The 60,948-nt window shown below is 42.4% G+C and overlaps 2 protein-coding genes across 2 annotated transcripts; one reads left to right on the forward strand and one right to left on the reverse strand.

The window, feature by feature from the left end:
- Positions 1–35,915: 35,915 nt before the first annotated feature.
- On the reverse strand, positions 35,916–39,086 carry LOC118227518. The gene is made up of 7 exons (XM_035418057.1): positions 38,923–39,086; positions 38,413–38,475; positions 38,246–38,320; positions 37,225–37,812; positions 36,745–36,882; positions 36,301–36,449; positions 35,916–36,143 (listed from the first exon to the last, which is right to left on the reverse strand). Exons 1-7 carry the CDS (start codon positions 38,977–38,979, stop codon positions 36,089–36,091), a joined length of 1,125 nt encoding a protein of 374 aa, XP_035273948.1. The 5' UTR covers positions 38,980–39,086; the 3' UTR covers positions 35,916–36,088.
- Positions 39,087–42,990: 3,904 nt separating this feature from the next.
- Positions 42,991–60,722, forward strand: fam193a (family with sequence similarity 193 member A). The gene is made up of 24 exons (XM_035418058.1): positions 42,991–43,398; positions 44,906–45,025; positions 46,099–46,164; positions 47,261–47,506; positions 48,012–48,142; positions 48,436–48,603; positions 48,908–49,136; positions 49,535–49,659; positions 50,020–50,167; positions 50,318–50,392; positions 50,872–50,949; positions 51,185–51,300; positions 51,536–51,772; positions 52,237–52,387; positions 52,809–52,991; positions 53,374–53,610; positions 54,189–54,414; positions 54,911–55,123; positions 55,521–55,806; positions 56,682–56,868; positions 57,384–57,614; positions 58,123–58,987; positions 59,276–59,357; positions 59,652–60,722. The coding sequence occupies exons 1-24, from the start codon at positions 43,174–43,176 to the stop codon at positions 59,743–59,745; spliced, it is 4,719 nt and encodes a 1,572-aa protein (XP_035273949.1). The 5' UTR covers positions 42,991–43,173; the 3' UTR covers positions 59,746–60,722.
- The last annotated feature ends 226 nt before the right edge of the window (positions 60,723–60,948 follow it).

A 60,948-nucleotide genomic window follows, 5' to 3' on the forward strand; every position in this document is an offset into this window, starting at 1 on the left:
TTTTCAAGGTTGAATTGTCTTCAGGCCCACCGGGGACATAACACATTATCATGCAGTTTTTTTAGATTATTGTATTTTGTATGAAAGCAGAGTGAGTGAATTCAATGGATTTGCCTTCTAGTTTGAGAAACCTTTGTTTTTTTTCTCCTTTGTAATTGAAATGTAAATATAATGTAAAATTAAATGCAATGCAACGTGCAGAAGTCTTAAATAGCATTATGTATATTTGAAATATATTTAAGGTGTTTTAAATGGAAGATTGATATCTATGTTTTGGAGTGACCATAGGATCCCCCTTGAGGCCAGATGACTGTATTGCACCTTGCTGGTTAACAACGTACAGTGTGGAGAAGGAGCTGAGTGAGCATCATACTGTACTTTAGGCTTTTAGAACCAGGATGGATGATTGTGTAAAAAGGAGAGTAGCAAAGACAGACGACGTGACACGCATGCTGACACAGGAAAATTTTAATTTGAGTCATATGAGAGACAGCAGTGTCAAATCAGTTATCTACTTGTTAGAATGGAGCTAATTTCATCTACTTCCCCTGTAAAAAAGCTGACATATATCAGTATATGGTGCCATTTGGCTCATTTCTTGCAATATGTCAATGTAAGCTGCTGCAGTTCATGCTCGCTGCATCACTGTTGAATAATATTTCAATATTTTCAGTGCCTACTCCTTCATTACTCTACCACATTCTCTGGCATCAGGATAATGAGGCTTTATTGCCAAGCTACATTAAATTAAATTTATTTATTTATTTTCATTCCAGGTCATGTAAATCTAAGCTTTGGATGGTAATTTTGTTCTCTCTTGTCTCATGTGAGCTGCAAACCTCCAGGAAAACTGAGATAATTACCTTCAGAGATTCAATATGTTGAATCATATGAAAATAGCAGAATGAAGAAATAAATGATGACAATAGAAAATGACTCAGTTGAGACATTCTTAGATACCAAGTCATCCTTGATTCTCTTGGTACTGGGGAAGCAACATTAAGTTATTTGGGAAAATGTAATTTCATTGAATGTTCACTTACAAAAATTAACCATTTCCGAGAAAAAAAAAAAAAAAAGTAAAATAGACCCCTTGGGAAATTGTTTAATTGGCTTTAAGCAAGAACACAAAAATCACACTTGGGTGTAGCAAGTCAATGAGCCATACCAAAGCAGATTATTACTTTGGAAATCCAATCTAAGCCTTTCCCTTAGTTTTATTTTTCACACTGAATGATGTTTGGACCTTCGGCAAGTGTCATGCTGTTTTTAGTCTTACATTTAAATTGTTCCTAACATTAGAGTAGCTCCACCGTTAACCTTGGCCATCTTGAAGATGAGCATGAGGATCGTTTTGTACTTCTCACAATGTACTACAATTGGCTGTGTTTGTGAGAAGCTTAATTTATCAGAGGTAGAGACATACTCATTCCCCCACAAAATGTCCATCACATAAAAGGGCTATCGTCTCAATGGCGTACCTGAAAAATAATGCTGGTTAAATATAGACAGCCCGTCTTGTTTAATAATGCTTTCAACTCATCCTTCTGTTTCTGTTGCCTAGCTTCTCAAATGAAAATGGTTCATATGAAATGAGAGGGTGCTCAAAAATGTACTTTCACAGTAAAACATAATGAATGCCTTTTCTTACAATTAGATTGACATCAGCTTAAAGGCATGAAGGAGAAGCAAACACATTGCAGCTCTGCCCCTGCAATAATCTACTAATCCATTTGTATTTCCCAGAGTTCATTTGAATCAAATTATATCTCAAAAGCTGCGCATTGCCCTCAAATTTGCGGTGTGGTCGCAAATTTAAGATGGCCTGTTCGTTTGAGTGGCTGCAACATGTTCTCTCCATCTAAAGCTACAGGCCAGATGCTACACCGTGACACCAGTCCCGGCATGGGCTCATCAGGCTGGCTGTAGCTGATTGATTACAGTTGTAGTCCAAGGTGCCCTACTGAAGGACCCACATGGCATCACCAAACTAATCGAGTTATGCTTAACAATTACATGTCTTCATTTTCCAATATCCATATTTTTACATGTGCATTTAATAAATATTCAATCTACTTATGATTCTGCTGCAAAATATTCACTGTGTGCCACGGCAACGGCTCGTGCATATTACGTTTAATGAAATATCGCCCCCACCGGTTGGCCAGACGTGTGAGTACCCCAACATTCAGAGGTGTATTTCAGTTATAAAATTCACACATCACCAGGGACAGATAGACCCGGTAGATCACTGATAGATTATTCACCCGACAGTGCTTTTGTTTTTTTCCTTCGATGTCACGGTGCCTTTTTTTAATGCACAAAGTGAAATATGCCCCCTCGTGTGGTTTAATTTGTTTAATGAAGTCTGTTGCCTCCGTGCCCTCACCCTGTGCGTGTTTTGCTCCAAGTAATTTTAACGCGCATGATAATATGCGCAATAGGGGGGGGGGGGGAAGAGAATAAAGACGTGTGGTGTCTGCTCTGCCTAGTTTGGATTTCAGAGCCTGGCTCGGGGGATTAGATGTATAACAAGTTGATTTTTCCCATACCCAGAGAGCTGTACCCATGTTGCTGCAGATATGAGCTGCAGTAATTAAATAGTGTCAGGACACAAAGAGAATAGACTGACTCAGACACTATTGCTTTTGTCCTCAAGAACAAAAATAAATATGGAGTTATCCAAGCTTCACTCATCATTGTTAAAATGATGAACTATGCATATCACTAGAAGAGAAATTGTTTTTTTTTTTTTTTTTGTTTTTTTTTCTAAATTCAGTTTCCACGAAAGGCTATCGCTGAGAACATCGGTCCTATTTCTCATTTTTTAATGATTTTTTTTCTGAAAATAAAAGAAAGCTGACTATTCCGATGTCTTGTGTTGACAGGGAAAAAATGTTTGATTCAGAACTTATTCTCAGGCAGACATAATACCATTGTGAAAATATCAGTGCTTGAATTGCATTATTACAATGAACATAGAAACATCTTGTTTTTTTTTTCGTTTTAGTATTTCCAATACTTCATATTGACTGCGGGTCTAAAATGACCCACATGGCCAAATGAATTATCTAATTTCATTGTAGTAAACCATGCTACATTGATTTCTATTAATACATCATGATGTGGTGCGGCTCAAATTGACTTTGTCACAGGTCATTTTCGAGGGATAAAAAAACCAGACAATCAATACCATGTATTCCATTACATGGCTCAGAATCACATAAGTTATCATTTACTCGAACTGAATGTATATAACCATTAACCCAGATAAACTGTGGTGTAACGAACAATGCGTTTGGGGCTATTTTAATTGAGATAACAAGGATGCATAGAGCAAGGGGAATGATTTATCTTTCACAGCATGGATCGATCAAAGATGTCTCCCATCTTCAAGCTGTGCCAGACTTTCTGGAGAAGGACACATCAAGAAAAACATTTCTTAAGCAGAGCACAGAACAACTTTATGAAAGGTTCTGTAAACAGAGGTATTTACTCTTGCCCTTTCCATGTTAAACAGAGCCAGGTTTTATTTCTTGCTATGTTTTTGTTTTTACTTTCAAATGTGGGATAAAGGAACAAACAACACAATTTTAAGGCATACAATAAAGGATTTTCATCTTGAAGACAACCATGCCTAGTCATTACTATGATGCACAGGCAATCTGAGTCTGTGCGCACATCCACTCAGTCTTTGCTTTTCTGCCTGTGTATGTTATTCTAAAACGTGTCTGGGATGTTCCAGGGCTTTTTCCTTTTCTTTGTGGGCTGTATCTGAAATGAATCTAAAGCTAGCTACCCTGTAACTTTTCTGCAAATGACAGCAAAGCAGGTGTTTTTGGAATAGAGATGTCAGTCTCACCATTTTGGCATACTTGTGACTGCCTAACTGGTATGGATACAGCTACCTGACTGGTATGATTCCAGCAGTCTGCAACATGATGTAACAGAACTTCCAACATAGCTAACTAGAACAAAATATCTAGTTGTTTTGTTGGTGCATGAGCTTTGTCATCTTGGGGATGTGGGTGGGGTGGAGAAACGGAGGAGGTAACATTTTTGATTGTAAACACAGGAGCAAAGCGAGCAAAGAAATCCTGCATACAATGCATTTAAGCAAGATATTTTAAAATACATTTTGTCTTAACGCTACTTGTTTCATAGGAAACTTAAACTTGAAAACCCCCATGCCACTCAAAATAGTAATAACTGCAATAGCAATGGACAAGTAAATGTAGTTTAAATAAAAGGTTTTGCTCTGTGGGACTCATACCGTATTCATTACGGGAGTGAATATTTTTTCTGCCGTTCCTGAACTCAGACAGGCTTGCTGGCAGGGTGCTTTGCAACATAAAGAGTGCCAAACAGCAAGACTCTGAATCCTTGATCCTGGAATCATAAGACACATTTTCTTTTTTTGCTCGGAATAATGTGTTATTTTTGTTTAAAAAAGGTAAGATCACAGACACATTCAAAGAGACATTGGGGTCGCAGTTATGAAGCATTACATCAATGCCTTTTGCATCTTTGCGGGAAATGATACAAAAAGTTTTTAAAAAAACCAAATGAAAAAATCAATTCCTTCAAGTGATGGGCTGTATAGACTACCAAAACAGCTTTTTTTTTTTGTGAGAACTTTGGGAAGTTATAATGTTAATGAGAAGTGATATTGCTTCAAATTAGTGCAAATAATGTTCTTGACAAACATTATAGTGAAATTGATTTGATTGATACTGAGTAATATTTAAGAAATAATGCCACACGTTGTATGGATTTACAGTAAATTTCATAGAAACCATGGCACTATAACAACTGTTTTTTTTGCACGACATTGCTGCAGTCGTTGGCATGCCGTTTCATTTTCGTCTGTAAAACACCTTTTGGCTGATGAATATTAATGCTGCAGCAAACACTGAGAAAGCAGAGCCCTTATATTCAGGATTGCATGGAGACAGAACAGACAGAACATTTCACTGGTACAAGCAACAGAGAGGCTTTCCAAAAACCCTGAGCCTTTTTCCTCGCCAAGTGCACCTGGGCAGTACCATAGTCTGTTTTCATCATAAGATAAATAATTTAATAGCTTTTTCCATTTAAATAATCCCAGGGAAAGTTCAACCAGGGGTCACGTCTCTCAGTAATTACTGCAAGTAAAAACATTTTACAAATGGCTCATCTACCCAAAGAAAATTACACTGAATATTCATTCAAGCATTCATACCTCATCAAAACAAAAATTACCGAAAAGTATGATTGCCACAAATTTTCGCTGTTCTCAGATTGTACACCTACATTTGCAAAAAGCGTTTCACGTTTCTGTTGCGCCTGTGCTGGCTGGGAGAAGCTCGTAGCGTAGGCTTATCTGCTTGCCTAGTTTTGCACACGTGAAGGCAAATGAAGGCAGTTGTAGCCTGATGTATTTTGATGTTAAAATGTGTTTAATGGATGAACGGAAAACGCTTTGCAACTACAAAATGCATGTGCAGGGAGTTTGGTTTAGATAAAATGAAGGAATTGATACCACGCATAATGTGTCTCCATGAACATAACCCTTTCCCCATTAAGTATCTGAAAGTGTAGATAAGGAACAATCGCCAAAAAAAGAGCAAATGTAAATTAGCTGGAATGGATCCAGAGGTTTTCAAGTAGAAATGCCAACACGTCCTTGCATCTGTCCATCATAGCCGTTACATATTCAGTGTGTATGTTACGGAGTATGGGGCTACATCTGAGCCAAAATGGTATAATTACCCTGGAATCATATGAAAACTATTTAAATGCCACCAACGGTGTAAAGATTATTGAGTTGGGTTTGCACACTCAGGCGCTTACAATCTAAAATAACATTAAGAAGTGTTTATCAGGAGACGGCAAACAGTAAAGTTCAGACAAAGTTAAAATAGTCATACTGTGTGGACAACAATCGTGGTATTAAAGGTGCTTAAACTGCCTGCACACTGGTGATTACTGTGATTTGTTTGGCATGGTGCATGAACAGTTTGGGTGTTTATTTGCCCAAATTATTGTTTCTGCAAAAAAGGAAAGCACAATACTCCAAAATAAGAGCAAATAGAGACTAGTAAAACATAAACATGCCATAAAACATAAATTTTAAAAAGCAACATTTATACCATTCTCGCTATTCTTATTCCACAGAAAGTTTTGGATGCACCTGAGGGAGGAAATGAACTTGGTTTTTGTCGTGACTTGATTACAATAAAACATGCCAAACCATAGCCTCTCTTGTGGGTCATATTACCTGGGTGGCTTTACATTTTCCATTGTTATGACAAATTAATACAACACGTAGCCATATGTTTTTATGCTCAAGATACTTTTCAGTGAGCATTATGCAATTTAGGGGGTAAAAATATTGTCCCTGCAGATCTCCACCTGAAAAATACAACTGCATCACAGAATCCTCTTTAGTAACTTTTGTGCAGTTCAGGAGACCCACCCGTAGTGCATTGCTATCGGTGTCATCATACCTTAACTTCTGAATGAGTGAACTTACAGTATACAGCCTTCCCATGGAAATGCTTTCCCCACATCTGCAGTGCAATCTTTCTCCCTGCTGTTAGAGCTAACTGCTATCTCTTCTTTGCACCTGGAATATTAGTCGGAATAATTCATGTCGATAAGTTTATGATCCTGCCCTCAACTTAGCATCTGAGAAACCACTTTCCTTTTTTTTTTTCGTTAAAGTTGCCAAAAAATGCTCTATCACATTAGGTTCTACCTTTCTGTTTGTGCCAATAGTAAGAGGCAGAGATTCAGTGTGTAAAGCATTATAAACTCAATGTTTATTTTAATATTGTTTTTGTTTACATTAAATTGGTCATGTCTTTGTTCATTCAATTATGATTGCAACAACCATGCACCAACATTAAAATTAACTGACATTCAAACCATGAGTTTAGTAGAATAATGGATTATCATGATTTTCAGACAGCTTGTGAATCTCTAAAATAAGTACTGAAATTCTCTGATTCTAGCAGCTGCAATACCTGTAATTCAGATCTATACAAACTCTATCTCTGAAGGAAAGTAAAGCTATGTCACCAGATAACAAAGAATGCCACTTGTGAAGTGTTGCTGGCAGATTTGAAGAAATGCAAACATAAATGTCTTACATTACATTAAATCCTGGTACAGATGGAAATGTGATAGAACCCCTCAGGCTGCTCTGTGAATGCAACAAATGTATTTCTCTAATAAGAATGAATCACATCTGTAAATTGGGCTTACAGCTTGTGGAGAGTGTGTTTTCTTATCTCTAGAAAATAGGACAAATAATTGTGCCGGCTTGAGTACGGAGATCAGTTTCAGCGATAAATAAATAATAATGTCAGAAGTCGTTTGTCGAATAGCAGTAAATTATCTCATGAGGACACGATGTCATTACATCATACTGTGCATAGATACAATTAGTCCCTCAGCGCCATAACATTGTTTGATGGATAGTGCAACTTTTCTTGTGTTGTGCATGCTATTGTGAAAAATATGTTCCTGGGCTACAGAGTTTGTTTAATATCAGAAGAAAAATGAGCAAGTCTTGTTAAACAGAATGTATTGGGGAAAACCATCGAACTTACAAAGAAATGTGTAAAACTTACTTGAAGAAATACAAAATAATTTACCATATTTTTTGAAAATGCAGATACTCACACAAACTGATACACATACTCAACAAACTCTGCATGCACACAGAAATATTGACTCACAGAACACACAGTTGAAGGTGTCTGTGTGCCGCTGCAATACCAGCAATGTATATGCAATGTTAACAATCTGATGGCTTTTGTTACTGGAATGCAATTGAAGTCCATTAGGATTGCAGTGCAACTTCCAGAGATGTAGAGCTTGCTCTGTAACGGAAGGGAGAGGGGCATAATCCACAATGCACGTGTACACACACACACGCGCACGCACACACACACACACACACACACACACAAACATGCACAGAGACCCATGCGTGCACACACACTCACACATGGGTTTACACAGATATTGATGGTTTTACCGAGCTGTCTTTAATGTCACAGGGGTTTACCGCCTGACAGCATGTTTAATTGTAGCAGGGAACACTCCCAAAGTCACTTATGACTTGAGTGGCTTTTTCAGTGGAGCATTTTCTGCTGTTCTCTGTCATGCAGCCATGCAAACCAAATGCCACTCTGCAGTACCAGTAAAACCTTCATATGACAAACTGGAACAGCACTGCAGTCTTTTGGAAATTCTTTTTATTTATCTTTTCTTTTTCCCTTTTTAAAGAATTCCAAGTTCATGAGCAAGTGCAGTCGACCTTCACAAAGTTGGAAAATTTCTGGCTGGGGGAATGGTTTAATGGTTGCTGTCATGGGAATTGTTACAAAGATAGTTCAGCTCCATGTGCCATAGGCAGGTTACTCGGCAAATAGCTTGAGCAGGAAATATGACAGAGACTTTGTTCTGCTGGGCAAGGTCATCGTCTTGCTCTTCTTGCTTCACACTGCAACAGTAAGACTAGCACCAATCAGAAAGAGCCGGTGGAGAACTAGACGGCTCAGACAAACTCTATAATGCTGCATCAGGGGACTGGGTGGCATCTCAGTGTCGTTAGTGTGGAGAACATGATTACCTACCTCTCTTTTTTCCTCAGCACTTAAGTGATGCATTTCTTTGGTCTGAATTGGTTGCAGATAAAGCCTGTGACTCACCAGGACCACGGTTGATGACAACTGACCCAGAGTAACTGAAACAACTTGCTCTTAGTACTTCTGGGATTCAAATCCTTGAGTAGTTCCCACACTTTCCATATACACTGAAAAAGTAGTGACAGTTCAACTTTGTTTTTTTTGTGCAGCAGTCCTTGCAACTATGGTGGATGTAGTGTAATAAGAGTCAAATGCAATTAATTTGCTGGTGCTAGTTTGCTCTTTCATTTATTTTGAACAAGTGTGAAAGTCATAGTGTTGAAATGAGATCACAATATGCCTTGGTTTTTCTGGCAAATAAAAAAATGATTTTCCTTAGCTCCAACCTGCAACCGGTTCTAATTTAAAGCATTAATCAACTAATTAGCTATTCCACGAAACAGTCAGCAGCACAGCATGGTGAAGCATCTTAGATTCATGGTGAATACCTTGCCTCGTATCTGGTTGGTGATTTGGCGGATAACTGCAAAAGCAACAAAAGAAAGGCAGAAGAAAAAAAAAAACTTTCTCCCAGTGTTTGTTTCCCTGATACCGCCGTCTGTGACAGAACGAGAGAGCCTCAGGTTTACAGGATTCCTCTCAGCTGCCTCTCCCTTTCAGCCCCGGGAGCCTCCCATGGCGCGGAGCGGTAGTGGAACATTCTAGAATGATTTTAGCAGGAGCTGTCCGACATCTGACCTAGCTGCCCACCCCACCACAGCAGGGAGAACACAAGGGGAAAAACAACGAGCACACCTCCACTGAATCTCATTGCATGGGACCAGAAGAGAGCAATAAGCCTAATGTGTTTTTTTTCCCTCTGCAGTCTGATAATATCTATATCAATTAAGCTCACTGTTATCATTGGACTTATATATGTCTGAATGAACAAGTCAGGCTCAATCTAGCTGACAAATTGGGTTGATTAAATTCATTGACTTTTTTTTAAAACCAACACTTCAGAAGGGTTGAAAGTGAAATACCTGATATGTTGTACCTATGATCCTGTTTTCTGGCTGGACAGAATTCTACTCAAGTTTATGCTTGGATATGTAGCCAACACTAATGGTCTATAATTTCCATGACACTCCCTCATGTATCTATACCTTATGGGTCACCTTCAGGCAAAAATCAGTAATGACCTTTATTTGTGTGTCTTGGTTTGAATGTAAACACTTGGCTGAGATTGCATCCCCTAAGCTTAATGGAGCGGAGAAATTCAGAAAAATAAATAATGCAGTTTGTACTGAGAGCCTGACCTTAAAGGTAGCATCTGAGCTTTTAGAAAAATGTTTTTGGTTGTGCATAAAAACCCTGGCAGAGATTTAAGCCTTTGAACAGTAGGTTTGTTGGAATGTTTGTCTAAATTCTAAGCCAGTTTTCTAGAACTGCATTGCTTTCAATTATCAGAAATGATGCATCAACATTATAATGTTCAGTTACTGTAAGAACATTCTAATGACATTTGTGATCTTAAACCTTAAGCTAATCTTTTACCCTCACACTACATCCTCTCACCTGCGATTGTGTCAGTTAATTCACCACACTTACAGAAAATCTGTGAATTACTTTCCAATTGGGTTTTATATTCATTCAATTAATTTGTACAGATAGATTAATTAATTACGGCATTCCTCTTAATGCACAGATTACTATACATCTCATTCAGACAAGATTTTTACCTCTTAATTGTTTGATTATAGATAAAAAAACTAAACACATGGGTAATTGATAAATCAAAATGACCGTGTTGCCCTCTACATATATGCTGCAGAAAATTTCAGTATTGTATGAGTCAATATATTATCATACACTGGCACCTTTGAATTTATTCTTGGTCAGAACATGTCAGTAGCATTGAAAAGGGGAAGCTGTGAGTTTGCATTTAGCAGAGAGATTCAGTATTTTGTCATTGGTCTAAAAGAGCCAAATCTAATGGTCTTCAGGTTTAATCATCCAACTCAGGTATCACCGCCTCCAGATTTAATGGGATGTCATGGAGTCAAAACCCAGCTGCATAAGAGGAACAGAGCAGCTTGTAATCAAATCCACAAATATGCTTATCATCTGCCAGTCAAACCAGATTATCTGAACCAGCAGCTCCTCCATGAACCATCTGTTGAATTTGATTAACGTCATTCTGCTGATTTTTAAACACAAATCACTGGAATTATATAAACTATGCAAATGAAGGCCATTGTAAATTAGAGATTTATTGTGTAGCTCTCCCAGTATGTGTATTTTGAAATAAGCACCATTCATTAGTAATGGATAGATTATGAAAAGCTAAACAGCATGAGTTCATGCATCTTTGTCAGAGTGCTAACAATTGTAAGGATGTGATTATTCCACTGACTGAAAGGCCAGCTTGTATTTCCCTCTGTATACTCTTACTTAACTAATCATGTAAATGTCTATCAACCATGTAAAGATGTTCTTGTGTGATGTGTGTTTGCATGTATGGTACATATTAACGCTTCATAATAGCTCACATGAAGATATCGTATGCTTGAACGGTTTATGGTCCTGCTGATGTCTAGCTCCTTACTTCAGTGCTTGGCAGCTGGGGTCCTAGACCTCGTCTGACAACCTGCTGAAAACACCGTCACACGCTGATGTGACACCCCTGGGAGGGAGATGCGGCAGTTCCACATGTGTGCCGTTCCACACGGTTGCCATATGGAGAGTGGGAGAGAGCATACCCACGCCAACACAAAATCAAGTAAACAAACATTCTCACCCTTCCCCCTCACAGGTTCCAGGCGAAAATAGCAAACTAAAACAAACTAAAATGACAAAGACAAAAGAAAGTAAAACAGAAGGATACCTTTTCAGTACGCTGCTCGTACCTTACAAACTTTTCAGTTGCCAGCTACAGTATGTAGAGCATTTTACTCTACTTATTGGATTATGTTTTGCAGTTCTATGCCTATGCTTGCTCCTCTCTCTTCACCCTTTCTCATTGCCCTTTGAAGGGCCTTGTGTGGTTCCTTACCCCCATAGACCCAGCTCAGGAAGAAAAGGATACATTACATAATGGCTGCAGCTGGCCTGTGCATATGAGGATTGATCTTTCTACTTGATTAGATAAAATCTAAAATGCCAGCAATGGAATATGTATAATTGCATTGCAACCTGACATGTAACCACTTGTTACAATATTGACAGATCTCATCCTGACCAACTAGAGTAATATAATTTAGATATTATATTTCCAATAAAAGTTCCCAGTTACATATGCTGCCTGAGATGATTAGCATCCTAAGCAGAACTCTCTGTAGTTGCTGTCTTCTTCCAAGCTTGCATTATTGGTGATTTATCTGACCTTTGCTTTAGCTGTATCTACCTAACTGTTTTTCCTCAACAAAACTTTTTTCTAAACAATATGATCTTTGATTTTAATTAATTTCTCCTCATTTAGAAGTGTGATAGTACCCATGGACCTGTCTTGTCACATCCTCAGATCCACTTTCTCAAAAACAGCACAGTCATTGTGTGAGAGTAATAAACTTGTTTGCTGTTGATGGAGGCAGTCTACTGGCGTTTGCTAACCAGACTTTTTTTTTTTTTTCTGGCACAAACATTCCCACTGACTGAAACCCTTCCTGCTTGGGTGGTACTACAAGCAGCTATGCTCCATATTTCTACATTTCCAAACACTTTATTTTAGCATTAATACAACATTAAGTCAATATTTGACACTAGACAGTGGGATACATCATGTTGACTACAGTATAGTATGAAACAGGGATCACACTAGCTAGCTGTGCAAAAGTTTGCTCTTTTATAGTATACTTTAAAATGTGGCACCAACTGAAGTCAAAATAATATTTCCCCCTAAAAATGTAAATTTGTCTCAGATAAATAGGTTGTATGCTATGACAGTTTAATTTGCCTGCCTCCTTAATCTTTCAGTCACTAAGAAAAATGATTTGCCACTGTGGGGGCGTAAATGGTTGGGATACCACGTCCATTGTCAACTCACTCCCTTCTTAGGTTCCATTGTTCCAACGTCATCAGTTTTCATTCCATAGCAAACATTCCATCATTACAAATGACTAGAGCCACTGCAGATATGCATGTGCCCGTAACGAATGCCCGTGTTAGCTTTATTCATGGGTTAATGAGCATCATTACACACAGAGCTGTCAAATGCACTGGAAATAAGATTGCAGTGGAAACATGTTTGGATCTGAATTATAATTTCACAATAAATCAAAGATATTGGGCTAGATTTAGTCAGTCAAACAGTTATGCTGCTTAAAGCTCCCACCTCCAGCCCAGGTAACAATGTTCAGGCCTCATCTTATCCTGTTTCTTCATTGTTTCAGTATTGACAAGTTTTAAGGCTCTTCTGATTGAATACAAAACCACTGAAGTCTGGCTTGACTGAATTGCATGTGTCCTTCAACGAAGGGCATATAAAAGCTGTTTAAATGTGATAAATGTGAATTTAGGAGATTTAATTTATTGCAACAATCTGATGTGTTCTTTATTATTTCCCGATTAATCTAATCTAATGAAGTCAGCGCTCTATTTATGAATATTCATTATCAGGCCTGGAACATATTTCAAAGAATTTATTATATTCATACCCACATGCACGCACACACACACACACACACACACACCCATATGTCCCATTCCTCAAACAAATAAACGGCCACCTCCCTGCTCATGAATATCCATAAGAATCTTCCTCCTCTGTAAAATTCACCAGTGAAGGGACAGAACATGTAAATCAGAAATCAGAGAACGCTACAGTCTCCGTAATGATAGTTCTGGTTGACTCTCACGTTCTTCACTCCCAGACTCACAGACTGTGGTTAGTTTGCATTCTCTCAGGCCAATTATACATCCTCTCCCCACTATATGCATTGGATATACTCTCCATTTCAAGACTGTCACAGCATGACTGTTATAAGGTGTTGTTCTGGAACAACGGTGATGACCATACACTTCGCTGGTTTAGAAAGCCCATGCAGTCTCCTTCATCCTTTGCAATTACCAGATCACCCTGCTGCAAAGATCCACAGGTGGTTCTGATCTTGAGTTTTGCTTATTCTGCCCACTGCCTTGTAGTGTTTTTGTAACCAGGATAGCTCTGTTGGGTCTCCTTTGATTTTTTACCGTCATTTTATTTTTAGTGCCATTTCCTGGGACACTCAAACCCCTTAAAGGGCAAATGCATTTGTAAGGCCCTTTCCATACCTAATGGCTCTGGAGTCAAGGAGGAGAATGGAGTTCACGCCGCTGTTGCATCACAAGAATTTATATTTCCTTGATTATCTGCACTTTCCTCTTATTGACATATATAAATGCTTTCTCTACAGTTGCACAAGTCGTGCGTCGCCTCTACCTTGACGTGTATGTAAGCCTGAGAATGAAAAAGAAGAAACAAAACTTTTAACCATGCTACTGTTTTTATGTGAAGTAGCAATACAAGATTTGATAGTTGGTTTTATAGCATGGCCAATCCATTTATACAGCTGCATATTTTTGCTGAAGCAATTCAAGTGAAGGACCTTGCTCAATGGTACCGTGGAAAGACCTTGGCTAGGGATTGAACCTACACAGTTTGAGTTGCCAGCCCAGTTCCTAGACTGCAGTAATACACTGCTTCCCTTTGAGCACATTACTTTAAGGCAGAGGTGTAAAAGAGCCAGAATGGGAGACACATGGTTAGGTGTGTAGGACAGCAGAGTCAGGTCTCGTCCGTGTCAGTTTCTGCTTTCTCAGCTGGACAGTGAGCGCCCCCTACATGCTTTACTCTGCACTGCAGACATGAGCAAGGTCCCAATATCTGTCTATTTTGTCTAATTGCTAACCTGAATAATACACACCATATGGAGGAAATCTGTACATCTTCACCTTATATAACATGCATGGATAGACTTCATTTTCTGAGTCACTTGGGAAACAGGAGCATGCTTAATCTGATGAGGCTTTGTGATTAATAATTGATTTGTTGAATTGATTCATTGCTTGCTTTAATTAAATGGCAGTCATTAAATGCATTATAAAATAATGAAAACATTAATTTTCAATCTTTTTGAAAATTAAATAGCAGCACTGAATGACAACAAGAGAGAGAAGTTCCCCAGTTTATGGAGGTATGAAGATTAATTCTTGGTGAAATTTGATATGAGCAGTAAAGCAGACAAGAGGAGACTTTCACTCTAGAGCGGTCTCCTCTCTTCCAATTATGCAGGACTTAACCTGACTAATTAACTGTCCACTGTTTTTAATTAGAGTTTTGTAATTAAGGCTCCTTCAGCCTCGGAGGCAGCTATCTGACACCCAGCGCATTAAGTAGAGGAGATGCATACCGTGACCAGTCTGGAGGAGAGGGATTGATAAGGAGAAATATCTGCTATGCGGCACTGGACTTTTTGTGATATTGATCAAGTGGTTCTGGCTTTAGTACAGCAACATACACATACCAGAACAACACTTCCACACCATGCAGCTCAGGAGGTGGACCACAAATAACCCAGACATGGCAGAATGATTATTTTGGAGAAGAATGCTTGCTTGTCTCTACAGATTGATGTGGTACTTCACAACAGTGTTAGTGGCTTAATAATATGATTGTATATTCCGCTTAGAGAGAGAACAGAAAATTGGGGAAGCTGGGCAAAACAAGCTGTATTTTGTAAGGGTAATGAGCTGCACTTTAAAACATGTATATTTTTAAACTATACACAGTTTAAACTATCCAGTATATGGAATGATTCTCCATAAGTGTCATTTAAACTTAGTCAGATCTTTTGGTTTGCTTGTGGATTGCCTCATTAGAAATCATTTTTGATCAGGTTCAACTCTGGAGACTGAGACAGCCATTTGTAGTCAGTTAACAATTTTGCAGTTGATTTAGAGATGCTTGGGTTGCATCATGAATAAACCTAAAATCAGTTTTTGGAGAGCTGTGGATGGAATTCTGAAAATTTGTTTAGTCTTGGATCCTTTACACCCTTAAAATTTTGGAATATAGTCTACGGTTCCTTTTTGTTTGCCTGGCAACCAGAACCTTTAGCATGCTGCTGGAGGTCTTTTTCTTCATACAAGAATGCATCACTACATGGAGAGGAGGGGAGAGGGAAAAAAAAAAAACAAAAAAAAAAAAAAACCACCATGCTCACATCCTTGATCCCATTCTTTCATTATTTAGCTTTGGTCATGGTCACATTATCATTATGCACCGTCTGCTTAAATTCAGCCTGAACAGGATCATTCAGAAATATGGAGGCTCCTTATTTAAGACGATACCAGCTGTACCATGTAAATCTCTTATGTGAGGGAGTGGGGGTTTTGGGAGACCAACCGCGACTTAACAGGGGTTCTTTAAGCAATTCACCAGAGGTAGAATAACCACGAAGTCTCAAAACAGACAAGGACAGGGGGAAAATAATGAAAAGAAAAATACTCCTAAGGAAGAGTATCCCAAAGAAAAGCTCTAAACAACCCGCGTACTGGGTAACAAACAAAAGCCTAAGGAGTATGAACCTTCTGAAAATAAAACCAAACTGCCTGTGCAGAAAACGGGGTAACTCAAAGAAAACAGACCTCGAACCGAGGCTGAAAAGTAACGCCAAAGAAGAATTCTGAGTTTAGGTTGTGGCACTAACTTGTTGCCAACAACCCATAAAGCTAAAGATTGTTGTGCTAACTTTGTAGCCACAACAATCCACTACCGCAAACTCTCAATCCGTTTACCGTTTACCGTTTACCGTTTACCGTTTACCGTTTACCGTTTACCGTTTACCGTTTACCGTTTACCGTTTACCGTTTACCGTTTACCGTTTACCGTTTACCGTTTACCGTTTACCTCACTTGACAGAATACCAGCTCTAGTGAAACATAAATGACACTAAAGCAAAGCTCATCGGCTTGCTAAGGGTTTAAATAGAGCGCCAACAGGTGCACATAGTTAAAGGGGATTTGCACGCATATAATCCAATCAAGGAAAAGAAGAAAACTAAATGGCCGTAATAACTGAATAAAAGGTGCAGAAAAAAATCAATGGCCGTAATAACTGAAGAAAAGGCGCAGGAAGGAAAAGAAATGGTGGTAACACCCAAAACCACTTTACACTCACCCCATTGCTTTGTCTCTGTGAGGGTGAAACAATCTCCTGCCCATGTAATCAAGTGTCAGGATAAATCGAGCATGATAACCCAATAAAGTGTGATGAGTGCCCAATGGTTAGTTCTATAATGGCTTTGCAGAGTCAATAATTCATGTTTGAGTGCATCGTACCTCGTTCAAGATCATAAGAAACTGCAGCTGATTCAATTTTGATTGCCAAGACTGAACTCTGCATGCCACAGCTCTGTGCAATGTAAGGATTGAAAATTCACAATGCATGTGCTCATGGAAGATATTGAGCGATAACACGAGGGAAAAAAATCAGTTGATGCGTCAGACATGGTTAAGCCACACAGATAAGCCCGCATAGAACTTTATAAAAAGGTCCCATGCAAGATGTTTCAAAAGGATGCATAGCACCAGTCTGTGGTCATGCAGGTCCAAAAGACTGTACTGTAAACTGAGGGAAATTAACAGCTAATTTTTCTTCTTGTAATGCTATTAATATGTACTGGGCAGACAATTTTAAAGATCCACGTGAACTTATAAGTTGCTTTTTAAATGGTGTGTGTGCCCTGGATACCTGGCCAGGGTGTATTCTTGCCGCTTGCCCTATGCATGCTGGGATAGCCCCCCCCCCCCCCAACCACCAAACCCCTGCACCCCTGACTAGGAATAATTGGGTTAGATAACAAATAGATGTATGGACGGAAGTTGATTCCTTGTAACAGGCAAATACTATTTGAAATGCATTGTTTTTACTTTGAGGATCAAGTCCACCAGCGCATTACAACAGAAAACGTACAAAATCCTGTTCAGCTGCATGTTTGCTCTTCAGCATTACTCATTATCTATCCGTTAATTATCCATTTAACGGTGTGTTCTTATTTCTTATTAATTTGAAATGTTTAAATTTCAGATGTGACAGCTGTTAAAAAGCCACACTACTGTTAACGTCCAAACCTTGAATTATTTCTGCTTATACAAACTTTACGACTTTATCAAATTGTCTGTAAACAGCAGGCACATCCTGTGTGTATGTGTGTCTAATGGGTTTTTGTAATGATTGTCGCATAAAAAGGCGAAATACTTATGATTTATCATTACATTTCCCCACTCTGATGGTCAGCCTGATGCTCAGAATGAATATTTAAATGCACAGTAATTTTGCTAAAATTACCCACAAAGCACTTATATCTTTAGGCCTGTTTGTCATAAGCAATCTTCCCATCTGTCACGTTCTACGTGTGATTAGTCTTGGCTGTGAGCTATAATCTTGCTGGAGAGGGGCTGCTGGGAAAACGGCCACTGAATGAAGATTCCAAATGAGTTTGGCGCTTAAGCCAGTGAGGAGAGCATTGTCAAAACACTCAAAAAATATAGCTAAAAGACCCCGTCCATTCGTTGATTATTGTTCATTAAAATTTGATATCAGAGTTGAGTGCACTTTTAGCTGACAAGATAATGTTTACATCTTTACCCGTCAGCTTCTTTGTAGCTTTTGGAACTTTTTCAGACACCTAATTAAAAGCAAATATCTCATTAAACAGGACTAATGACTTATTCGCTGAGTTCATTAAGTGGACACAGTGCCATTACGCATTATTCATTTGTTTATTTATTTATCTTGCACAATATGCAAATGTTTTCATAAATAGAGTTCCAATTTATGGAGTCTTCTTGGTGCTTGCCCTCAAGGTAAGATAGGTTAAATGCAGTCCCAAACTACACTGAGAGATAGATATCTAAAACAAGAACAGTATGCCCACATAGTGCATTTAACATCTACCTGTCAGGCCCTGATACTGGTTACTTTCCAGCAAAGTCGTGTTTGTCACTGTGCTCGCATGGTGCTCTTATGAAACTGGGTTGAGCAGAACTTTTATTTCTGTATTATCAATACACCCTGACCTCTTTAGAGGAACAGCTGCTTCTTCACATTCGAACCAAACATTTCAATGATATTACATTTACAGTAGATGGGATTCATTTCCTGCTACAGGACTGGAGTGAGTAACATGCCCTAACAGCCCTTGATTACAAAAAGGTACATTGCATCTGAGCTGCTGCTAAAATGGACTTGCCCCAGCTTTAGAAGGGCCACGCTCATAGGCGAGTCCCCCACCGCCTCCACAATTCGATTCTGTTTAACTTGTACCCTCCTCCGTAAACACGCTCACATCCAGAGACTAAACACAGGAAATAGGATCTGATCAAACCTCTCCGCTCCAGCTCCTGTCCAACATCACAATCACCAGCATCACAATTACCCATGATCCCACAATCAGCCTGTGTATACAAGCACACAGAGGCTTTAGTATTTTCACATCCTTCTCATTAAGCGTGAAGCCAGCAGGCTGAAAAAAAATGAATACTGCCAGACCTGGTTCTGCCCTGAATGATTGGATATACAATATAATCATCTTTCATGGAGCATTGCCCCATAACCTTTACATTGGTATCTCACAATACAGCAGTCTTCAGTATATATACACAAGACTTATCAAAGCCACTTATTCAATTCCTCTAGAACTGCTATTCTGACTCAGAAATACACAGTTTACCAAAAGTGTGTCAGTCCATCCAACACAGACCACTAGCAATTGCAAATAGGATTTCTTGTTGTCTCTGTAATGACAAATGATTTCTGCACACTGCTTGGCTGGGTACACTAGCTGCTTTTGATTGCTCTGCCTTGGAGTATGGCTGCCAGGTCTGGTGCCCAGGTAAGAAAGTCTACTGGAATTTCTTTCTTATAGGGATAAGAAATGGACCCAATCAGGGAGCCACTGCCACTTAAATTAATTCACATAACTGCCTGTACCAGTGAGCCTTTTGATGTCTCTAGCACCAAAGCTGAAAACCAGGACAATTGAAGGCTTGCATCTTTGAAGCCCGCTGAATATTAATTTCTTACTGCAGTGTAACTCTTAACTAAACTTCAGGATTTTGAAACAGGTGAGGATCCATCATGCAGTGTTCCGGAAATTCCATGGGTGGAAGATTAGAGTTAATTTAGAGTGAGAATTAAAAAACCGAGTAACAATTAAAGTGAGATATCTTAGCCTATTTTTCCACTACATTAAAATAAAAATCTATCAGCCATTCATTTTTTTCCAGAGAACTTTAATTAAGAATTAATGTATTTTACAGAGCAGAAATCAATGATAGGCATACAGACATCTTTGATCTAATAATGCATATTAAGGATAAAATGCTGATATCTGTATTCCCAGTGAAACTAATCAGTCAGAGGAAGTTCAGAGTCTTTATATGGGTAAAAGGCACTTACTCAGTGACCATACTTCAGCCTTTATAATCAGGTGGGAATCATCTGCCGACTTAGAGAAAAAATGGCTCAGAGACTTTTTTCTCAGGGGACATCAAAGTTGGGAACAAGGCATACTTTATCACAGGCTGTCATTGCAGTCAGAGGAATATAAAACCTGGCTTCTCCATAACTGTTTATTTGTCACTTCTCGCCCACCTCTGCAGCGCCTGCCACATGGTTGGCATGCTTCATACGTGTGATTTATAGCCTCATTTAATCAAGCGTGTGCAGGGCGCTGCGATATAGATCTCTCTCCATCTGAAATTCCACATGGGCCATTTCTGGTTTCCAGTGTGGCACTGAACGCTTTTGCTAATGGCTACAGTCGACATTCTACTTTTCCTCTGACGCACAGCACTTACACTATTGGCTCCAGCGGGCCCATATCCTCTTCCTGTGTGCAGTCTCTGTGCTGTCACTCTCGCACATTTCTGAGACCCGTTTGTCTGAAAACAGGGTGGGGCCAGGCTTGGTAGCGAATGCACCCTGGTGTGTGGTCTTAAGAATGAAAAGGGAATTCACCAGGGTAATGCAAGCCATGGTATGTGATTGATAATTGTGGTCCCTGGGCTCATTCAAAGTAGTTTTGTATCATCTCATGAACAAGGTGAGGTGGTCCCTGTCACAAGCTGAAACTTAGGACATGCTTTTGTTGCCAGTAGATAAGTACAACATCCGGAGAATCCGCCCCTTCCTCACCACCTACGCAACCCAACTCCTGGTTCAAGCGATGGTCCTGTCCCGCTTGGACTACTGCAACTCGCTACTGGCTGGTCTGCCAGCATCCGCCATCAGACCCCTGCAGCTCATCCAGAATGCTGCAGCGCGTCTGGTCTACAACCTCCCCAGACATTCCCATGTCACCCCCCTGCTCACTGACCTCCACTGGCTGCCTGTTATGGCTCGCATCAAATTTAAGTCCTTGGTGCTTGCATACCAGGCAGCTAAGGGGTCAGCACCAGGGTACAGAGGATCATCAGACCCTACACACCAGCCAGACCTCTCCATTCGGCCACCTCTGGACGCTTGGCACCTCCCCCTCTTCGCGTCTGCACTTCCCGCTCCCGTCTGCTGTCTGTCCTGGCCCCTCGCTGGTGGAATGACCTCCCCGTGACGGTCAGAACAGCAGAGAATCTCACCACTTTCAAACGCAGACTGAAGACTCATCTCTTCAGGCTGCACCTCTCCCCACCCCTCTCTAGCCTATAGTTCAGCTCACTGTATCTAGCTAGGATAATTTGATTATGTTAGTGTATCTGGCAGGATTGTTTTTGTATGATTAGGTGTGATTCCAGTGCTAGTTTGTACTTGGTAGGATTCTTGCTTGCTGAACAAGCTTACTCTACAGGGTTGGAGTCCTGATCGATGTGGTCACTTCTGGCACTACGATCCTTACTTCACTCTAGTGTTTCTTTTGCGCCTCTACATTATGAAACCTATGCACTTGTTGTACGTCGCTCTGGATAAGAGCGTCTGCTAAATGCCTATAATGTAATGTAATGTAATGTAATAAGACTACTGTACTTCTAACTTCACTGGTCTTCCTGAATTTTTATTTTTATTTTTAAATACACTGACCAGCTGTAAATAGTGGCAAATTCAGTAACACATATTCTGGCATGAGCCAGAAAGAGAACACATATTACACATGTTTTGCATTGGCTACCTGTTCATTTTTAAGCTTATTTTAAAATGGCCTAGAATCCAAATTTCTTATTAAATTACTTATTAAATTACTTGCCCCAGTGCGATCTCAAATCTGCTGTAGCTGACCTAAGTTTCAAAGGTAAATCACAAAACAATTTGCCTTTCTCTTTTTTTCCTATTCATCAATGGAACTCCCTCCCTCAGAGACAGGCGAAATCTATTTAGCATTTTAAGATGCAGCTTGTGACTATCTCCCATCTCATTTAATCATTGTATTTTTACGTGTTCTTACAAAATAATCTTGATGACATGACTTGAGCCTCTGCTCCACTGTGACGTAAGATTACCATCGCAAAGGCGCAGCAACCGTGCCCCACCAGGAATCTGAAGCTTGTTACACGCCTGGTAATCACTGTACCACACTGACACTTGATCCACACAAATAAAAGCCTAATCTCTTTGGATCTTAGTGAGTGATGAAAGGCTTGTCCAGTGACTAGATGCCATCAATGCGGAATCCTAACATAGGGGAACACATGCTCGTTGGGAGAATATCAGTTGTGGTCCCACATATACAATGTGGCAAATTTTTAGTACTGGTGTGGATTTTAACTGCATCACAGCAGTGTCACGGAGAAGCAGTTAGTTTTAAAGTCTTGTATTAATTACAGTATTGTGTATTAGCACACACCACAATCATATGGTATAAAGATATGCACTGAAACATGTTGGGGAAAAATAAATTATCCCCCTTTTGTTATGTTCGTTGACAACAAATCGTTGTATTTACCCTCCTTTGGTTGCCCATGTTATGTTTATTTTATACATTTTGTTTTTAATCAATACAAGTTTGTTCACAAGAGAATGACAAATGTTGAATGTTCATTGTTAGTATGCTTTATACATTGTGTGCTCTCTCAAAACATGAGTCATAATCTGGGGCCAGAGGTGGGAAGTCCAGGGGTCAGAAAGTAAAGGTCCTGCCATGTTTTTCTTCCACCCATGAACTCAGCCAGCTGATTTCACTAATTAATTATACCTCCTGGCTGAATATTTCTGTTAACAGCATAGCCAGGTGATTGGAACAAAATACTGGGGAGGACTTTTATTTTCTGAACCTGGAATTGTCCACCTCTGCCATGACCACACAATTATAATTTCTATTTACATACTCTCAGCCTGCTCAATCAGAAAAGATGAGATGGCCTCCGATTTGGAGGGTATTCTGTTGTTTCTTGCTCTTCCTCCACCCCCATCCTTTCGCCTGTCTGCATTACCATTCTTGTGAATCATTGTTTGTTTGCACTTCACAAATTAATCTTCAAGGGATTAGACTGCTTAGTCCTTTTATGTGCTTGTGGTCCGTCATCCTCTCTCCTCTGCTTATGAGAGGACTCTCCAAAGAGAACTTTATCTGTCAATAAAGGCATCTGGAGAGGGATTTCACAAGCTCAAAAGCATACAACACCATTCTCCATGTTTTCTTGCCAGCATTGTGAAATTACTATACCCCTCCTAATCAACCATTGCGAGAAACTAAAAATGTTAGCATTGAACAGGACACTTCCATATGCACAATAGGCAGTGAACAGCTGCTTTATCAAGTCTTGATTTTAATGGCTTGATACACAGGGTGATAAATATAAATGATCATGATTACTGAAGTACCTAGCATCCATTTTAGGACTTCCTCCAGCACCAGAATAAGCCCCGAAACCTCAGACAAGGAGACATATGGTACGGAACAACTAGTTTGCTAGTTGTCTCATGCGCTATTACACAATCCGGTTTCACTCCTTGTTTCAAGAACTGCAGCTGTAACTATTTCATAAAACATATTGTACAAGGACGTTTAAATATGCACCCTGAAGGAGTTCAAATTCATTTGAGTCACTGTTGTGAAGCCATTCCTCACAAATTAAGTTCTCTTCAATTTCCGATCAGACAAACCCCAGAATAAAAAAGAAAGAGTCAAAATCCCAAGGGAGATCAGGTTCCACATCTATAATTGGGATCTTCTGCGACCTCTTGTTTGTCACTTCCATTCAACACAGGAGGATGGAGCTTCCGGATCAGGCCAGTGTAAGATAAGCCGAAACTGCTGGCGGAGATAACTCAATTATTCTTACACAATTATCTCATTATTATAATCCCATATTTGCCATTTATTTTATGATAACCTTGATGGCATTTTAATTATGAAACCATGCCTGTATCTATAGTAGGACTGCAGCCATGATAAAGACAATGCTTAGGTAGAAAGGGCAGAGAGATTAGAGCAAACATCTCCCTGGCTTTAATTAATTATACTGAACAAACCGTGAAAAGGCACTTCATTTCAGACAGGGATTAATGGTGCTTCTTCACTTTCTGGGATCTGCCTCCATACCCTACACAGACACACGCAGTCACGCACATAAAATTATTTAAAATGTGTGTTGGACGTGTCCAATTAACAATAAGTTCTGATGACATGGAGGATCCATTTTCCAGGTGAAGACCCTTGATGGGTAGATCCAGTTGCCTATAAGAAGGAGAATTTGACACTGACATTATTTCTGGCTAACCTGGTCATTATTCTAAATGTTTCTCTTCAGCATAGTAACCACAACATTGTGAGTTTGAATGGTTTCCTGCCCTGCTTCACATGTACTCTCAACCACATCTGTCAGAATTCTAAGATTAATTAATATTCAAGTACAGCTCTGGGAATTCACACCACAAGTCAATGTAACCTTTTCGGTTATGAATAAAAAAGTAGAGAGAAAGCCACAGCAAGGCCATGGGGATCAGCACTAAGTGATTAATGCTGGGAGGAACAGAAGCCTTGAGACACGTCCGGTCAGCATCAGCAGCTAACCTTTGACACCTCAAGTTTCAATCATTTCATTCTTCTCTTACTTGTGTTTCCTTGCTACTGCTGTACCGGAGACCCATTCAGCTGCAAGGCAACACTGGCTCAATCCAAACAATAAGTTACATCACTGCAATAGCAAACTAGTGCTCCAGTTGGATGTTCCACCAAGGAATTCAGAGAAAGGACATATTGTATATGATCTCAGTAAACAGTACATGTCTTATGCAAGTCGATGCAAAGGGTATTGTTCTTCAAGTGCGACTGATTCTTCTTCTTCTTATGAATGATACCAATAACAGCAATAATAATAGTAATACTAATGCTAATACAGACATACACATCATCAAAAGCTTTTCTAAAGCAGAATTTCCTGGGCTTACCCTTGAATTGTGTCGTATATATATGTGCATACGTACACACACTCTACATACGTACATATATCTGAATACTGCAAAATTGTCTCTAAATGTACTTTACTGGAATGCTATTGAGTGACATCATTTATTTATCATTTCATGTTGTAAATTAATCAAGTAAAATGCCAGTGGAGCCACAGGGCGCTGTATCATTTCAGAGCTGCCTTCCTCTTCTCATACTGGCTAAAGGCTTATTCCCGCTTTAAACCTGGGAGAACTCAAACCAATCCAGCCTGTTACAAATGGTGCTGACAGCGAACGCTTAAACACTGTCACTTTTGGGGATGACGATAAGGCGTTCACCCGATTCCTTGCATTGCCAGCCTTCCTGGAGCCACTTAATGTTTAAAACCTTCAAACTTACAGAAGAGGAGCTTACAGAAGCATACTTTAAACACTGACTCAATCCTCTCCAAGGTCTAAAACTTGTGTCAGATCAGCTGAACAGCAGTGTCACAGTTTAAACAAGTTTGTGATCAAAGTCTTTGAATCAGATAAAGGGCTGACAGTGAGAGATTATATCTTTAGCATTAACTGTAACGTCTTATTATTCTTTACCCTAGGGGGAGGGGGTAAGATAAGGGATCTCAAAAGAGGCTGAAACAACCGTTTAGTAATAAAAACTTTCAGATATTGTGTCAGTTTAAGTAAGTATACTGTAGAAAACTGCTAAGCCCCATTACAGAAAGGCAGTGAGACAAAATAATGCTTTCAGTACTATTCACCATATTCAAACACATTCCAAATCCCAATATGTAATACTACTACTAATAATAATAATAATTATTATTATTATTATTATTAGAATTGCTTCTTTATTGAACAGAGCAAGTCATGGCTGTTAAGTCTCTCTTCCAGAGCACAGTGTCTCATCATTACAGATAGGTGATGATTTTCTTCCTATCCAGAGAAACACCACAACGAGGGGCAAACTGCTTCTCTCTCACCGGAGATCTCACACTGAATTGCAAACAAAGCTTGGCCCGGTTAGCGACTTTGCCAAAGATAGCCACAGGGCTGTATGAATAAACACACCATCCTGCAAACATATGGGTGAACACATTACTGCCTTTTAATCTAAATGGCATCTTTGAATGGTACTTTATCCTTCACTCTGAAGAACTATGTACTCTTTCATTAGTACTACGTAGCATTTATAGTAATCACTACATAGACATTTATAAGTATCTCCAAATAGGTACATGGCATGTGTCACTTGGTATTGTCATGGTAATGTAACTTGCTGCATTAGTGGTGACATAATGCTCCATTTGCCCTGTACTTCATGAGGTGCTGTGTACCGCTTATGATATAACTCTTATGAAGAGCCAGCCATAGAAAGTGTTACCAAACAAACATACATACATTACCATCATTGCCCTAGACGATTAACACATGATTAATATCGTTAACACATGTTGACTCACCCAGTGCAGCCCGTACTGTAATGATGTTCTGTTTCTGCCGTTGTCCCTCTCTGATATAACTCTTGAGTGTCACGGGTGTTTGGATATTCTCATTGCCGCTAATTGCGTGACAGCAAAAACGCTGTGTGAATTTATAGCTGTTGATTCAGTCTGCTGAGCAGATTGTTAATTGAATGCCGTATAACATGGTATAATTAGGACAGTGTTGACATTAGGAACTGAGACACTCTGTGTGTCGAATATCAGGCTGTTACCACTCCCATGTAACTGAGGCTGCTCATGCTTTTTTCTTTTTTTTTGCGAGGACATTAAGCAGATTCCACAATGAATAAAATAGCTTAGAACTGACAAACTCAATTGCATTCCTGATATTGTCCATTCATGTATACGTGGTATTCATATTGTTTTATTTTGAATAATCACCAGCCTTGCACCACTCTGAGATGTAATTATGTTCTTAAGATTGTACCAGGTTAAACAAAAACAAATTATTTTATTATTATTAATAATAAATTATTACTATTATCATTATGATTATTCTTCTTATTATTATTATTATTAATAAGAAGAAGAAGAAAGAAAATGTTTTAATGTACCATAAAATATCACATAGCTAAAGAAGCAGGGAAGTTGATGGTACTTCAATCGATCTATGTCACTAAAGTGCTTTCCTTCCAAGACCGGTATTTAACTGCATTTGAATAAAAATAAATTAATTAAAAATAAATTAAACACACACAAACATACACACACACACACATACACACACACGACTGATATATTGTCATTCTGAGTTGTGCTATTTTTACATATCCACAAAATATGCTTACTTTGTGGCTGTTTATGTGAAAGACACGAATAGAGGCAAGAATACTACAGTTTCTCCAAGGAGGGCAACATGGAAACCCATAGTCCTATGCCTATAATTCACACTACAATGAAGGTCCATATAGGAGGTTACTTCTGCAAGGGGAGTAATTGCTTTGTGTCGGAGCTGGAATCGATGTTAAATTCATGAACACGACTGTACACATGACTTCTTGTTTAAATTGAGAGCGTTGGTGGGCGACTTGCTTCCTAAATCAGTTCAGGGGATACTTGACTGAATTGTATTGAATGCTCGATTGGAAATTCTGTACTGCAGTCAGCTTGTTAGGGGAAAACCCGCCACCTTGCCATTACTGTAGGAATGCGATGAGACTGTAATGAGATTTTCAGGAGGTCCTGAGCGAGCAACCTGGTCTCATGCCTTTGCATATTTTAGAAACATTCTGTCACCTACAAGAGCTTATAATGTCAGTCATCGGTTGTGTGTGTGTGTGTGTGTGTGTGTGTAATGAAGGCACTTATCTAGAACAGTATGTTCATATCGGGCCTACAGCTGATATGGTTTTGGGGGGAAATTTTTCGTCATTGCTTTCTCCCTTTTGAGATGACCGATTGTATTTATCAGTGCCTGTTGCAGCCTCCACTACGGATTCAAGAGAGCGCAAACAAGCATGCGCTGTCCTCCCAAGTATGTGATGTCAGCCACTGCAGTTCTTCACACTGCAGTTTACTAGTCATGCTCACACAGACCTGAGCAAGAGGAAGCCACTTCACATGCAACATGGCGGCTACATCCTGGCTGATTGAAACCCTCCCATCCACGGGTGACACTAGAAACACTCTGAGTCACCCTGTGGGGCTGCAGACTCTTACTCGGAGTGATTTATGCAGTGGACTGTTCTCCATTGTGTTCTCCTTATATAATCCATTTACACAGCTGGACATTTACTGAAGCAATTCAGGATAAGTACCTTGCTCAAGGGTACAAGAGCAGTGCTCCGACTGGGGTAGTGAACTTACAACCTTGGATTTGCAAGCCTGCTTCCTGAGCCATTATACTACCCTGCTGCCCATTATTATCCCCCAACTGCTGCTGCAATGTGCATTGTTTGGCTGACCAAGCAGTCCATAATGCTGATGGCTGTATACCTGGGACTCTATTGTTGTTGTACAGATACTAGGGGGAAGCATACATAACAATAATAAAATATGGTATTATTTGAGAAGAATGACAGATGTTTGAAAAGAATCAATGGTGTGTTGAGGGTGGGGTGGGGGTGGGGGGGCGGGGAGAGATACAGTGCAATCTGTAAGCATTTGGTCAGTGACACAATTTTTGTTGCTTTGTCTCTGCACTCCAGCACATTGGATTTGAACTCTAACAATGAATAAGAGTTTAAAAGTACAGACTGTCAGCTTTAATTTAAGGGTATTCACATCTATATTGGGTTAACCTTGTAGGAATTACAGCAATTCTTTTTTATAAATGGTTCCCCATTCAGGTGGAATTTTGTTTCCTTCTGTATGTACAGAAGCTTCTGTACACACCGCAATCATTCCTCAGAGGCTTCTCCTTAATGTCCTCTAGGCTACAGTGTGCTTTACGAATACAGACCTCATTGTTGTTCTTCACATTTCAACCCACTGCTGGATTATACTTACGGAAATTTCGACATTCATTTGTTAACCTCGCCAAAAATACTTGCGGCTCAGATGTAATTAAATTTGAAGTCAAACACCAAGCAGTAATGTCTGCTCATTAAATTTGTTTACAATATTCATGAGCTTCTCTGCTTCAGTTGGCATAGTTTATCCTCTAAATACCATTGAATAAGCCGTTTTTATTATTTCTCATTTAATTTTTTGACACGCTTCCACTCATTGCCTACCTCAGGCACAAAGACATAATGAAAGAAAAAAAAAAACACACTGCATTTCACAAAATTAAATCTATAATATTAGATTGTAAATTGTGGATACCAGTAAAAGAGCCAGGTATACCTATTAATCGATACTTCTTAGACTGAACATTAGATGTTACTGAGTTTTCTTATGTGTTCATTTTCTTCAGTTTTCTGCATTCTACACGTCTCTCTGTCTGCAGCCTGTTGAGTGCCTGAGGAGAGTGGATAACCTATTCCAACTGAATTAAGGCAGTTTCTTCTCCATAAAAGCACTGAGGATATGGCTCCCTGATCAATATCTCATTCAGGGCTCAAGAGCAAATCCTGTTTCTCAGAAAAAAGGGCCAACACAGAAATTTGGCTCCTTCTCTAGGCATTTAGCTGCTCTGATATTATTATACATTTTTGCACTAAAGCAAACAGCCACAGTTAACTGACCTGGATACAACAGAGCCAAGAGCAAACAGTCTGACGTGGAATCTAATTGAGTCCCCCAGGAATTCAGTTCTCCAGTAGTGTTTGACAATGTAAACAACATAAACACATTCTTTCAGCAAAACTTGGTATCTTACACCATTCTTACTTTCTGTACAATAGGAAAGGAAAAAGTGGTGCCATGATAATATGAATTCTCATGCTTTCATGTGTTCTTACTCAGTATTCGGTTAGTAAATTGGCTTCATTTCTTCATTTAAGAATACAAACAAATGCACATTTCATTGTTTCACTCTAAAGAATAACCTTCATCAGTATATCAAGTTCATACTAAAGAGGTTGTTTACTTTTTATTTTGGCACTCTTGGGTTCAGGTCTTCATTAATCAACCCAAAAAACTAAAAATATGTTTCATATACTTCTGCGAGCACTACCTTTCAATGTATGAAACATCACCCCTTTAAAATATGAGTCAATCTAATGTGGGCTTGGATGTTTTATATCTGGCTGTTTAAATCATATTTTTACACTGAATTTTACATTTTAGGCATTTAGCTGATACTCCAGCGTCTTACTTATCCAGAGTGACTTACCATTAGTGCACAAGGAAATGGCCTAGATTCACAAATCACCACCATTCCAAGTAGCAATCAATGTAGTGACCAGGCCATAACACACCAAAGCAATACTTTGTCATTAGAATTAACATGTGGAAGGGAAAGTAGAGAGATTTTTCTTTCTTTTTTTTCAGGGAAATATAGGATGGATGGGAGAACATGTTGTTATTTTTACTTTGAATGAAAACTAAAGCCGGATGATACCTGTACACTTAGCCAATCATGTACAACAGACTACACAGCCTTGAGTCTTTCAATGAAAAGTATTCACATATTGCGCTATTGGATCATTTACTTCAAAATGCAACCTTATCAATGTTCTCACCTCTGAAAATAAATATTTGAGCAATGCATTGCTGTTTTTTTAGTGTGCTTTTCTGGTTGTGTGTGCATTACATTGGCAAAAGTTTTGTGTTGTTGTTGTGTTCTGTGGAAGTAAGCTATTTTCTGCCAGTTATTCTCAGCATTGCCAACGTCTCATCCACCCAACAATAAACTCGAGAAAAGACTGCATCTCAAGGGCATGCAGGTTATCCCTCAAAATGAAAAAGATCTAAGTCTGCAAACAGCAATATCTTTGAGCCTCAGGGACTTGTATAAATTACTTTGTGGTATTAATACAAAGGGAAGCAATACACCACTCGAGATATCCTCCATTTATGACCATACTGTATATGAAATGGACATAAATTGACATTGTATTTATTGTTCAGCGAAAGGGCACAGGTGAGGCTTCACTTGGTACATATTGTGTGGCATATTGATTGCCGCGACTTTGATTACAGGGCATCTCTACAAAACACAAATTTTAAAGGGAACATGAACACAAACATGAATTTAAAAGCACACAGCGATATTATTTACATTCAATGCCAGTGTTTCGTGAAATGTGGGACTAAATATAAAGTTTCTTTAGAATATCTTGCTTAATGGAAGTATGAATTTACATTCTGGGCAGGTATCATACACATGCGTATAAATTGCAGTGGCAGCCAGCCCCGATTGATAACATCCATTCTGGTTTTGTGTGTTCATTTATTTTGTAACATTCCATGATCTCATGTCATGACTGAAGTATAATTTTCTTTAAATATTTCATTCATCTTTCACAAATGAAATGAAACGGAGACCATTGTAGACCCCAAATATGGCTTAAGGGAACATTGTTCTTCTGTTTCTTATACTGTAGGCTATATTTAGGTCATGCAGCAGGGTGCATGCAATGCAATCTAAGAATTTCTGAGCTAGTTACATTTGCTCTTACATTATGCATGAGGTAGACATGTGGGCAACGTGGATGTAATGCTGATATTACCGTGCAAAACTGATTGCGTATAGAAAGGTTGAATAAAATAGTCTAGAAAGATAATTGGGATATTAAAACCAATGATATTCCCTTCAGGTTCTTTTTTTATTTCAAGGCTTCAGCATGAAACTGTTTGAAATGTCTTTTTGAAGGAAACTTGCTAATTTATTATTCTCTGAAGAGTAAAATGAGGTGATTTTCATCAGTACATCATGAGTACAAACACTGGTTTCTAAAGTCATACACTTCTTGGGTTCGAAGAGCAATACATATCAACACAAAGGACAAGCAAAACATCTAAAACTGTGATCAGACGACCTGTTGCTTGACTTTTAAAAAAAACAAACAAAAACAAACAAAAAAAAAACTGAATATGTCCAAATAAGTTAACTCTTGATGGTGGCTTCAAGTGCTTGCAGAATTAAAATGCAAGTGTGGCATTAGTTGAAATATAACAAGTCAGAGTTGGTTTACCATAAGGAGCCCCATTTTTAATATAGTACAGCATCTCCTTTCAATCTGACAAAATAATCTTTCACAGAACCACCAGTTACAGATGCAGACCAAGCAAATAATGTGATTCAGTAATATCTTTTTTCATTGGAGCAACAGACAATTAGCAGTTGTTAAAATCTGCCTCTTGACAAGTATTTGAACCAGTCTAATTGGCAGTTATACCCATTACATACTAAAATACTGTCTTGCTTATGTGATACCGTTTAATTGGACAGCACATGCCTCATGATAACAGTGTCCCTTCTCCCATCTGAAGCCAGATGGAAGATCAGTCACATTGGTTTCTTAACACTGTCCCCAGTGTGCTATCAAGAACAAGGTTACATTCTTTCCAGATGTGAAATTATAAATAAAGAATATGATATATTTGCATAAATCAAATTCTGGGCTGAAATGTGCCCTTATTTGTGATAAAGCCTAGGGTGCTTCACTAAAACTACCTCCCAGCCACTGGTCTTTCCATACTGTGGCATTTACATGTAAATAATGTAGCTGACAGCAATTGGGATAATAATCGCACTTGTGCTACCGAATTCAATGTAAATTCAAGTGTATGTCCAGGCTGTATTATCACATAATAAAGAACTGGTGTGTAATTGTTTCTGACTCCCTCAATTTGTCCAGATGCATAATTATTTCTAGTCTGTTGAACTTCAACACTTAGATGCCTTTAGGCATCTGCTGGGAATTGTCTGTTGCAACTCCATAAGCCACTGCCATCTGTGGTGAATAATACTGGCCAAGGTATACAATTTAGAGAACAAAGTAAACACATCTGAAATTGTAAAACGGGTGGACTGCTTTTGCTGTTTTTTTGTTTTTTTACAGCCCAACCACATATGAATAGATATACAGAGCATGAATTGTTTATTGTGTTCAACTGACAAATGGCCATAGCTACAATGGCGCCTCTGACATATGAATCTGTGTAATAAAGTGTGAACTTTGTTTGTCTCAGGTCATTTGACATTCTTATTGACATGTGGTTCACACACGTATACATGTATTCACTCACACACACACACACACCCACTCACGTACACCCACACACACACACACACACACACACACACAGTTGAGTGACAGCATAGGAAAGGAACCTGAAGATTGGGGTCTGGAGCATTCCCTGGGTAAAGGCATGGGAGAGGATGAAAAATGATCTGTCACACAGTTATGACCTGGAAAACAAGCGTTTCTGTTGCAGGGAGGCTATTGCAGCTGACTAATAGACATACTTATTCGCAGGGCATTCATCACCCCAGTCATCTTGCATTACAAGGGGCAGACAGGCACGCAAAGAGGTGCATGTTTCAGCAATAACGTCAAAGTTGTCTGGGCTGTGTGAGACTCTGTGAACAGTTCAAGTGGTCTTAGCTAGAGTTCAGGGGCTGCCAAAGGGTCTCATTTGAAAAAATAAACAGCGGTTCATCTAACAACATTTCTATATTGTTCACACCTATAATTCATAGATATTGAAACTTGATGTTGCGCTCTGCAATAGATTGGCGGCGTGTTCAGGGCGTATTCCAGCCTCTAGCCCAATGCACGCTGGGATAAGCTCCAGCACCCCCCTGCATCCCTGCCTAGGATAAGCGGGTATAGATAATGTATGGATGGATGGATGGATGGATGAAACTTGATGTTTTTCACATATAAACATAACTCCACAACACAGACATGAGCAGTGACATATTTTCAAGACATATATATGTGCCGGACCTAAATATATGCCTGTGAAATGTTAATGATTTACTTGCCAACAGAGTAACAACCATTGGTCAATGGGAACACCCAATCTCCTCATCCCGTGTACCAAAAAACTACCTCACTGTATCTATGACCATTGGGTGTCATAAGATTGCTAAGAAACAGCAAAAAGAGCAAACGGAGCAAACACAATGTCTGAACCCCCAAAAAATGAGGTAAAAAAACTCCTAGTAGGGAGAAAATCATGAAACGATAGAAATAAAAAAACTCCCCAATATTATAGTGATTGCTTTGTAATCTTTTACATTAGTGTTAATAAGTTTTACTATCAGTAAAGTCAAGGAATTTCTGCTAAAGAGGCATTGCACAGTAAGTGCTCAAGTCAGTAGTGTCTCATATGGAATTTAAATGCTAGTTTTGTGGTCACAAGTCCAGTCCCGTACAACAATAACCATTGAAAAATTTATTTGCAGCTGGATTAGAGATTATAGATTCATAGAAGTGGTTATCAGTAGGCATTGGGAAATACAAACAAAAATACTAGCTGTTCCTCCTACTCCAAGTCAAACAAAAAATAACCTATTTTTGTATGGACCCTAACAACATACCATGCATATTATAAAGTACACGACTTTGCTGGGAAGTTTCTACTGAATGACAACATTATACAAGTACAAGCAAGTATTACACTCATAAATTCACTTTTTATGTGAATTATTCATTTTATTGCTGTCAAAAAGTTATTTCTGCAAAAAAATGAAAGAATGGAAAATAAATTAGAACTTCAATTTGTCATCAAGAGAAACCACCAGTACTACTTTTTCTGTGAGCTTAAAAAAAATGTGGCTTTGTTTGAAATGCAAAGAAAACTATTTCTTTAATTTCTTCTGACACATCCAGTGATTTATTTTTAAATGGAACAAACCCCTTGTAAACCCCTTTTTGCGCTTGTAACTTTCACAGAAGCTTACACAAACATTTGACATGCTGTAACGAGCTGCTCTCATAAATGGTGCGAACACTGAAGAAGCTTTGGTCTGCTGGCATCGCAAGCATCTCTGTGGAACAACCGCAATCCGTCTACACTGGAGAGAGGCTAGAGATACATCAGAGCGACTAAGGTTCCAGAGAAAATATTAAACAGACACCGGCACTTATGGACAAAATCCAATTTCACAGCTGTGCGCCCCAGCTCTCCCACCAGCCCCTGTGTCTGTTTCCTTTTGTCTCTCCCTCAGCAAACCTGAGCAGCAAATGAGCCAATATCTCAACACCCCCCTCGACTCCAGCCTCACCCGGAGCTCCAGGCCCCAAAAGCAGGCTAGACTTATCACAATGTCGGCCTGTGTTTGCTTCCCAGTCTCATGCAGGGGAAATAAGATTGTTATATATATATATATTGTAATATACTATCGTTCTATTGTCTGTAACCTTTTCTTGCTGTAGTATTATTTACATTATATACACAGAGCGAACAACAACGGACATGAATATGTTTTATTAGGCACATTTTGCCATTTTTACACTCTAGTTTACACTTTGTTACAATTTTCTGTCATGAGTATTGTTACTCTATATTTTTTATTTGCTTGTCAGCAGCCCATAACCAGAGTGACTTGCTTCAGCATGCATTTGATTTTTAACAGTAACAGTAAAAATAGCATTTTAAAAAACAGATGTAAAAGGTTCACCATTAAATGTTTTTGCAAAATGCTACTCATAATTAGGTGAATGAGTGACAAAGGGTGTTCTGAAATGCTAGTTAAGTAAATTTTCAATTCCATAAACTATATCTCCATAAACAGAGAAACACCTCATATACACACAGCAAGTGAAGCTATGGTATAGCCAGCAGTCTTTTGTTTCCAATGAGAGGCCAGAAAGAAACATTGTTTCTGCAGAATATGCAGCAGTGGCAGATACTCATAGGCAACAGAAATGTATTTTTATATTTATTTATTTATTTACCTTCTATTTTACATCACCCTGGTCTTTATAGAAAATAAAGGTTTAACTGGCTGCTACCATTGAAGTTTCAGTTTGTTTCTCTCTCTCTGTCTCTCTCTCTCTCTCTCTCTCTCTCTCTCTGTCTCCCGTTCTCTCCCTCCCTCTCTCTCTCTCTCTCTCTCTCTCTCTCTCTCTCTCTCTCTCTCTCTCTCTCTCTCTCTCTCTCTCTCTCTCTCTCTCTCTGTGCATGTGTGTGTGTGTGTGTGTGTGTATGTTAGTAAGTGAGCCAGGTGACATCTGATTGTCTGAGGGTCTGGGAACAGGTCAGTGTGTGCTAGGTTGCGTCAGAGGGTCAGTAGAGGCACTTGAATGGGGACCTTCCAGTCAGTAGCATCTAACTGCACATCCACACAGTGGTGCATGAAGCCATTCAGTCAGCCTGGGGGAAAAAAGAAACAGCTCAGCAACAAATGCAATTACAGCAATGAACCTTCTGTTTACATGTTTACCATTAACCCTCACTTCTCTTTTAACCCTCCCTTCTGCAGTCCCCCCTGCTTTTCACCACTATCCCTCCATCCCTTCCATCTGTTTACCTCTGCTTCCAGCTCTTCCTGATGTTCTGGCACTCTTCATTCTTCTCCGGCACTTCTTCCTCCTCCCCTCCCGTCATCTCTACCTTCTTTTTCCTTTTCTTTTTATTCCTGCGGTTCTCTGCCAGTGGCTCCATGTGCCACATAACGCCCTGAGAGAGAGAGAGACAGAGAGAGAGAGAGAGAGAGAGAGAGAGATAGTTAAGAAAAAGGATGCAAGAATGGTAACCTCTGAAAGAGGTGATGTATATAATCAATGGGAAATTGCATTCACTTCGAGAGAGAGCGAGAGAGAGCGAAAGAGTTAAAAAAGGATGTAAGATGTAAGAATGGTACTCTCTGAAAGGTGATGTATATAATCAATATGAAATTGCATTCACTTCGAGAGAGAGAGAGAGAGACATGGTAATAAAAAGGGATGCTAGTCTCAAAGGAAGAGAAACTCACCTGTGTGGGAGCCCCTGTCCTAATATGAATAGCACTGCGCTCGCCCCCCTCCTCATTCAGGGATGCGATAGGTGGCAGCAGGGGCCTTCTCCCACGCACCAGGCAGGGCTTGAGGATAGCTAGAGGAGTCACTGAACTCTGGAGGTCAGAAGTGTGTAGGGGAGAGGTGAGTGTCGCCATGGTTACAAGGTCAGGCAGACAATATATTCATCAGGAGTCATTGAAAACAAAATGGAATCTTATAATAATACAATGAATGACAATGCATTTGTTTGCCTATACAATGCAGCATGACTTTCACAATCTTTAAAACCTGAACAAAAGCACTATTTTTTTTTACATCAGGAAGCCAAGTATTAGTTGATCAAGCTGTAATTTGTTTCATTCTAATTTGCCTCTAACTGCAGACATTCAGTTACATAACTTCGTTAAAAGTGTTCATCTTCCCATCTGGAAATGAGGTGTGAATGAGTGACTTACAGGGAACTGTTCACTGATCCCACTGTTCTCAGTCCGCACTGATCTGTTCTTCTCTATCTTCTCCCACAGATGCGTCATTCTGTCCTGAATAATTTTACAGTGCCCCCTGCAGGTCTCCTCTACTGCCCCCAGCTGGTCCATGAGCACCTCCATGATGGCCAGCTCCTGCTTGGCTACCATGCTGTCGCTCTCTGTGACCTCCTCCTCCCGCTCAGACTCGGCCTTCTCCATCGACATCTGCACCTGCCTCCTCACCTCCAGGCACATCCCGGTGATGGCCTCTTCCTCCTCATCCTCCTCCTCCTTCTCGCAGCTCCAACCCTCAGTCCTCCTCCCCCCCTCCCACTTCTCCGCCCACCGTTTCATCAGCTTCTCCGTCTCCGCGCGACTCTTCCTCCACCGCTCCTTCTCGCTCCTCCTCTCGGCGTCCCTCGCCCTCCTCCGCAGGCGCTGGCCCCGGTCCAGGCTGTCCAGTACGGTGACCAGGCTCTTGGCCACGTCACGCTGGAGGGTGGCCAGGGCCTCCTCCGTCACCCGCAGGCACTCGTCCCTGGCCTCGGCCCGCTCCACTCCATCTGACACTTGGGTCTGCATCACACAGGCGCACACACACTAGAACCCTTGGGTTGGCTCGGACAACCAACACACCCACTGGAACCATAAGGGGTGCTTCTCAAGAGCATGCATTTGATTATGTTCATGGCATTAAAAATCAAAATGCCAATATATAAAGCTCCCAGAGTGGCATTCAATTGACAAGATTAGCTTTGATATATATGTCCATTTAAAAAAAAAAAATAAAAAAAATAAAAAAACTGTGAACTTCAAATTATTAATGGACTTGGAACTCTTGTTACACTTAACAGAGGTGACGGAAGTCAGTTGTTTTATAACAGGACTGGCTGGATGCTATTGAAATGCAAAACAACAGTATGCAATCATACAAAGTTGATTGTATATTAAATAACTGGTAATTACTAATCTATTTGTAGCCCACTCATACCATTTTTTTGCAACTCACGGGTGGGTTGATTGAGGCAGCATCCTCTTCTTTGTTTATCTCTTCTTCGTATGACAGTGGCATCCCGTCAATATCCTGCTGACAAAACATAGGCCACCTTTTAAATACAGATGCAGACACACAGCCAGGCTGCAGTCACCTCTGGTAAGAATGGCTGGAGGTCTTACATTGCTGAGTGTCCTCGTGGCTGTTTCTTCATTTACCAGGGCTTCCTCATTAGGAGTGTTGCCCTGAAATACCGGTTGTAAAAAAAAAAAGTAGTTCCTCTTTAAATATGCACACCATTAATGTGTATTCAAAAGTTGGGTTGCATATTTCTGTGGTCATCACTATGCAATTTTATGTAAGTATAGCCGAATTAGGTGACAAGGTGAAAAACAGCATGAGTAGCCTGCATGAGGTCCTGGCAAACTGTCAAAGACATCAGTCACCTAATACAAAAAAGTATGAGCACTTTTCATATAGCAAACATTTTAATTTGCAGTTACAGCTTACAGCAGACACAGCTGTTAGGCGGGCATGTAGATTTAGTGAATTTGTTGGCAGCCATTAAATACACATACGCAGTTCATACTGATATTTGTGCCAGTGATACCAGCATTTTCTGAAACACTTTTCACATAACACCTTGATCCAACTTGTGAGAACCTAGAGTTAAATATTTCCTTTGTACTTACAGGATCTTCCCATGCCTTGGGCAGTCTTGCCCATTTATTTTCAACATGCCCATTCATCTAAATGGGGGCACAACGGATGAACATTTTCAGTTTTCTATGCTGTAAAACATTTACATTTAGCCTTTGTACAGAACAATAACAAGCTAGATCTCTGAAAAAGTGAAGCTCACTGTTGACTCGCTGTTAACAGTTTAAACAAAAAACTAGGTTGAGTAATCTCCCTTCCATAATATCACCATCCTGCTCAGATAAAACGCAACGCGTGTGGCCAAATGCTTAGGCTACGCAACCAACCAGTGACATGGAAGAGAGTCGCGTAGTATGTTGGCCACATCAGCTAGTGTAATTATCTCTTACATAACCTCGGCTAGTTGTATAAATTCTGGTTCCTTATAATATCGTGGCTAAGAAGTAACAGCGCATTTATTTTTTTGTTTGTTTAACACTTCAATGTTGAGTGCTCACAGAGTTTTATTTGTATTTTGTGCGCAAGAAACCTCGACTAGTCCAGTTGTGTAAGTTTCGAAGGAACTCTCACCGAAATCAGTCCGGAAATAAACAGATCGTCCGTTACTGTTATGTTATTAAATAAATCAGATGACTGATCACCTTTGTTAACAGAGATTCTATTCTGGAAATAGAATGCCTCTTGCAGTAGTTATCAAAGGCAGTCAGGGTTGCTATGGCCAATGAATGTAAATAGATTCTAAAGTATTGAATGCGATTGCATTATAGTAGCTTATAGTAGTAGTAGTAGATTATATTTGCCCAGTATTTATATATTTTATGTATAATGTACATTCTATTTGTGTTCTGTATTTGAATCAGTAATTGGACAACGGGGTTTCGTATTACTTCTAATGTGTTTATTTACCACCATATAATTTAACGTTCAGTTTGCTAACTTGCTGAATCATACAATTTTATAAAAATATATTAAGAAAATATATCGGGAGCTGCAACAGTGTAAAATCCAATAAACTGCATAATGGTCACGATAATTACGACAGTGATGAAGCACTATTGGTTGTCCTGGTTACAGACAGGCACATTTTATTTTGTTTTCAATCGTTCGTTTTCGCCATTCCACAAAACGTTTGACGTATTTTCCCATTTTGTGACTTTGTCTTTCCATACATTTTCCAATATGTTAACGTGAAATGTTTCTATGTTCTCTTCACGTGAGAAGCAGTACACCATTCAAAAAAAAAATAAATACTTGACATTTAAGTTATATATAATAATAATAATAATAATAATAATAATAATAATAATAATAATAATAAAGTTATACATATAAGCCACGTTGAGCAAATACATATTCTATTTAAATTGAGACCTTTTTCAAATGAACTATCTAACAGCGATATGTTCCTAACTTTTAGATGCGAAATCTCATTGGTCACTAATGTATACATTCTAAATCGTATTTTCTATTCCAATCTATTTTTTTTTTGCATTTGACTCTGAATGGGTGCGGGCAAGAGGTTCAAATACTCCTGATTTATAAGAAGCTACAGACTGCCATCTACTGGCTCAATAAAATCTTTGCCATCAGTGTCTCCGGGCTCACCCAGCTAATCAAATGTGTTAGTTTTTGCAGATTTAAATTGTCATAATAATTACAATGTATTTGTATTACTGTATTGATGCTTCACAACTATGTGCCATTTTATTTTATGTTATTATCAAATATATTTGAAATGCCTTGCAGCACTTCACTCAAATATGGACTACAGCCACTGGACAAAGGAATACTTACTGCACACTCCACTGGAGACCTTATATAACATCTGAAATGTGTGTATATTGATACTTTATCTCTATTTTCACATTTCACTTAGAAAATTAGGAAGAGATGAGATATTTTCTGCAAGATTCAATTGACTTTCACTTTCAGACCAGAAGCCTCCACATGCTACGCTGCTCAAAAGGACTCAGCAGGGTACCAGCAGCTGTCAGTGAGAGATGTGCCACTCCTGCAAATGTTGCTAGCTCCCTCTTGTAGTTAAATGTGTGGAAAATTGTCAGTTCTTCAAGTCCAAGTGTATCGGAGGGCTTCAGTCACAGTGCTCCCTGCAGGAGCCAATGGCATAGATCATACAGTATGCAACTGGTATTTTTGAAATGGGAGGGGGGGAAATGGCATTGGTGGATCCCATTCAAATTAGAAATGTATTTCATGTGTATATTTATGCTTTCAACAAATAAAAAAATAATAAAAAAACGCAAAACACAAGATATTTTCCTCTTGATAACTTTGAGTGAGGTCAAAAACAATTTTCAGTTATCATTTTCCTGAAAGCACCAGAAATGACACATCAAGCCAGCTGCTTTGGGTTGCACCATTGTATACATAATTTAGTAATTTCACTCCTGAACCAAGTTGGATAATTGACTCAATTTCACTAACGTTTAGATTTCTATCAATGGCTAATCACCAGGGTTAGAGTCATTTCAGAAATCAAAAATCAGTTTTAAAGATTTAGTAATGTGTAGCGTTGGCATTGAACATTAAAAAAAATATATAGAGGTGCATGAAGATAGATGCCAATCCCATGCCACATGGCTTCATCTCTATTGATGAGGCGGGGTTTAACCTGACCAAGACGAGGAGATGGGGACGGAACAGGACTGGCCACCGTGTCAATCTTGAAATCCCTGTACAACCTGGAAGATTGTGTCTATGAGTGCAGTCATCAGCCAGCATGTCATCTACAACCATGCCACCATTGGTCCATACAGCACTGGCCACTGTCCAGCTTTCCTGGACACTCTACACAGCATTCTCATTCCACCACAACACAGAGCTCCAATGCCTGGTCAAGGGAAATATACTGTGATTTTCCTTTCCAAGTCTCATTCACAGTAAGATACTGTTTACTGTAGAGTAGGTCTACTGCCTGTTTCCTCTGTGTTTGATCTCTGTAAGCCAAAAAAAAAAAATGGGTGTTAAAAAAAAAAAAAATATATATATATATATATATATATAGCCTCTAGCTGAGTAGACTGACCACATAGTCTATCTGGCCCTCACAGCACCCAATCACTTTGACCACAATGGTTCACATTTAAGTTTGACATCCCACTTCTGCTCTCGATTTGGAAACAAACTGCTTTCGTCAGGCAGAAAATGGTTGTGTTTAGCCCCTCTGACTCAATTTTTCATAAAATGTGTTTTAATTCCAACTATTCTGATGCAGGTATTAATGGCCAGGATGTTTCTTGTATGATAAACTTAAGGTTTTTTTTTTTTTGTTTTGTTTGTTTTTCAGAAGAGGTAGCACTTGCACATATGCATGATGGGTAAAGGACCTGCATGAGAGAACACCACCAATGACATTGTAGTTGCATTGGGGGTGTCCAGCCATCCCATAAATAAATAAATAAATAAATAAATAAATAAATAAATAAATAAATAAATATTGTGAACACATCGCTGTAACCGCAGAAGTATTTTTTCCTCCTTTGAGTTACCGAAATAGTCGGGCTGCGCAGAGCAAAAAAACAAAAAAAAAACAACACATTTCCCAAGCCAACGGAGTTGAGCAAGCGTTTTCACATGCCTCTGAACAACTTCGAGCAAATAACGCAGCTAACGATAACTCGCTGCATGATACGAGTATTAGTATTAGTAGTAGTGGGCTAGTTTTAATAGTAGTAGTCGTAGTTGTATTAGTAGCAGCAATAGTATTAGTAATAATAATAATACTACTAATAATAATAATAATAATAATACTTATAATACTTATTATTATATTTATTAGTATTACTATTATAGTATGTATTATGTATACGCGACAAGATTGGAAACGTTTTCAAAAGAATGAACTTTTTTGCTAATGTGTTGCTTGTTTAGTTTTAGAATGATAAAGTGGAAAGACTACAACAATCTGTAGTTCTGAGACCGCAATGAAAGGTGCTTTTGCGAATGGTATATTGGGTGTTGTTGTCCTACTCAATAAAAATATCAGGCATTTATACATTAAACAACATCAATTCCCATGAATCATTGGACATTGTAGAAAACGTATGTGCGTGAATGCGCAAACTCCTGTAGCCAATTCCTGTTGGGCCGGCCATGTTGGAATCTGAAGTCTGTTTGCTTTCTGAAGCTACTGAGTGACTGGGTATTTTGGAGTGTAATATAGCTATCATTTGTTGGTACTTCAAAGGTTTGAGTTGGCTAGGCATTCTAACCGAGAATCAGCCTTCTTTAGACGTCAAGTTGTCTCATATTTCAGCGGGAAAATGAGCCCAACCGACGCTAAACGAGGAGCTAAGCGCAGGAAGAACAAGCGGGGCGGTGGCAGTAGCTGCAGTAGCACAGTCAGCAGCAGTAGTGGAAAGGCCGGCGCTCTAGCCACGGCCCGAAGTTCCCAAGCTGCGGGAACACCCGCCTCTGTCATGGGCTTGTTGTCAGCAGGAAGTACTGGAAACGGCAATCCGGGAGGCATCATGGGCCTGAACGGAGAGGTGAGACTCTCCGTGCGAGATACGGTGACACCTCCAAAGCACAGTCAGCCACCAGACAGTAGAATCAGGAATACACATACCAGACTAAGGCCTTGGTTGCGCTACGAGATAGCTAGTTTAGCACTTTTGGGGGAGTGTTATTAGCTAAGCTGTTCAATTTAGCAAGCTTGCTAAATCCAGGCCACCGACCGTAAACAAATGTTGGCTGGCCAGTTTGTGATCGTTGGGTTAGCCGGAGGACATGCACTTCCCCTTTATTTTAGAGGTTGATTTGATTGTACATAGCGAATATTAGCTTGCCAACATCCTTATTAGCCAGATAGCTTCAGGAGCTAATTTTCAATATTTTAGCTGGCTGATCAATCTCCAATCTGGCTATTAAGGAAATATAGATTTGACTAGATAGCTGCCCAGCTGTTGAGGATGTTATTTTTTCTTTTCTTGGCTAACACTAGTGTCCTACCTAGTGTTAGCTATACATGTTATGTAGCAAACAAGCCACTTAGGAACTGTGTTAGCTAGCTTTCTAGCGAATGGTGATTTCAGTTAGCAGACAGCTACGATGGATATTCAAGTTGGGCAGATAAACAGCTTACAAGCTAGTTGTTAGTGTGCATGTGATATGTTAAGTTGTCAGTAATGTTTTATTCAAGAAAGTGTAATTTGAGTCAAATAGGTAAATTGGTGTGGTTTGCACTGGCAGCTATTTGAGGTTAGCGAGACTGCTAAGTCTCCCGCTGAAGAATGGTCGTTGCCCTGCAAGAAGTGGGAGGCTCGCGTGCTGGCCCGCCTATGAGATGTGGCTGTCCAGTGTCGACGAGCAGGAAGTCAGTATCCCAATTTGTGAGTGGCACATTTGGCCAGTGTCCTTTGACGGCAGAAAAAGAGATGGATCATCCTTTTTGGTACATTGGACCATCTGTCGGAATATTTATTTGTGTACACATTGAACATTTAGGGCAGCGTAGTACTGTATTACTGCTGAAAGATGTTGCTTCAATTAGTATATTACCTACAGGTCAGTCTGTAGACTTTGATTATTCTAAGCTGCTATGATATGAGATTTCCTTTTTTATTTTACAACAGCACATAAAAATGATTATTCTTACCAGCTGAGAATAGACTTATCCAGTGAGTTTCAATCTTTCTTAAAACCTTCAGTCACATGGCTTGGCAGCAATTTTATTACAATACCAGACCTTTGAGTTTTGAATGTGTATGAGATCCTATAGAGGGATGGTCATCAGCACTGGCAGCATGCATTATTTAGTGGACATGCAGTGGGACTGCCCATCATGTGGTCATTGTGTGTGCTCCAGGAAGAGTTGACTCGGACAGTGTAGCGCAGTAAAAATCTGGAGCATAGTCCTGATGGCTTAAGATGGGTTTGTCAGTCTGACTTGGAATTGGCCCATGAATAACTCTGTTCAGATCCCCACCTGACTCGCACTGATTGGTTGGTCGGGTGCTGAAGATCTTGTTCGTGACCTTTTCCCCCATCCCGTAGTTTACCCCCTGGCTTGGTGGAGTCCTCTCTCTTCCTGGAGGAGACGACAGGAAGGGGACCTTGTTCTCACCCACGCGGGGCCTTTCTGAAGCCCAGCCCTCGTTCCCCGCTTCGGAACAGGTGATCGAGCTGGCGGGCGGCGCTTGGGGGCACTAACGGGCTTTGGGCATTCACAGCATGGCTGTCATTTTCACACGGTTGTCCGTCCGGAGATTTGGGCTGCAGGTGCTCAGTTAGAGAGGTGAAGTGAGGATACGTTCTGTAGCAGTGCGGAGTATCAGGTCTGCGGCTCTAGAGAACCGTGTTTCCCGTCTTTGAGTCAATGTGTCAGCATCGGTGCCAGAAAATGACTATCACACCGGGTATGTTTAGACTTGCCGCTGTAGCATTACTCTAAACCCTTTCGTGAATTGTAGCCAGAACCCCTTTGGAGCTATGCACAGACGGTCAGGAATAGCAGCAACCTGCTGTGCTTGTTATCGACTTTCAGCCATTGTTGCATTGCCTCCCAATTGTATTTTTAAGTGTCATTTGTAAAAGTTTTGGTATCTCCCATTCACCTGCACGTTGCTCTGAAGCAATAGGTTTTTTAATTTGCTGGCAATATTTGGATCGAGTCAAATTGTGATCCACTGCAACTGTAAACATGGAGAGATATCCATTTAACTGCAGCTGAGCTGAAATCTCTATGCTGACATGCTTGTGGGAGTAAGAGCCTGGCCATTTGTAAACAGTATATGCTTTATGTGCGCTCGTCTGTCATTGGTGTCAATTGATACCAAGGTTAAATGTCTTTAGATGCAGTACATACGGGTTGAAGCAGAAGCTTGTTTTGTGTTGTGTTGTGTTCGGCAGTGTACATGCAGCCTGCAGATGCATATAGTGGCTCTTCAGATTACTGCATGTGTGAATATGAAACGTAATAGTGGCAGCCGATCCAGAAATCTTTGGCGAGACTTTCTGCGCGTAACGCTGTGCGAGTGTTAGTGTGAGAGAGTGTGTGTGTGTGTGTGTGTGTGTGTGCGTGTGCAAGCAAGCTCGTGCATGCAGCTGAAAGTCTGCAAGCACGTTCAAATCTTTCTCCTCGTACCCAGAGTCGCGCTGCCTGTGCTGTGTGCTTTGCGGTCTGGGTCTATCTGCCTTTGTGAACAGTGTGGACTTCACCTCACAATCTGCCCTTTTTGTCTGTCCAGGTTACAGTAAATGGCACACAGTTTTCAGAGGGCCCAGTGAATTCTGACTTCTCAGGAGTCATGCAGGTAATTCAGCCTTCAGCTGTCGTTTGCAATTGGAAAATGAGGTTTCATGAGCCCCAGAGCAATGGCAACTCCCATGCACTGTGAGTCACTCACTCATTTATGGAAGTTTTCGTTTTTTGCGATGGAGGAATAAGCCTTTAATTGGTTTATAGTCAGTAATTGGCAGGGTGTGGTGGCCAATTGTGGTGGTCACAAATCCTCATTGTTGAGTATTCCTGCTAGCCTCGCTGCTAGTCCCAATGTTTTCTGCGTTCCTCACATTAGTGGCTAATGGTAACTGCTCAGTAGTATGCTAGCCAACTTCTTTAGGGCTTAGCCCTTTATCTTGTTCAGTTGAATGTTGCTACTGAACATTGAAAGAAAACATGCACTCATAGCATAATTAATAATAATCCAGTTTATGATCTTACGGCATTTTGATTGAGCCAAGCTTGTAATCAGAATGTTGGAGGTTTGAATCCAGGTTAGAGGGCAACCTATTAGCGACTATTGGAGTGCCACCTGAATAGTCTTAGTGAACACTTGTTGCATTTGTAAAGCAAATGTGTTCTCTCTACACTCTCCAAGTCAGTCTTAATGAAGGTGTCTGGTTGCTTAGTTTTTCCTCCATTTTTTATTTATAGCGTAAGGGCATTTTCTCATTTTTCACCCTTAATGAACAGAATTAGGTCATTCTTTTTTCCCATTCTAGTCAAATTTTTTCATGTCAATTGTGAGAAAAATTGCTTTGAAATTTTTTGCACCGTCAAAGTAGTTTGATGTTGAATTTCCACACCAAAGCATGATAGGGGCTTTCCACCACACTCATTTAGCGCCTGGCTGTTATTTTCCTGGGGAGGGGTGATTCTGAAGCCATGTGGAGTTGCACGCTCTGCCAGTCACTGACTCCAACAGACAGGCTCTCCATAGCGAATCATTATGGTCTGTTCACAAATGAACTCACAGCGCCTGATCCCTTTTCTCTTCCTGGAGTTCCCGAAGCCTCACTCTCCCATTGCTAGCAGCGGTATTGACGCATTCCCTTGACTTTAAATGACGGGTGCTTGTTGGGCGCTGTGCGAATGACGAAGGGTCGGTCTGGTTGTTTGTGTCACAGAGCCCGTTCACCTTCGGGCTGGGCCAGAGGGCGCCGTACTCCTCCGGCGATCGCTGCCTGCTGTGCCGCGGCGAACGCAAGGACGCCTCGCTCCTGGACGCGGGGGTCCTGGGCTCCAACGGGGCCTCCCTCTCGCCCCCCGCCAAAGCCAACAGTGTGCTCCAGCTGCCCCTGTGGGTGTGTCCCGACTGCCGGCGAACCGTGGAGAAGGAGGAGCGGCACGCCGCCCTGGAGCAGTCGCTGGGGGTAAGCCCGCCTCCGGCTCGGACTACAGCCAACAGTGGAAAAACTACATTTAGAATGTTACAAGGAGTACGGTGGCCTTGAAAGGACAAAAATCTCAATTCGAACATTTGCCAAGTGGTAGTGCTGGGCCCTGATAAAATGCAGGCATGACATGTGTATCAATGTACTGCTTCACAGCCAGTGTTCTCATAACCTGAGAAGAGGGGGCTCAGCAGGAACAGCAACTTTTCCTTCTCTTTTTTTCTCGTGTTCCATGCTAGTGTCTCTTCTAAGATTCCTGCGGTGTCAGTTCGGTGACACAAATCGCCCAGGTTCTTCACCAGTTCAGTTTTTACGTAATTCACAGCGTAATAGTGAAAATGTAGAAAATTCCCTCGCGGTGCTCTCCCCCCTGTTTTACTTGGGTCGTTATGACTGGGGATCGAGCAGCGATGTAATGTTGTGGGCGTAAGCTGTGATGTGAGATGCCTGTGTTGAGCACACGCTGCTTCCTGTGTGGCCCCAGAATCAGGACTTCCTGTTGCACATGCCCGTGGCGCAGGAGCCCGGCGGCATGCAGGCGCTCCCGCCGCCCGACCCCAGCGTGGCCCCGCCTGCCGACACGCCCTGCAGCTGCGAGGCCTGCAGCGAGCGGAGGTGAGTGGCCCTAAACGTGGCCCCAGGGCCCCAAGCGTTTACACGCTACTCACTGGCACGCTTGAGCTGCCACATCAGCAAAACTTATCACCCCCTTTCCTCCTGCTTTCCCTCTCTCCCCTTCCCCTCACCCCCTTCCCCCGCTTCCTCTCTCTCCCCTTCCCCTTGCTTCGCTCTCTCCCCTTCCCCTCTCTCCCTCTCTCCCCTTCCCCTCCCCCCCTTCCCCCGCTTCCTCCCTCTCCCCTTCCCCTTGCTTCGCTCTCTCCCCTTCCCCTCTCCTCTTCCCCTCACAGGGACATTTCGGCCGAGTCAGAGAGGGAGTCTCAGCAGCTGCAGAACTACTGGTCGGAGGTGCGCTACCTGGTCCGCTGCATTTACCGACAGACGGGCACGCCTCTGGCCGACGACCACGACCAGCCCCTGGAGCGGGACAAGGAGGGCATGAGGGAGCTGGTTGACAGGTACCCACAGCTGCAAACTGGATACACCAAACTCTGGAATTGCACATACTGCATTGTAGCATTCAAGGCAGACAATAATCTGCCATTAAACGTTAAATGAGGATTTAAACATCTCCCATTGGTCAGACGCTTGTGTAATGGTCTCCCATTGGCTGTCTAGGCTGTGTGAATAGGATTTAAATACCTCCCATTGGTCAGAAGCTTGCGTAATGGTCTTCAATTGGCTGTTCAGGCTATGTGGGAAGGACATGAACATCTCCCGTTGGTCAGAAGCTTGCGTAACGGTCTCCCGTTGGCTGTCCAGGCTGTGTGAGAAGGACCCGTACCAGCTGTACCAGCGGCTGGAGCAGCAGGCGCGGGAGTACGTGCTGGAGATGAAGGTTCGGCTGCTGAAGCACCTGTCGGCGGGGTCCAAGGGGGCGTCGGCCGTGCAGGGCCCTCCCCAGGCGCACCAGTTCATCTCCTTGCTGCTGGAGGAGTACAGCGCCCTCTGCCAGGCGGCCCGCACCATCAGCACCTTCCTCCTCACGCTGGTGAGAGCTCACCGCGGGAACCGGTGGGGGTTTAACCGCTCCAGAACCCAGGCCCTTAGGGTTGCTGCATGTGATCCCAGGGAAAGTGCTTGGTTGGACATACTAAGCGTAAACATTGACTTTGATCAAGTCTGCCTTTTACACCTGCAGTTGGCAGTTGTTGGTTCTAGGAAAAGCTTGATTGTGAGTAGGCACTCAACAGGAATGGCTTAGCTGAAAACAGACAGCTATGGTTGGAGCTATTTGTGATTATTTGAAGCTGATTGGTTTTGGTCACATACAAACACAGAGATTTGCTGTATTCATACGTGACACCAATGGAGCGTTGCTGTGTTTCGGGGTGGTCAGCTGACCCCTCTCCCAGTTTCTGACCGCTGCGCGCTCTTGCCGTCTCCCAGGAGAGGGAACACCTCCACAAGTTCCAGGTGACCTGGGAGCTGCACAACAAGCACCTGTTTGAAAACCTGGTCTTCTCAGAGCCCATCCTGCACAACAGCCTTCCTGCTCTGGTCTCGCAGCTACGGTAGGCCCCAGCATCTGCATAATCTTGCAAATTATGATTTTATTGATGTTGATTTGTCATGTTGATGTATTGATTTTAGTGAGAAGTGCAGTTTAAAAAAAAATAAATAAAAGATTTGGCTTGGTTATTTATTTTTCTCAGCAGGCTTCATCTAGGGTAACTGCTCAGATAAAATTTATTTTCCTATGCAAATTACTCGGGCTGTTCATTTCAAGAGCTTTCCTCAATGAGTATACGAGCGGTGTCCCGCCGGGGATTTGAACCTACAGCCTTCTGGTTCCAAGCCCCCTCCAGCTCACTGCTGCCTGTAGCATCTGTGGATAGGCCTGACTGTGTGCGTGTGCTGATTGTGACGGACAGGCACGGGACCGCCTCCCACGACTCGTACAGCGAGGACATGTACCGGGCCCTGCTGGAGAGGTACCACCAGCTGGACCAGGAGATGAACGTGGTCGCGGTCGAGTGGCTGGAGTGCGAGAAGCGCATCGACGACTACGTCGACGAACAGGTGTGTCAATCCTTTCACCGTGAGGAAAGGTCGATAGTTACATAGTGTTGTCCTTAACTTTAATGCATTTTAGGGGCTTATTAATTGCTTTTTTTAACATACTTATTTATATTCAGAATTTTAATGTTTGATTTTTATTTTGTTTAACAGCTGCTTTTTAAGGTTGAAGGACAGAACCATACCAACCAAAGGACAGAACCTCACAAGTCATTAATTAGCAAAAATGTAAGTAGTAACTAACATGAGATCACTGAGCTTATTCTCACCATGCTAGTTCCATGGAGTCCCATGATGTTCAGTGTTCCCCTCCAGATTTGAGGGGAGGGGGTGGTAGTGAGCATTTATGAATATATGAGTTGTCTGTTCATCGTCATGAAAGCCAGGAAAACTTTGATTGTTGTTCTGAACAATCTAATACACTGATTTCATATAGGCCTTGATTTGTATTTGATTCGTGACATTTTTGAACTCTTATTCTTTTATTCATTCATTTTCAAAAACATTTAATATAAGCAGATTGCCTGCATCTCATTTTAAAACCCACTCAGTTTTTTTGAGCGTAGGCATTCTCACGATATAAATGCGAATGACATCAGGAAATTTGTTCTGGAAGGGCCCTTGTGAGAATGGCCATTGCAGGGAAACCAAATTGTCCTCGATGAATCGAGACTTATTTGTTTTTGTTTTGTGCACATTCTTTCAAGATGTCATTAAAAACGAAGCAGAGGCTGTTGAAAGAAGACTGGGAATTCTTTAAACAGAGAAGATTTATCGAAGAACAGGTACGGTTGTGTTGTCAGATGCACAACAGTCACTTTCATTTAAAACTTGTTGTCTGCCAGGGTAAAGTGGCGTACGTGGTACTGTTCATTGGACAATAGATTTACTGCTCCTTGTAGTGTGGTTCAGTTCAAATATCGATTGTAAGCGCCGCCTGTTCTTAGACCTTTTAATTCGGTTTGACTTTACTGGCGTCCAGTCTAATTTGTGTCTTGTGTGTCACTTTTCCCTCCCCAGCTAACAAACAGTAAAAAGTCCCTGACAGCTGACAGTAACTTCACAGACACTATGAGACAGATGCTGTCATCTCGGCTCAGCATACCGGACTGCCCAAACTGTAATTACCGAAGACGGTACGTTCCAAGGATTTGTCTTGTGTTCTAGCCCAGCAAGGCAAGGTTTTTTTATGTTTTAGTTTTAAAAAAATTAAGTTTTCATATTATGTATTAAATATACATATATATTTTTTAAGTAATTGAGTCTATTTTGACGTTTATATTTAAAAACTTGGATTGTTTTATTTTATTTTTGTGCCTAGCTAAGCTCTGTCAAATATAGTGACTGCAGCCCTCCTGTCATTGGCTCCAGGTGCACATGTGATGACTGCAGCCTGTCGCACATCCTGACCTGCGGGATCATGGACTCGCCCATCGCCGACGACGACCTCCACGTCAAGCTGCCCCTGCAGCCAGAGCCGCACCCCCCCAGCATATCCTCTGCCAGCTCCGCCTCTGGCTCCGCCTCCGGCTCCAGTTCACCGGTCATCACTGTCCAGCAGCACCACCCAAACCTCCTCCTCGCGGACAGCTGCCCCGCCCCTGCCTTGTAAGCGCTCCCCCCCCCCCCTCCCCCCTCCCCCGCCTGCCACAGCTTTACCCTCTCACTCGATTTAGGGACTGCCCTCGTGAACTGTCTGAGAGGGTGGGGTTGTGCTGTCATTCACTCAAGCAAGCCAGTCAAAGGGCTAGGCAGGCCACAATGAATTGTTGTGATTGGTTCAAATCAGCACAGGAAAACAAAACCTCATCCCATTCATTGCTACTATTTTAAGTTCTAACACATGAGGTTGTTCTGCTAACATAACATAATAACTGAAGTTTACCTGTAAGCTCATTCTGTTTATGAATGGGCATGTCCTATCGAATACACCGTGTGGGCCTGTTGCGTTAGCTTATTCTCCATTGGAGAGGAGGGCTATATTTGGGTGCCTTGGTGGCGTTTGCCCAGTTCCCCGGTTGGCCGCGCGCTGACGCTGACGCTCACGCTGCCTTCTCTTCCCGCGACGGCAGCGACGACGACGACGAAGTGCCTCAGCTGTCCGCCAAGTTCGCCGACATCTACCCGCTGAGCGGCTACGAGGACGCGGAGGTGGCGGCCGGCATGAACGGGATCCACGGCGACCTGAACGGCGGCGGGGAGAACATGGCGCTGAAGGACGAGGTGCGCGCCTGACGAGAGAGCGCAGTTTCAAACGCCTGCAGAACGGCCTCCCAGTGGGGCTGCTGTCCCATTGGACATGGCCTCTCCCTAGCCAGTTTAACAGGGGAACAGATCCACTTTGAAAAGTCTAGAAAGGATTCAGAACTGAATCGTGCACCCATCCAGGGTATGAACATTTAAGTGGGGGAAAGATAGATAAACAAATGGACTTTATAAATGAGAGAGGAGCTCACGCTTTCTGGCATTTGTTAGGAATATTTTTTTAATGCATCTTGTATATTTATGCATGTATAATGTTATCAACGGTACCACCGAGCATCCAGCGCTGTGTCGCCCAGGAAGGCTGGGGGTAGCGGCTCTGAGTGGCTCGGCGTTGCTGGCTCCCACTCGCGTGCTAACCGCTCCCTCTCCTTCCCCGCAGTCCCCCAGGGGGAGCAGCAGCAGCTCCTCTGAGGCGGACGATGAGGAGGCAGATGGGGACAGCAACGGGGAGCCTCCGGGCCCACAGGGGGCGCTGCCGCCGGGGAAGAGGAACTCCACCAAGCAGCAACTGCACACCGACAGCCCTCCCCCATCGTACCCCCACCCGCAAGTGCAGAACGGGGTAAGATTATAAACTTTCCCTTATGCAGTCTTTGTAATGGTGTTAATGCTTAAAGAGGCATCACTGAACATGACTGAACAAGGACTGTAGCAGTATTAACACTAATCATATAGACATACATTTAAAATCATGAAATTCTCTCCTCTTTCTGTATGTGGCATTCTCACAATTTTAAAATAAAAGTTTTTTTTTTTTTGTAATTCTAGGTAAAATTGTACAAAATTGTTTTTTGTATTTTTCTGATATTGCATTTGCTCAGCAGTATCTGATTGGTTAAGATTATATTACTGTACTACTGACATGTGACACAGTGAGACCTAAGCATTTCTGGGTTAAGCGAGGGCGTGGTTGTAAAGGCGGCGGTGTGTTTCCTTGGCGACAGGCGGCACAGGCACAGCACGCGTGCGAGTGTCACGTGTGCAGCCAGGAGGCGGCGACCCTGCCCCCCGGCAGGCCCCACGGGGCCCACCAGTTCTTCGCCGAGAAGACGTCCCACCCCGCCCTGCACCTCTACCCCCACATCCACGGCCACCCGCCCCTGCACAGCCCCCTGTCTCACCTCCCCCGGCCCCTGCTGCACCCCACCCTGTACTCCAGCCCCCCCCTCGCGCGCGGAAAGGTGAGACCGCCCTCTCGGCCACGCCCGTGCTTTCGTTCTTCCACACGCCCTGCGCTCACCTCAAAGTCAAGAGAAGAGCTGGGGTGGTTTGGAACCAGAACACTCTGAGCTTCATCGCTCCGTGTTAAACGCCACAGCGTTTAGATCGCTCACTCCCATAGTCTCGATCTCGTCTTATGTTTCCTAAATGGTAAAAGAGCCCGGTTAAAGGAGAATTGAAAACCTTTCATCCCATTGTGTTTATCTCGTTTAGGGTGGCAGGGCATGTTCTGCTAGCCTGATCTCTGTGTATCTGACATGCCGTTCTTAAGTCGGCCACAAGGGGCCACACTTCAACAGTTTTAGGCGCCGAATGGCTTGCGTGTTTTACTTTATCTAAAATTTAATAGGATTTGATGCAATGTAAAATGGCTACCAAGTCCTATAATTTCCTGAAAGTTGTTCCGGAAGCTTCCATATTTTGCCTTCTTAGGCGTAACATGTTGTTACTCCAGTGTGTAATTGGCACGTGTGTTAAGTTCCTGTGCCCCTGTTCGAATGGGAGACGGTGATTAAATCGAAGTCCCTGTGTTTCACAGACTCTCCTGTCAGCTCCCACGTCCAATCACAGCGGCGGGAAGCACCAGGTGTTCACCCCGCCCCTGCAGGAGCACGTCCTTCAGAACTGCCTGGGCGGCGGTGGGGGCGGGGCCGGGGACTGGAACGCCTCACTGCACTGCCCCTCGCTCAAGTTCGAGAACATCTGGGACACCAACGTGATGAAGAACTGGAACCCCGCCATCTTCTTACAGGAGCCGCTTCCAGGTAAGCTCCGCCCCCCCTGTATAAGAGCCAGCGCTCGGCACAGAAATCATCCAAGCGCTTGTGCTACAGTGCGTAGGTCTGAGCTTCTCTTGATAAAGTAATTCTTTGCCCATTAGCAGTGGTGCGTTTAATTATGTTTTTCAAGACTCAGCAGTTGCTCAAATTAAGGAAAATATCATCTGAAACAAATAAGCAAGAGCTCTTGCTTACAGGTTGATGACTCATGGAAAGACCTTGCTTTTTAAGGGCCCATTAAGCTTTGTTTGAGGGCTCATTACCTTCTGTAATTATCCTGCAATTCACTGTATAATCCAGTGGAGATCTGTGCGCTAATTTAAAGCTGTAATGGGGTGAAAAGCCTCTTGTGTGTTTGTGTGTGTGTGTGTGTTCAGTAAAATGTCCTCACAAAGCAATGTGTTTTAGATTCATTAATCAAATTGTCTCTCCCCCCCCCCCCCCCCCCCCCCCCCCGGCGTCGTCTCTCCGTCTCTAACAGGTGACATCCTGGGTCCCACTCTTCCAGAGGTCCCTTTGCCGTCGCCCGGCAACGAGCCCAGCACGCCCCCGGAGACCAAGGAGAAGAAGAACACGGCCAAGAAAAAGTGTCTGTACAACTTCCAGGATGCCTTCATGGAAGCCAACAAAGCGGCCATGGCCACGTCGTCGGCAACCTCGCCCGTGTCCTGCGCGGCAACCACTGTCCAGTCAAGTAAAAACCACACCCGTTTTACCCAAGAGCCTCTTTCCTAAGTAACACAGTGCTAGCAAAATGACTGTTAGCCTAGCAGAGACGGTGTCTCCACAGGCTTGAATAGTTTCATATTAATATGTCAGAATCGTTAACGAGACATCCAGATTCGTCTGAAATGACTTCGGTCTGTTTATTTTACTCACTCCATGACATCACCTTTATAATTGCGACCCTTTGCACGCGTCTGTCTCATGTTTTGGCTTGCCGACCACAGATTGGTATGTAATGCTAATTAGTTTAAATTGTAGGGTCAAACATGAGTAAGCAGTTGCTAAATTTGTGGTAACCCAATGCTACAATTTGTGCACGGCTTTAAGCTAAGTGTGTGTCCTCACAGTGTTCTCATTTGTCACAGGTGAAGTCTTTCATAATGTAGGTAAAGAGGACCACAGACACCTGACCCCCGTCGCCCCGCGGAACAGCCCCACGGGTCTGGCCTCCCTGCCCCCCCTCCCCGCCCCAACGCTGCCCCCGGCCCCCTCCGCACACCTCCCCGGCATGGGGCCCCAGCACTACCCGAAGGCGGGCCTGCTGGCCCCCAGCTTTCTGGAGGCCCACCACCAGATGGCATGCCCCTCCTCCGTCGACTCGGCCCCCGCCCTGGCCGAGGGCCCGGCCAGCGCCCCCCCCAGCGTGTGCAGGTGAGCTGCGGAAGGACACGCGCGAGAGAATGCGTGCGTGCGTGCGTGCGTGCGTGCGTGCGTGCGTGCGTGCGTGTGTGTGTGTGTGTGTTTGTGTGTGTGTTTATACACACACACGTGTATATTTATAGCAGTCTGACGTCCTGCTCTCATGGGTATTTGGTTGCTACACTATGCACTGAAACACTATGCAATGACATAGTGTTGCATTTGTAGCTCACCGTTTGGCACAGCATGTGCTATTTTGTCATGTAAATACGTTGTTGTTAAGGGTAATTGTTAACCGCTTTTAGTACATAATGTCAGCCTTATCTTAATGGACTTTAACTGTAGCTGTTTTTACCTTGTCTCTGTTGTTGCTCTAGTGATATTCATTTCATGTATCATGTCATATTATCCCTATGATCACTCAGATTGTTGGCCACAAAGAGAGGCCAGATTAGCCAACAATAATTCCTGGTAATGTATGATACCATTAAGTGTGTCATGTTATTGTGTTATGCTGAGACACCCCTGCTGCTGACTTTAACTGGCCACTTGAAGTGCCAGTCCTTATTTTTTCATGCTAACAAATTCGGCACCACATTCGATACCTTTTCCTGTGGTGCAGCTTGGCGATTATTAGCCAATTCAGTTAAGCATTTTACTGCGGTTGCTCTGTGTCCATCCTGCGTTCTATAGACCACCAGTCACTACCAAACACTGTGTCAGATTGTGACATCATCAATGTGTTTATTTTAGCTTTTTTTTAAAATAACAAATGGAAAAAAGTATACGATTATTCAGAAAACCGCATAGCAATGAGATGAGCGTGGCGATGTGAGTAGTGAGGCAGGCGATAGGCTCTGACCCGGGTGGGCGTGGGCTTTCGACAGCGACCCCGACTGCGAGGGCCACCGGTGCGAGGGGAACGGGGCCTACGACCACCAGCCCTACGACGGGGAGGAGAGCCAGGACGAGGACAGCTGCTCCGAGCACAGCTCCAGCACCTCCACCTCCACCAATCAGAAGGAAGGAAAGTACTGCGACTGCTGCTACTGCGAGTTCTTCGGCCACGGCGGGGTAAGAGCCTCGCCGCTCCCGGCCGTTCCCCCGTCGGAACGCGCTTTCATCACCGCGCTGTACTGTACGACCAGCAGGCGGCAGCGTGGAGTAACCCGACTTGTGAACATTTGCATCCAGGCGTATGCTTAATGTGTCCAGCTGTGCTGGTGGCATATGTGAAATGCAGCTTCCAAGTTGTTGTACCGAAAATCTTATAAAGAAGATTATTACAGTAATGCCTGTTAAACACAGTTGGGATCAATGTGATCTCCAACTGCACGTAGAAGTTTCCAGGACAATTTTCTCTCTGTTTGCTTGGTAGTTAAAACAGAACTTATGTAGATTGAATACAATATAATACAGATTAGCTACTTGAAAGCTTACAGTGGCAGTCCCCACCACCTGGGATTCGAACCTCGTACCTTCTGGTTGACGGCCCAGCTCCCCAGCCACGCTGTGTCATTTAAACCGATGAGGACACCTGAAGCGCCCCCGTCCTCCTTATTTATGCCTCTGTGCCCCCCCCCCCGCAGCCCCCGGCCGCCCCCACCAGCAGGAACTACGCGGAGATGCGGGAGAAGCTGCGCCTGCGGCTGACCAAGCGCAAGGAGGAGCCGGCCAAGAAGGACGAGCCTCCGCCCGAGCGCGACGGCGTGGAGGACCACCGCAAGGTGGAGGACCTGCTGCAGTTCATCAACAGCGCCGACAGCAAGCCCGCCAGCAGCTCCAAAGCAGCCAAGCGCGCCCGGCACAAACAGAAGAAGGTACCCGCGCCTCCTCACTGCTTATTAATATACACTGTGAGGGTGTTACTATTGGCATAAAACCTACCTCATCTGTTAGCATTGACCTGAACTTATATGTTAAATGGCCTAGGGGCATACCTGTGTAGTTAACAGTGAAATGAAATTGGCCTAGGAACGTGTTTGTATAACGAATGGTGAGTATTAGAGACAGTGTAGTGTCACACGAATATAGTGAAAGGTCAGTGGTAGCTGTTCTAGAGGCCTGCTTTCGTAGTGAATGGTGAATAGTAAATGGTATAGTGGAAGGTGAATGGTAACTGGTCCGGAGGCTTGCTTGCATAATGAATGTAGTGAATAGTAAATGGTGAGTAGCGTCACATTTGCGTAGCAAAAGCAGCTGGTCTATGGGCAGGCCTGTATAATACAGGTTGACTGAAGAAGGGTGTTGTTACTGGGTATGGTGTTTTCAGGGCCTGTGTTGTTTGTGTGTGAGTTTGCTGAGAGCAGCTGTGCGTCTGCCTTTCAGATGGAGGAGAAAGCCCGGCAGGAGGCGGAGGCGCGGGAGAGGGAGGAGGAGCAGAGGCAGAGGGAGGCGGAGGAGGAGGCGCTGAAGCAGGAGCTGCTCCGGCTCCAGGAGCTCCAGCAGCTCAGGGCAGCCAAGAAGAAGAGGAAGGAGAAGGCCAGGGAGACACAGAGACCGGCCCCCCAGAACCCCCAGCCCCTGAAGGAGTCGGCGCAGAACGTTCTGGAAAACCTGCGGAACGGCAAGACTGCACCGCTGCTGCAGAGCCTCCTCACCGCCCTGCCCAACGGCCACAGGGTCGCCCGGCCCCCCTCCTCCCCACAGGCTCCGCCCCACGGCCACAGGCCCGCCCACCCCCCCTCCTCCCCGCACGCCCCGCCCCACAGCCACCGAGCCGCTCAGTCCCCCTCCTCCCCGCAGGCCCCGCCCCACGGCCACAGGCCCGCCCAGCCCCCCGCCTCCCCACAGGCTGCACCGCACAGGGCCACCCAGCCCCCTGCCTCCCCACAGGCCCCGCCCCACGGAGAGGCCAACGGCAAGCCCAGGGCCAAGCAGCAGCCGACGGCCAGGCCCACCCTCGACGCGCCCAAGCGGCCCGCAGAGCCGGTCGCGAAGCCCGCCAACGGCCCGCAAACAGAGCCCAAGCCCGGGCCCCGCCCGAGCGAGGACCCCGCCCCCGAGCGCCGCGAGCTGCCCAATAACGTCAGAGAAGAGAGGACGGCCCCGCCCAAACCCGAGCGAGAGACCACGCCCCCGCCAGAGACGCCGCAGCACAACGGCAGACCCGCCACCGCCGAGTCACCCCAGCCCAAAGGAAAGGCCCGGAAGAACAAGAAGAAGAAGGGAGAGAAAAGCAGCAACTCCATCGGTGAGCGACCGATTGCCATTACCTTCATCTGAGAATGCACCTAACTTCTTTATTTATTCATTATGACAGGAATGTCCCCGCTTAAGTATTCATATGGCAGCTTAATACCTTAAGGCAAGCTTAATTTCATTAGTCAAACTATGCTCATTTTCATTAGGTTACATCTGGGCCTGTTACTGCTTGCTATTTATCTGTGGATCAAGTTCACAAACTAGCACATCCAAGACTGAGAAGGTCTTTTCGAGACGGTTATGTAAAAATGGGTGTTTTGTTTGGTTGTCTTTTTAGATGACGTGTTTCTGCCCAAAGACATCGATCTTGACAGTGTGGAAATGGACGAGACGGAGCGGGAGGTGGAGTACTTCAAAAGGTGCGAGCTTCTTCACCCTCCGCGAAAACGAAACGCCCTCACAGATGTTTGATTTGTTTTAATGCAATACCACTGGGAGTTTCATTTCCCTTGTACAACAGCGCTTTGAGTCTATTGGAATTTACAGTCGTGCGAAAATTGACTCATGCCCAGGCACTGAGGGCAGCGTTGCTTATGGTCAACTGGCGAATTACCCCCAGCTGTCTCTGAGCTGGCGCTGCAGCGGTGTCAGAAACGGCAGACAAAACGCCGCTTGGTTTTTTTTCAAACGTGACATTTTTCTCCTCTTTATAGGTTTTGCTTGGATTCTGCCAGACAGACGAGACAACGGCTGTCAATCAACTGGTCCAACTTCAGCCTGAAGAAAGCCACGTTCGCCGCCCACTGACCGCCCCTCGCCCCCCTTCCCCCGAAACGACAAGACTTTGGCGGGAAGAACTCGCCCCGGACGGCCTCGCAAACACGCGGGCCGACTCCCCCTCCCCACAACGCCCCGCCCCCCGGCCTGGAGCCGCCGCTGCCTTGCCACGCCCCTTTCGCTGCGATCCCAGGAAACACACCTGGCCCGACGGCCCTCCCTGCAGAACTGTGTAAAAACAAAACAAAAAAAAAAAAAGACGAAAATGAAACAAAAACTAAAAAAGACAACTAAACGCTACTTCCTACCTGAATTTGTTTGCTTGTGTGCTTTCAGTCTGTGAGTGGGATGTTTTTTTTCCTCCTGGCTCGACCCAGGTTCCGAATTTAAACACCCTGGCTTCTCTTTGGCTTATCGTCTGTCCGGGCTGCTTAATGTATTTGGATGAAGGCCCCCCCTCAAAGGCAGACGCACAAAGAGATTAATTTATTTTAAAAGAATGTAAAACGGAAAAACAAACAAACAAAAAAAAAAAAGAAACAGCCTTCGGTTCACGGTCATTTTGGCTTCTGTTGCACACGCACACGGCACGGCACTGCGGCCTGATCGCTAACGCGGAAGTGGGCTTGCTCAGAAAAAAACCGCTCTAGTCCCGGGTTACTATGGAGAGTGGGGCTGGGGGGCCAGCTAATACTTGAGAATTGTTTTTTTTTTTTTTTTTCACCCCCCCTCCTTCCCTTTCCCATTTAAAATCCACCTTTAAAGTGTACAAGATACACAGTTTTGTTTTTTTTCCCCCACTTCCTTTTTGACCTGTAGCCAGCTTGTATGAGAAGACTTTCAGAAGGAATTTGAGAAAAGAACAATACTCACACTGTCGATCTGTTATAGAGTGTATATTGTATTAACACTGAAGCCAAACTGGCTACTTTTTAACATATTGTTAAGTAATATTAAAAATCTTGTCTTTCTTTTTGAAAGATGGAATACAGTAGTATGGCAAGAAATGTGTCTTGTGTCTGTTTACGGTGTCATCGTAAATCATCATCATCGCAAAATGAACTGTACAAATACTGAGCCCACAAGGCAAAGGCAGCCTCCCATTGGCTTCATGGAACTTAAGGGTGTCCCCAGTTAGTGGTGTCATTTACTTAAACTCTTTGTGAAAGTTGGTCATTCACAGATTTCGGGGATTAGTCAAAGCCAACGCACTTAATGAACAACTGGCTGGGC

This window comes from Anguilla anguilla, chromosome 5 (assembly GCF_013347855.1).
Source record: "Anguilla anguilla isolate fAngAng1 chromosome 5, fAngAng1.pri, whole genome shotgun sequence".
Taxonomy (NCBI): domain Eukaryota; kingdom Metazoa; phylum Chordata; class Actinopteri; order Anguilliformes; family Anguillidae; genus Anguilla; species Anguilla anguilla.

Coding starts and splice junctions, on each gene's coding strand:
- LOC118227518 (XM_035418057.1), bottom strand. CDS start 38,979: ATGAATGGGCATGTTGAAAATAAATGGGCAAGACTGCCCAAGGCATGG. Junction 38,476..38,922: donor CCAAGGCATGGGAAGATCCT/GTAAGTACAAAG, acceptor CCGGTATTTCAG/GGCAACACTCCTAATGAGGA. Junction 36,450..36,744: donor GGACAGGGGCTCCCACACAG/GTGAGTTTCTCT, acceptor TCTCTCTCTCAG/GGCGTTATGTGGCACATGGA.
- fam193a (XM_035418058.1), top strand. CDS start 43,174: ATGAGCCCAACCGACGCTAAACGAGGAGCTAAGCGCAGGAAGAACAAG. Junction 49,137..49,534: donor GCACCTTCCTCCTCACGCTG/GTGAGAGCTCAC, acceptor GCCGTCTCCCAG/GAGAGGGAACACCTCCACAA. Junction 50,168..50,317: donor ACGACTACGTCGACGAACAG/GTGTGTCAATCC, acceptor TTTGTTTAACAG/CTGCTTTTTAAGGTTGAAGG.